This window comes from Xyrauchen texanus, chromosome 47 (assembly GCF_025860055.1).
Source record: "Xyrauchen texanus isolate HMW12.3.18 chromosome 47, RBS_HiC_50CHRs, whole genome shotgun sequence".
Lineage (NCBI taxonomy): Eukaryota > Metazoa > Chordata > Actinopteri > Cypriniformes > Catostomidae > Xyrauchen > Xyrauchen texanus.
Window position 1 is genome coordinate 10031484 of NC_068322.1, and position 72089 is coordinate 10103572.

General features: G+C 38.2%; 1 pseudogene; it reads right to left on the reverse strand.

Annotated features, from left to right (window-relative positions):
• Positions 1–5731: 5731 nt before the first annotated feature.
• LOC127638851 (rho guanine nucleotide exchange factor 39-like) lies at positions 5732–55162 on the reverse strand (annotated as a pseudogene).
• Positions 55163–72089: the final 16927 nt, after the last annotated feature.

Consider the following 72089-nt stretch of genomic DNA (forward strand, 5'->3'; position numbering starts at 1 on the left):
TAACTACAACACAGTATCCACAGATATTTTAAAAGAGGGGCAAAATGAAGGGGAGCACAGTTGAGTTTAAGATGAATGGTATTGCCATAGCATGCAGATGTGGATCAGCACTGATTGATGGTTGCTTGGTTAGGACAGGGTTTTATTAATATAGACTCATTATGACGGAAACAAAACGTTCCTTTGACATGAGTAAATAAGGTTAATGGAGCAGCCAGTGGCGGGGCAAGAAAGGGACCAGTTCAAGTGGATTATGCAACAAACCGGATATACTCTGTGATTAAAGAGGCAAAAATTTACTCCAGAAAAATATAACACATCTGGATTTGGGGAGAGTTATCATGCAAGCTGCAAAACTTGGACAATGCCAAATGGGAGAAAGGGTTGTTGATCATGTAGTGCAGGTCTATTCATCTTTCAGTCTGCAGGCCAAATCTTGACCGTTTTAATTTTTAGTGACCCATGTAAGGGTGCCAAAGCCAGTTAATAATCGCAACCTTAAACATAATGTACTGTATAAATAAGATTGTTCAGACTGAACACATTCTTGCACTTAAAAAGCTAGAGCAACGATTACAACAGAACGCAGTTGTCTCGAGATGTGTATTTATTTTTTTTTAACTGTTTCTTTCAACCTGTCAAAGATGTCTCTGTAGCATATTTTTACACAAAAAATTATTGAAAAACAGCACAGACAGAGGCAAGAACACTTTTCTGTGTGAATAGCCCCCTAACTCTTTATAGTTTAACTGTATGTTGTCTAAATTTCATTATAGGTAGAAAGGTTTTCATGATAAAAAAAAAAGAAAGAAAGCTATAAACACTGATGCTTTATGATGTGAACAAATATTAGCCTATACTATATTGTTGAATGGTTACTTGCATATAGTAGCTTTTCAGTAGCAAAATATTGTCTCTGCCTGTATGGCCAAATAATCTTTTTACATTTGGCCCACTAGTTAGTGAAGTTGAATAGCTCTGACAAGGTTCCACAATTTCCCAGGACATTTCCAGGATAATTTAGGCACCCAACAAGTGAAATATTTAAGCAAAAAATGCATGCGTCCATTTAAATCGATCTTTTATTAAGCAGTTTTGTGTGCTTTTGATTGTAGTTTCTCACCTCCAGAGAAGCAGTTCACTACATGGCCCAGTATGGTTATTAATCCCCATAAATTTAATTTAAATACATAGTCTGTATGTGCTGCGCACTTCAGGGTGCTCTGCTCTCTGTCATCTCACACACACACACACAAGTGCGCAAGAGATAATCATGAGGAGTTTTCAGTGTATGAGCGCTTGGCTTCACACATTCATTTTGAAGCACGCATCACTTGCAGATTTTATATTTATTTAAATAAATCACAGATTTTTTCCATTTAATTATCACACTAGGACATATCGCAATTTTAATTTGATGCATTCAACATTCATTTTCATCCAGATATATCATATTCCATGACTTTCTGCATTTTAAAGCTAATGCCATTTCTATGACGAGATTCCGTTATTCCATCTGTGTTTATTGCATACTACATGTGGTAACTTCGGTATAACTGACTCCGATCGTTTGTTTATTGAAAATTCATTCATATCTGCTCTGAAATTTCAGGGTTTCCAGGACATGTGGGAACACTGTCAAATGTAGTGCATGAAGATACAAAGGTGGACTGTACTATTTTAAAAATATTTGTTTTGTTGCTTTGCACAATATTAATTGATTGTAATGTACAAACGTCCTTGCCCTGTTTTGCACTAAAGACACCAAAGAACACAAAGTTCTGAGCATGTACAAGAAAAAAGTTTAAAGTCAAGTATGACCTCGTCTGTATGCAGAGTACAGTGCCAGACAGTCTGAGTTGCTGTCACTTGTTTTTTTACAAGCACTCCAACACTGTAACTTAATATCTCTCTGAAAAGCCAAACTCTAAGTTGAAACTAAATGTCTTAAAATCACCACTGAACTCTTCAGATGCATTTTAACAAGAAAAGAATTGTAAGCACGCTAGTGTTTAATGCATCTGTCCTTGCGCTTGAAATGCTCCAAGAGAAGAGGGATTATAGAGGTCAACAGCATGTGTTGTTCTGAATGGAACCTGTGCGTTAGTGCATTTAGGAACAATGTGGATTCATTTCAAAGCAGAAACAAGAGAATGTAGTCTATGTTTGACAATGAGGCGTGTCATAATGAGCATTTAAATCCTTCATCCACTCTTTTGATCAATGTTGATTTAAGGAGAGCCATTAACCAAAGGATGCACGTTCCAAACATACATCCTCCAAGGTCATGCACTTTACAAACTTCTTGCTATAAGTGATCTAATGTGTCAGAACATTTGGGCACAAATCTCCCCCTCAAATGCATAAATTCAAACCCATATTTGAGCACAGTAGTTAAACATAAACCATTACCATGCAAGCCATAAGCCTCAATTTTATACATAAGCCTCAATTTTATGAAACGTATGTATTTTTTAGGCATATTTGATTAGAAAAATAGATTAGGCTATACTTCGACTGTTTAAACCTTGTAATATTTACCCCATCTTATAAGGACAGGCTTAGATTCAAAGAGATGTGGCAGTGAAAACTAAGGGCATTTCTCAGATTTTGTCAACAAGTGATTGTGACAGGACCCGAGCACTGAGGTTATCAAGCCCTGGTTTTCACTCACCAGCCACCCCTTCCCCTTTCACAGCAGTTATGGAGCAATTAAGTAGGGCACCCCTACAAAGGCAGCATGCCATTGATTTAGATGATGGACTATTTACTGCCCAGTAGTTGGAAAAGGTAAACCAGGGGATGGGGAAATGCTATTTATTTGATTTATCATACAGATTTTAGTTTCTACTGACTCTGTTCTTAAATTAAACAAGAAGTACATTATGTTTTTTCCATGGGCATGTTTTTAACTGCTCTTAAAATCTGGCATGTTGAGGAAGAACATCATGTAAATCAAAAAGACATTAAAAGGGATTCAAGTTTGAAATGAGCTGAATGTCAAAATACCACAAAAATAAGGCAGTACAACTGGCCATTGGGAGAACTGAGACTGAAATGGGGGCCGCCGCATTATGCAGAATGCTCCACAAAGTGGTGCCGCCACCAACTTTTGGGCCAGTTTCTATGCAAAATCCCTGGCTGAATTTTCTTCCCAGTCCACACCTGCAGTACTGTATAGAAGTGACACTGTTCAGTACCAGCAAAGATGAAGACATCCTGTACATTTGAGTCCAAAATACTGAGATCACTCATAAAAATAGGTTCATTTTACAGTACAATGTTTCTTATTTGAATGACTAACTTGATGAATGACTCAGTTAATGCATTTCATGCAACTAAAATGAAGGTTAGTCATTCATGATCCATGTACTCACAGCATGATTTGAAAATATTCCAAAGAGAATATTGTGTGCTTCAATGGAAGCAAGGACATCTGATCTTTAAGACTATGTTCAGACTGCAGGCAAATCAGATTTTTTCTCAAATCATATCTTTTCAGGCAGACTGTCCGCACTATTAATTGCAAGTGATCAAATTAGATTTGCGCATTCAGACAAAATCAACCTATCTGCATGGGTTGCTTTGGTAATGACGTAGGCGTAACGATGTAGACACAATGCTTGCAAAACAGTTGCGGGAAAAAAGGAGGTGCATCATCTCGCTCTCCAAATAAGAGACTTGTCCAGATCTCCATCATCATAAAAGAAAAATTCAGCGACGGAGAAGACTGATAAATATTGTGATGTTCCATTCTACAGTCACCGATTTTTGATGTCATTGTTGTGTCGCATTAAGAGTGACGCAAAAGACCATTTGAAATCTGAATGAAGCAGCAGAGCGTCCGGACTGAGACGTATCTGAATCGCATTTGAAACCACCTCCCAAAGTGGTTTGAATCAGATTCGAAAAAATCAGATTTCATGTGTTTTTTTTTTTTTTGCTGTCCAGTCTATCAAAAACTCATCTGGATACAATCTGGATATGAAAAAAAATCTGATTTTTAGTGGCAGTCTGAACAAGGCCTAATTAAGTTAACATGTTCAGTGTTACAAATTTTCTTATATGAATATTATGTTCTTAAATGTATTATTATTCATATTTTTTATTTCTTATTTACCTCATCACATATCTTTTCTCAAAATTCTAAAATGTTGTTAATTTGCAGGTTTCCACCAGCATTGGATATGAATAGCAGATTTTCAATATGTTCTCAGACTTTTGGCCTCCACTGAATTCTGAAACACAGTGACCATGAATGGTATTCTGAATCCTAAAGCACCTGCCAAGAGAATGTGAGGCAGGAGGGAGAACAATCAGAAGAGTATTTGGCATCAGCAAGCAAACGTGAATGGGAGAGGTGCAAATTGCATAAACTGGGCCAAGTATTGAACTGGGTAATTGGAAGTTTCTTTACCAAGTGATCCAAATACATGTTTTGAAACCTGTAAATGGAGTCTTCCTCACCACCCTTTTCATGTGTTCTGTATCCAAAATGAAGGAGAAAACAACAACAATGCATGAATTTCATTAACTATTAGCAAAATCATATCCGTCTAAACATAGAGGGGATCATTACAGCCTGTATTCCACAGCACACTTTTGAGGAAAAAAAGAAGTGGTGTGCTCCCACCATGTGGACAACTAAGGTACACACTGCAATGAAGTAAACAACAAATGCATTTGAAACTAACTTACCTTTATTACAAGAGAAAAACCAAAAACTTGATATCTTCCCTGTATGTGGCCTCAGCTCAGAAGAGGAAAATGACAGTAAAATGCAGCTGGAGGGTTTAGATGAGGACAAATCTATCCTGGGCAGTTCAATTCTACCCACAGATAAAAAAAACACAACTAAATCAGACAATAAAGGTCTTCAGTTTTTAGTGTTCACATTAAAATTACAGGCTTGTGATGCTGGACTAGGGTTAAAGATCTACATTTCTTCTATATGAATGCGAAGGGAGAGAGAGAGAGAAAGCAGTTTAGATTCAAGGGAATCTCAGTGTTTGTTAATAAGACAAATATGCTTGGAAGTCAACCTTACATGCACAAGGTTCTGGTATAATAAATGTGTTTAAGAATGATCCAGTAAGAATTCAAGTAACATGACTCTTGATATACAACAACCCAACCGTGCTGTTAAAATCTTGTAAATCACAGTATCCTAAAATAATTACAAATCAACAAACAATTTTATATATATATATATATATATATATATATATATATATATATATATATATATATATATATATATATACAGGGTTGGGGAGTAACGGAATACATGAAACTGGATTACGTATTTAAAATACAAAATATAAGTAACTGTATTCCATTACAATTTTAATAACTGGTAATTAGAATTGAACAGTTACATTCAAAAAGTAGTTTGATTACTGAAGAGATTACTTTGAATTTTATTGTCATTTGTTTCATTTAATTTTTAGTCCTTTCAGATGGAAAACCTTTATACATATAAATGATGTGATCCAAAGTGCATTTGAACAGCGGTGAAACACTTTCTTATGATGTGTCACATTCATACAAGCAGACAGAGAAGTTTGACGTTTTGAGCAGAAGAAATATAAATAATCCTTGTGTAAATTGTCAACTTTACGCTAAGCTAAAATGCTATTTCTAGCCATTTAATTCATTCTGCCCTAAATCACCTTTGGAACATCCTCTCCATTTGTGCAGACCTTTCAGCTCTATCAGATGTTGAACCTCCTTACAAAATGACACAGCTCGATCCAGACGATTCCTGTGTTCTGCATTAACAATTTGAGAGTGGTAAGTTGGTTATTGAAATCTCTTAAAATATACATACTACATATATGCACACAAAATAGAAAGATACAATTAATATTCTAGGTTCAATACAAGTTTAGCTCAATTGACAAAAAGTATATAAGAATAAAAAGTATAAAAGTAATAAGTACCTTAAAAAAATATATATTTTTAAGTTTATTTAAAAAAAATTGTGCTAACAGTGAGGCACTTACAATGAAAGTGAATGGAGCCAATCCATAAACTTTAAAATACACCCGTTTTCAAAAGAATAGCCACAAGACATAAACCTTATACATGTAAAAAAGATTTTAGTGTGATAAAATCAGGGATTTACTGGCATAAACCAGTTTTGTCGTCATGACAACAAATTTGTAATATTTTATTTAACTTTACACAGTTATAAAGCAATTACATCATACTGAAATAATGTTAGCACATATGATGTTTATGTATTGTGGCTATTCTTTTAAAACAATGTGTATTTTAATGCTAATGGTCTGGCCCCATTCACTTCCATTGTAAGTGCTTTACTGTAACAACAGCTTTTGAATGAGAACTTTTTCTAATGGACATCACAGAAATTCACAGAAGCTCTATATGACTCTGAGATTAACTTAAGTAAATAACTGCAAAATTCTGGTTATGTGCATAGAGATGATACGTGTCTGAAAACAGGCTATGATACATCATAACCTTGAAGTTGGAGCTTTGTTTGGCTTCAACCTCTTGGTGGCACTGTTGCTTTTCTCCCCTACTGAAAGCATGGAACTGCTGCTGTGACGTGCATTGTGCTCCCTAACCACGTCATCCAGAAAGAAACCACAAATTAAATTACATGAAATGTTAACTAATAATATTGGTTATAACATGTTTAGTTACAACTGTAATTAGCCATCAAACAACAACTGACCATGGTCCTTTTAATTCCACAGGTTTGCTGGAGTTGTGGAGTGTTATGACTATCTGGATCTGATCTGATCAGCCTTCTGTGCAGTTCTTCTCTCCTGTGCACCACTGTATTCTTTGTCTTCTTCAGCTGTCTGAGACCGAAAACAAGACTTTCTGTCATCGACTGAACCAGAGAAGACACTTAGATCACTCAGTTAGACAGGAATCAAGTTGGGGAGTTGGGGAGAACTTGGGAGTATGACATTTCATCATTAGCTCCTTTTTCAGGTCTCTGGCTTAATCCAATGCCTTTTTAGCATGTCAGTTCACTCGGTGGCCATATTTGGAACGATCCCAGGCAGCTATATTCTGCGAACAAATGGCATACAAGAACAGCTTCTATCTACTTGAATGGGGAAAGACCGAAATCTCCAAAACAGTTGGTCAAGATTATGAAGAAAGAACATATTTGATATCAGCAGTAAAATCTGACAACACTGGAATGATAAATTGTGCTTCTTGACCTCAGATTACAAAAAAAAAAAACATTCACAGCTTGTACTGCTAATACGCACATGCATCCCAAGTTGATTGGCAGATGATGTCTGTATCTAAAAGGTGAATGGCTCTAAGATGGGACTTCCTTTCTACATCTATTGACCATTGGACATTACAATTTCTCCCATTCAATTGAATAGACTTGGCACATCTCTTCTTAATCATAGAGAGGAGACATATCATATCTGATGCTAATATGGACATTTATTACAGATAACAAACTAAGACCACTTGTTCCACTGTACCACACTTTATGTTGTTCAAATTGTACCTTATAAAAAACTAAATGTTCTAGCTGAGTAATGAAAATGGTTAATTAATTAACAATTGTTTTAGTGGCTAACAGGTGAAGCGAATAACATTGATCATCTCCTAACAAGGGCACATGTCAAGTTCTGGTTAGATTAGATGGTAAGCAAACAATCAGTTCTCGTAGTCAACATGTTGAATGCAGGAGAAATGGGCATGAGCGACTTTGACAAGGGACAAATTGTTCTAGCCAGACGACTGGGTAAGAGCATCTCTGAAACGGCAAGGCTTGTGGGGCACTCCCAGTCAGCAGTGCTAAGTACCTACCGACAGTGGTCCGAGAATGGACAAACAACAAACCGGTGACAGTGTGTTGGGTACCCAAGGCTCATCAATGCGCGAGTGCAACAAAGGCTATCCAGTCTGGTCCGAACCGACAGAAGGCTTACTGTGGTGCAAGTCACAGATAATTTTAATGATGTCAAGGGAGGAATGTGTCATAACCTGCTGTTCTATCAGGAAGACTCGCAGACTTGAGTGAAATTTAAGATGACGTTTATTTGATGAATCTAAAACAGAAATGTAATGTCTCTCTTTGGCGTAGGCCCTGTCTAGCAGTCCAAAGAATTTGTTCTGGGAACCGTCATATCCTGCCGGAGATAGGAGGCAGGGGCGAGGTGCCTACTTCCGTGCAGGATGGGACTCAACTGGTGGTGGTGGGGTTGTGGATTTTGCCGTGTTAACACACAAACAGCATATTAGGCAGGTGGTCATTATGTTTTGGCTCATCAGTGTATACACAAATGCAATAAACTAAAAAGCAGATATACACAACTAAAATTATATGTTTGCAGAGGCATTTCACCCAAATAAAGGCTCTCTATTTCACCTTTTCCTAACACCATCTGCAACTGACTATCAATAGCAAGTAGCAAATCATGGTTTTGCCAGATCATGACATGAACTAAAGGCTATTAGCTGATTAAAAAAAGGACAAGCCATTCGATATGCCACACGCAACCCAATACAGGAAAAAAAGAAATCATGCTCGTCAAACCAGAAAATATGTGAAACTGCGAAGATTAACTGCTTTTTATAAAGTTAAATTAGGAGGATAATCATTAAAAAAAATATATATATATTGCAGACATCAAAACACATTGTGATCAGTCATTTATGTCTGATATAGAAGATGCATAAATAGAGCACAGGATGTCTGTTTTCTGATGAAGGGAAGTATTTGGTTTGTATAGGAGATATGTATCTGACCATGAAGTTTCTCTTTGCGGATGATCTGCCTCGAGACGCTCAGTTTTGTCATAAGGCTCCAGCTTCCTTCACCTCATGTCATTGAGACCATCGATTGGCAAGTTATTGAGCTCCTTAAATAACAAATAGTAGTAGTGTGTGTGCATTTGAGTGTGTAGCTTATGAATTTTTTACTAGTAAACCACTGTCACAGATTTTTATGAACCTACTCTGATGAAAGATGCATTATACTCTACCTGACGTATTTGTATTACTGAATTAGTGGTTAATTTCACTGCATAGTGTAAAAGAAAATTGGAAGGAACAGTGTGCTCTTAAGTTTCAAATTTGTTTTAGGGGCACAATACTTCTGTGGTCTTGCTTTGAGTCAATAATCAGTGACATTAGGATTACTGGTATGCAACAGCTGAAAATAAGCACAGGGATTGTATTTCCCAACCACAAGCAATAGTAAAAATATAATGCCATATCATTAACAGGAATCTGATAGCGCTTCATGAAAGGAAACGATTACATTTGCTTAACAGATAATTATAGAGAGTAGAGGAGTACGGAAAAATGCAATATTTTTTAGTTATATTTTTTGTTTTAAACAAAGCCTGTTGAATTGCCTCCTGTGTTTGGGTCCGTCCCTCACCTCAAACCTGACATATTCAGTATTTAGAAACTTAGCCTGCCCAGTCACAGTGTTATTTTATGATATCAAATATTACTTAAAAACTGACCTGTTTGTCACCTACACTTCATATGTGTCTGTGTGGCAGGGCGGAGGGCGGGGCCGCGTCGTGATCATACACACCCGGTCCCTTATCAGGCTAATCAAGCCTCCGAGAGGGATAAAGGCCGACTGCGGAGGATTGTGTGAGAGAGAGAGAGCAGAGTGACTGCTTTACAGTCTGAAGATATGGATTTAACCACTGGATTCATATGGATTACTTTTAAGATCAGTTTGTGTATTTTGGAGCTTTTGGCACCCATTAAAATGTTGGCACCCATTCACTTGCATTGTATGGACCTACAGAGCTGAAATAGTCATCTAAACATCATAATTTCTGTTCTGCAGAAGAAAGTCATAAACATCTGGGATGCCAATAGGCTGAGTAAATCATGAGAAAATGTTACATTTTGGTGGAACAATCCCTTTAAACGACTGTAGCAAAAAATGGCCTGTTAAATTCTAAGGGTCAGAAAACATTTTGAGCAAAAAAAGTGTAAATGTATGACATAATCCCCTCAATCCTCATAAGGTTTATGTACATTTTCTTAGCTTGTAAAAACACACCTGATAATCTCAAATTTGATATTATATTATAAAAAAACAAACACACACTCACAAAAATATATTGGACCTTCATTAATTGTAACAGTAGGACAGTCACTGGACTGTGTCTTTCTTTTCCTCGAACAGTCCAATACAAACACAGTCCCCCCCCAACCAATCACCTCTGACCTCAGTCACCACAACATGTCCAGCTCACTCTCTAATTGTGCTCCCCAGGGCCTGAAGACTGGACAGGAGGCCAGGCACAAGGAGCTCCGTGTTATGAAGATGGTGTGCGGTGACAGTTTATCCTCCCCATCACTCTGAAAGAGTGATAAACTAATTAGCCTAACTTTGAGAGGCTTGTCCCCAGTGAAGAAGTCACCCATACAGGTTCACTCTTGATCTGCTCTCTCGCCCTTGGAGACTAAAGTGCACTGATGCTGTGTTAACACTGTTCACAGTGTAAAAGGCTGGTGATTACGAAATGCCATCCAAACCTTCAGTAGGTAGAGTGGTATAGTAAATACATATAACTATCTAGGCAGGTAACCAAAGGTTTTAGGTTCCAGCCCCATAAGGGAAGATACTAAATGACTACTTGTTTACTATCAATGTAAACCATGAACCCTAGTATTGAGTTGAGGTGGACTTTGAAAACAGGGCAGCTCTAATGTGCAGTAATAAATTAATTTTGTTGGCAAAGGGTTGGGTATGAAAAAGAGGTCTGCACTTTCATGAAGTTAAAGAATCTTGAACCAAGCCCATATATGAAGCCTTTGTGACCCGACTGGACTTTTTTGGTCCAATTTTAAGTTCAAACCCGACCCGGACAAGAGCAAATAGACCCAGCCGCATGGATTCTCACAGCTCACTAAGCTGACTCAAAGATGAAAGACTGTGCATATGTTTGAGCACAAAATAAGTTGTAATAAAATTTAAATACAAATATTTCTAATAATAATTTAATTGATCATTACTTGCCAAGCTGAACCAAACGGAAACCCAAAGTTATATATGCAAAACAGACCTCAAACCAGCATTAAAATATGTCAGATTAACAGGTCCCATCAGGCTCAGGGTGGTATCAGACGTTTAAAGTTTGGATTGATACAGATTAACTCACACAATGGACATGCAGAAGCTACGGTACCAATCATTGATGTCCTCCTGATCATCGGACATCAGGAGCAGTTTGGCTCAGGAAAAGGTGAAATGGAAGTGACAAAATAGGGGAAACATTCAGAATTAAGAGTATTGTGTGAAAGGTAAGAGACTAAGAGTTAATGTTTGGGGGGCAACTAGTAAGGAAGACGATTATAATTTTACAATACCTACAGAACGAACATCTTCTCCAAGACATATGGAACATACTATAAGTTTGTCAAAATATAAGAGATCTCGATCTAAATACCTCACACCATTTTGCACTTGCCTGGAACGTTTGATAACTGTGCACATAATTCAACTGAATCACTAGAGGGCGTCCATGAATCAGTTTTTTGGCATCGCCACCAATGTTCATTGTGTTGACAGTGCATCTCCTTTTGTGATCTTAAGATGTACATTATTGATTGCATTGTTCTTGAGGAATATAGTCGACAGAAGTAGAGGAGGTTGCAGCAACATCCACAATTTGACATGTTAAAAGATGCATAATTACATCAACTAAGCAAAGAGCACTGGTCAAACTACTGTGGCCATGAGGGTATCACAACTGCCAGCGTTTGGTGTGTGACAACTTATTCAACATCTAAGGGCATTATGGAATAATATTAGTCCTGTTTAAAGAGTTGTCCACCCAAAAAGGAAAATTCTGTTATTTATTCACCCTTATGTTGTTGAAAACCAGTGCTTTCTTATTCGAGGCAAAATATAAATAAATATCTCTCTTTTCAGGACAATAGTGCCCAACATTAAAGCTTCAAAAGGAACCAAAAGTATCTTAAAAGTAGTCTATGTGGTTCGTGCATCAAATTCGATAGGTTAAACTTCAAATGCATTTTAGTTTGAAACAACCCAAAGTTGAAGTACATTTTCAGAAATATCTTTACCTACGTTGCGTGATTATGAGCGTGAGGGAAACTTGTTCACGGTGGCACAATTTCATGTGAAAACTTGCATTGTTTTTATTGCTAAATGTGCAATATCACAAGCAGGCCCATATGGAATCCACAGACTTATTTCTTGCATTTTTTGTGCAGATTTTGAGGGAAAATATGCTGGATTCTGCAGAAGGTATTTAAACATAGCAAAAAAATGTAAACGTAGCTGAGAGTATTACATGTTTACTCTATTGATAGCTTAATGCAGCATGAATTTAGTAGGGCTGTTGATTTAACTCATTTATTCAGTGTGGCTAATTATATAAAAAAATATTATTTTGCGCAATTAATAAAGTCACCTGACTTTATAAGGAATACTCTTACCATTGACCAATTCAAGCTCGAAGTAGCACAATTTTTCAGCAGGGTGCAGTAAGCGAAACTCCAGCTGTAGGCAATGCGTAGTTGTGCAGACAACAAACCACATTCAGGCGATAGCACAAACTGAGAATAAATACTTACATTTAAAAAGAGCTGGGCAGAACGCAATTCTGAATGCCGGGATCTCGAGACATGTTTTTCTAAGTTTCGATCTGCATTTAACTTGACACAGCGACCAAAAATGCTGTGTTTGTGACGCAACGGAACCATGGTGAGATTATGAAATAAGCCAAAATTATTTCATAAACCAACATGGAAGGGGTGGGGATTGCGTAGACATTTTATGAATGACAATGAAAGTTCTGCAAGTGCAGATTCCTTCTGGGCCTGGTCATAAGTCATACAGGTTCTGAACCACAGGAGGGCAAGTCAATTTATTTTTTTTCAACATTTTTATTTTGGGTTGAACTATCCCTTTAACTAGAACTGATTGCATAGGAACTTGTGGAAAAATAGGTCATTACGCAAGAAAAGGAGAACTGAGCAGAAGATGCAGAGGAAGCAACATGTTCTGTATTTTAGACCAAAGAAGCACAGATGTGCCAGTTGATGCTCTCGCCTGTTAATTTGGCAATGATCTGCACTTTGAGAACAACTTTTCGAGCTCTACCCACATTCTCCTCTTCCTTTCAGATGGCTCATCCTTGAGTCAACAGTGATTACCATCAGTCATCCACACTGAGGAGACTTTACTGCTAGATTATACATGTCAAACAGGAGCCATCCAGCCCCAAACAAAGGCTCCACAGAATAATTACAACAAAGACCCATTAGAGTGGATTATAATTGGGGCCCTGAAAATATTAAATGACCTTTCACACTTACCTGACGCCGCGAGAGAAGGAAACAGCACCAGTTACCGACAGCATTTCAATAATCAGTCCTAATCTTTATTACAACTGGGGACAGAATTGTAATGATGAGCAGAGGGAGGCTCTTTAATGGACACCTGGTAAAAGTAATGACTCTCCAGTTATATTTTAAGGCGGGGGGCTGGCTCAGGTTGTTTCTCATTATGTATTAAATAGATTAAGATTTCAAATGTACCATCGTCAAAAGCATTATCTAATTACCGAGTGCAGTGAGTGAAGCAAAGCAGAGTGGTATATTAGAGGTCCGCCACATGGGGGAGGGGGGGGTGTTCTGATTTATGTAGAAATAGATTCTACTTCTATTGCGATGCAGTAATTAGGGATTTGTCATGAAATCTGACCCCCTTAAGTAGAAATTACTTTGTATAATATGAACAGCAGAGCATGGAGGCTCTTCAACGCACATAATTTCACTTGATTATTTATACATCAAAGGGAATCGGTCATGGATGCAGAATAATATTCAAGGAGGTGGAGAAAGATAGAACTGCAAGAGGAAGATGGAGAGACCGAAAGGGAGGGGGATGCGAAAGACGGAGAGAAAGAGAAATGGGGGAAAATTATCCAAATACAAACACTCACTCATCCAGACAAATGGAGGAGAGAGAAAGAAAGAGAGAGAGAGAGAGCGAGAGAGAGAGCAATATTTTTATAGCACATTTTCATCCCTTTTCCTCTACTACTACTACTACTTTCAAACTTTGCATATAGATTGCCATGGCATTTCCAGCTATCAAATTTAATTTTGCTTTAATTCTTCACGGCCTGGCTGGGGAGGGGCCTGAGAGTGCTGACAGCCTCTTTCCCCTTCAATCCAGGTGGGAGGCGGGTAGAACCGGGATCAATAATGTGTCCTTATGAGAAATTACACCTAATGCTATTGAGTATGCATTTGAGGCCTCTGTGGGATAACAGGCTAATGAAATGCCATTTCTAGCCATTAGATAATATGCAGCTGAGACCACAGCACAGGCAGAAAAGAAGAGAGGGTTTCAGGAAGATGCATTCCATGGTGGAAAGGAAGAGATGGATCTCTGATTTAATCTGATGGATGGATTCGAGCGCTTTTCTAGAGTGCTTCATAGCAGGTGGAGAGGTTATGTTTACAGGTTATGTCTATTCTATGCACCAAAAATAGTTTAGTAGATCAGGGAGCACTAGTGTGACTTTAAGTGCAATGGACTTTGATCTTACAGAGTACAATGACTGTAGTGGGATCATTCTGTTTAGGTGACAGGTCACAATGTGGTAGATTTTAAGCATGAGTCCACAATGAATATGGGCAAGAGGGTATTTAACGCAATTAATGCAGCATCATTTTTGTACTTCTTCCTGGGCCTTCACGCGATAGGAGAAAGGTGCCCCAAGTTGGCATCTGCTGCCTGCCAGGAACAAACCTAGGCAAAATTAAACACAGAAAATGAACACAAAAAAATGTCAATTCACAGCCCTATTCAAAATACAAATCTATTCCAAATATACCCATTTCTCACAAAATGGCAAACCATGCATCCATGAAGTATGTTTCCTTTTCAACTTGTACTCATACGAAACAGACAAAATGAGTTTCCTGTATTGTTTTTTAGCCAAGAGGTTTATGTTTAGTTAATATTATTTAGGTAATATTATTGCTAACTGCCAAGTCAAGCACACTAATAAATAATAAACTATTATATTTATAGTTCAGTTATACTTTCTATTTATGCAGTTAATGAACAGTGTCATAAATGTCTTTTCTCTTAAAGGGAATGTTTATACAAAAACTAAAATTCTGCCATAATTTACTCATCTCATGTTTTTCCAAACCTTTATGACATTTATTTCTTCTATGGAACACACAAGGACATCTTAGGCAGATCGACAGCCTCCTTCACATTTACTGTATGAACAAAGACGCACTGAAATTAAATGGTGACTGCGGCTGTCACTGTGCTTGAAAGAAAGTTATATGGGTATGGAACAAAATGAGGGGAAGTAAAAGATGACAGAATTCTTGACATTAATTTGGTGAACTATCCTTTTAAGTGAAAAAAAAAGACATAATAAAATGCATCATAACTATAATACAAAGAATTTGCTGATTGGTTGCTTATTCACTAAATAAACAGTGTTTCATGAGAGTGCAAGGATCGTTTACACATAATTTGTCACACAGCGGCAGTGCAGAGACCTGGAAAGAGATCAAACAGTATGGAGACATTAAACTTGAAGTCTTATGAGGAACTCGGGTAATTAGTGCAAGCAAAAAAAAATAAATAAAGATAAATTGATAATTTTTGCAAACTTGCAGAAACAAGTCGTTCTGAGAATAATACATCTCTTAACCCTGTGTAGGCAGGAACATATGGTTAAATTATATTTGATGGATTTGAGGAGTGCCTATGACCAAGGACATTAATAAAGGATCATAAATATATTCTTTACTTAATCAAATTGACAGAGCAGCTATTTACTTTCTTAATAAATACTGCAATTGTCAGCAGGGGATGCTTTATTTGGTTCGTACTGAAGTCACACAGTTTTAACTTGCACTGAAAAGAACTCCCTGGGTCTTGGTGTGACCATAGACTTTGTCCGCTGTTCACTCTTTCAATGGCCAGACTCGCTGGCATGCAAATCCCCATTATCCCCATTTTCTGGGTGCATGGGACTGTATGGCTTGCCTGCAGCAGAATGTCAAAGAACAGGAAGAACGTCTTGGGCTTGGCCTCCATGCCTTTAGGAGGCACTGTCTTTAGCCAACCTTCCAGAATATACCACCTCCCTACAAGAGATAAAAGGCAACTTAAAGGATTGGTTAAAGGACTTACCTATTGTCACTGCATCCACCTTTTACCATCATATTAAGGAAAAGTCAATTTCACCCCGTGAACAAAAAACGTAAGGTTTACAAGACTTGAGATGGGAAGAGACAATCTCCTCTCTATGATTGGCAGTTGCATGATGGAAAGTAAATTAGATGCTGACATTTGGATAGATAAGATGAAATTTCATTCCTGCTATGATTCCTTAATTGCCCCAGTGAACCTTGTGATTGCAGCTCTGGCGATAGCGAGAGCGCGGGGCTCAAAATGATGCTCTGAGCGACACAGAAGCACTCTATGATTAGCAGAGGGGTCAAGGAGGGGTCAAACTGCTTTTTTAAAATGCCACAGGTTTAATATGAGGCAACAATGTGGACACATCTTGCAATACTCCCGGGAGGCGTGTGCAGATTGGCTTTAATGGTTTCTTTGGCTTTTTTAAAATTGGATACACGCTTTTACAAGTTCTGGCTTACAGGGGATAGTCATGCTTGCACAATGAATAACCACATAATCTACACAAGTATATGGACGCAAACGTTTCAATCTATGCAAGCTCGATTTCATGTCTCTTTGCATTCCAAAATGTGCCAGACAACAATTCATAATGCAATGCAAGAATGCGTTGCATTCTCAGTATTGCCACAAGGGGCGCTATTGCGAGCATTGGCATTGTCTACATTCAGCCTTCAATTTTAGGTCAAGTTCTGTAATGGTGAAGTACCAGTTTGAAGAGAATTTTGTTGAGATTTTGGCTTGTTTTTCATGAAGTTGCTTTAAATTAATGGTAGTTGCAGGCAGCCAATTTTGGACTTACCTGATGTCCACAATACAGTCACATTTTATGGGCTTGTTTTTCCAGACCAGGTCACGAATGGGTAAAAAATATATGGCATTTATTTTGGTAAGGCAAGTTGCTTATTTTGAGATTGTTTTTCCAGACCAAATCGCTTGTTTATCTTGCAATATCTGGCAACACTAGCAAGCGGAATAACATTTAATGGAACAGACATTTAAAGCAATCACGTCTGCACCGGCATAGAGTATATTTCTGGCCTAACAATATAAATGTAGTAATTAAATTATGAGATACACATTGCTGTAGCCACAATGGGTGCAAAAATATAAAGTTTTCCAATGGTAAAACTATAAAAGACTGTACCTTCTGTTTAATGTAAGAACACTAGCGATACCCACTGAATGTGAACAGCTCACATTCTCGTTCCCAGTTTGGACTGACATATCCAAGGAAGGCTTCATTGGCTCAGTACAAAGAGCAGGAACTTGGATATCCCCTCTTCATGTCAAACACTTTCAACTTCTCCTGTCAAAGAGCACCTCTGCCCAGCTACAAAGAGCCTAGTGGTTGGCAGGGTGCTAAAGGTTGCACTACAAAGTGGCTGGGTCCTCCTGATGCGACCAAGCCAAAGATCCGGAGAAACATGAAAGCTTGTCTCCATTTGAAAGTGATGGAATGGCAAGTCAGATCATTGTTAATTTCAAGAAGGCTTTGTTGGAAAGGTTATGGTTTCATGTCAGTTAAAAAGGGCTTTAATGTTAATCTACAATATTTGAAGCACAGGTGCACTCTTTAAAGTTTTATTCTGATTCCAGTACTTGAATTGTATGACAAATTGTGACTTTAAGGTCCGAAACATACACTGCTCAAGTACATGATTTCAAGTACTTCAACATATGTACAGTAAGCTTGATTTCATGTGTTGTTGCACACCAAAAATCAGCCAGCAATTCAAAAGGCGATGTAAGTGTACTGTACCTTACATTCTCACTCAGTATGCTTAAATACAGTACTTTAAAACACTTTAAAAGTTCAATTTCAGCTGGACTAAAAATGTCATATTAACACTTTTAGTCTTTTTTAATCTTTTTTCAAAGATTTTTGCAAAGTTGGACAAAGAGATCAAGGAAATGCACACTTTAAAAGTTTTATTGCAGTTAGACTAAAATAATAATTCAAACAATAACGCTTTAGTCCGATTAAAAATGGCCAAATCTGAGTAACAGACCTAGATAATGCGATTGTTGCTCGGCTAATCAGACCACAACCAGACCTGGCATATTTTACGTTCGTTTGATTATAACTGGGCATGTACACATACTGAGTGTTGCTGCAAGTGAGTCACACGAACAATGGTTTGAAGAGAATCTTGGTGAGCAATCTGAAGTCGAACTGTTTATAGCAAGCTAACAGAACAATAATATGCAGATAATAAAAAAGGCTTTACATACTCCTTCCTAGAACTATATGTTTTTAGAGCGGAGGAGGGCAGGGCCGAGCTGGAACAATGCATGCCTGGTCCCCAATCAGCCTGATGGGGGCGCGTGAGGGATAAAGGGAACTCACTGAATGCCTGGAGAGGTAGTGCCACTGCCAGGGATGGAGGAGAGTCCCCACGGGTCACCGAGAATGTCCGCTGGGGGTCGGTCTGACTCTGGTCTGCCTGGGTAGGAGTGGCTGCCGTCTGCCTGAGAGGGTGGAGGAGTGATCGGGGACCACATGACGGCACATCAGAGAACCAGTGAGTGAGGTTGTTTTTCCTCTCTCTCTCTCTTTCTCTCTCTCTCTCTGTCGCTCCTTGTTGGCCTTTACCCTCCTGCCTCCTCCCAGGTCAAGCAAGGCGGAGATGACCCGCCGGGAAATGGGGTACAAGGTGCCTTGTGCCCTGTCTGCCGGCGGTGTACGTCATACCGGGGGCTCCCGGTATGACGTACACAGCCGGGGCAAAGCAGGGAGGAGTGTAGAGCGTAAGAGGGCGGCCAGTGTTTTGCGTTCAGCTTGTTTTTAAAAGTATTATTTATATTTTCAAGCCGGTTCTCGCCTCCTCCTTTCCATTGAACTTCTTTACAATGTTATAAAGGCCTAAGAGTTTTACCTTGGCCCATGGACAGCTGTGGTGGCAGTTATGCTCCAGCAAGGACTCCAAGGAAACAGAATGCCTGGCGTATCAATGTCCCATTAATTCAAGCTTTGCATTATTATACCACCCTTATATCCATCCCAGCCACTTAATAATGTTCATGTCTCATCTGTCAAGCATCGCTTTCATTAAGGCACATCGAAGGAAATGGAGGGGATGGACTTGGATAAGATGGAATGGCCGGGCTCGATTCAACCTTCTGCAGCAAGAAAAAGTGAGAGTGGAAGAAAAAGAAACTTATTGGACAAGAGAAAGGACCTCGGTAGAATTCTAGAATCCTGAAAAAACAGGATGAGCGAGCTTTTTCTACACTTCCTACATCCGGCTCTGTGTGAAATAAGCCCAGCGCTCGTTGGGTATTCATCGCCAGTCTCCCAACCACCTTTGTTCACACATGCTCCCTCCCTTTCTCCCAGCATCCTTTTTATCTGCCGGCCAACAAGATGAGGAGAAGCGCTAATTGGTCCTGGGGGAGACTGGCAGGCCAAGGCATTCACGACAAGGCCCTCTCTATCTTCTTCTCTCTCTCTGCTTCCTTCTCCATCTCCTTGTCTTTTGTTTCACACGTGGGCATTATCCCTTGGGATAAATGAGGAGGAAGAAAGGACCTCCACTCCACAAGTTGCACCAGAGAAGATATAACGAACTGACTCTGAGAGCCCACTTCCCCCTCCATTTACCAATTAGTGCAGAAAACTTGTCGATAAATTCAGTTAATTCTCTTATCTGAGACTACAATTGTGCCTTGCGTAAACAAAACCATGCGCAATCACCTCAATTGATTATGGGAAAATAACTGGATCTCTTTTAAACAAGACTACTTTTCCACACTCTTCCATCTGACCTCCTTCATCCACTTAACTCTCTGTCTCTCTGCGGTGCTCTCTAAGATAAAAAGAATGGCAGATCACAGACTTTAACCTGAAGCCAGGATTTTGGTCTTTCAGTCCTTCAGCTGTTTCTGGACTCTGTGCAGCTGCAGGTGGTTCTCATGGCTGCAAGCATTGTCCTGGATCCAATGGGCGACCTCTGAGATGGCCTTCACTGCCTCTGCGATGAGAGGAGACCGAATATATATATAACCAAACTCAGAAAGAAAAGCATACTGCATACCTCACAATACACAACATTTTTCCATACAAAGTTTGTCACCTTATATAATAAACATGTTTAACATGTTTACTTGAATTGTGTTCTTGTTTAAGAATACCAAAGTTTCCACACCTTTATGGCCAATTATTTTCTGTGAGTTTTCTAATTTCATGATTATTGGGAAAGGATTTTTCAAAATCATTACATAGAAAAGACAATAAAATATCTTAGAGCTGAGCTATATATATATATATATATATATATAATTCCTGGACATTACCAGGTTCTCCGTGACCTCCTATATATCGATATTAATCATATTTGATATAATATTTCTTCATCTTGTGTGCATTTCTAAGCCTATTTTAGATGGACTGTATTTTGTACAAGGTCAAAATACAATTAAATCTAATATCAGAGATGTTTGTGTCTTCCTTGGTTTTGAAAGCTTGCAAAAGAATGTGAATATAATGCAATTGTAATATGATTTATTGTATACACAAACAATCTTGTGTACAACAATAATTTGTTTCACAGTGTCTGTGTTAAACATATTAGATGCTGCTATAATTAACATAATATTAATAGACATAATAACCATAACTAGGTACATTTCCTGAAGAAATTGTGAGTGGTGCTTGCCATGGCAAAATTTCTCACCACAATGTCCCACCAACTGCCCTAAGTTGAAAGAGGCAACCCCCATGACAGTAGGATGTTCTGGTGTCGATATATTGGTGTTGATCTATGGTTGCTAGGGTGTTTTATCTGGTTGCTAGGCAGTTACCAGGGTGACACTAAAAATGCTCCTTGCTAGACTGAGTCAAACAATCCAAACAGGAAGTCTCTCTGAGATTCTGGTGCAGAGATATGTGATTTGTTTCTTGGTTGCTAGGGTAACCCCAAATGGTTGCTAAGCAGTTACCAAGATGATATTTTAAAAGACTCCTTGCTATCCAGAGTGAAATAAGTCAACCCGGAAGTCTCTATGATGTACTGGTGCAGATATATTTGATTTGCTACATGGTTGCTATGGTAACCCCATCTGATTTGCTAGGCAGATACAAGGGTGATACTAAACAAGGCTCCTTTGTTTTCTGATTGAAAAATTTCAACCCAGATGTCTCTACGATGTTCTGATGCATAGACATATATTTTGTTACTTGGTTGCTAGGATAAGCCCATCTGGTTGTTAGGCAGTTACCAGGGTGATAATAAAAAGGCTCATTGCTATCCTGAGTGAACTAAATCAACCCAGAAGTCTCTACGATGTTCTTGTGCAGATATATGTGATTTGGTACTTGGTTAAATCCATTTGGTTGTTAAGCAGTTACCAGTGTTATACTTATCAAGGCTCCTTGCTATCCTGAGTGAAATAAATCAACCCGGAAGACTCTATGATTTTTCTGGTGCAGAGATATGTGATTTGTTACTTGGTTGCAAGGTATCCCCATCTGATTGCCAGGCAGGTATCAGGGTGATACTTAACAAGGCTTCTTGCTATCCTGAGGGAATTAAGTCAATCCTGAATGATGTTCTGGTTCAGAGATATGTGATTTGTTACTTGGTTGCTCGGATAACCACGTCTGGTTACTAGGTAGTTACCAGGGTGATTCTCAAAAGGCTCCTTGCCAGCCTGAGTCAAATGAGCAACAATGAAGTCTCTAAGACAATCTGAGGCTAGGATCCCATCTTAGCGATTTTGAATGGAAGTCAATGGGGTTTGGTTACAAGAGTGCTCTCAATGGTTGCTAGGGTGTGGCTAAGTAGTTTCCATGATGATTCTTGCAGAATGATTGCTCACCCAAGTATAACAAGCCAACTGTCATTTCTCTAGGACATCCTGATCCAAAGATATCACTCTCAGCCATTTTGAAAGGAAGTCATTGGTTTTTGGTTGCTAGGGTACCTAAATGTTTGCTAGGCCATGGCTAAGTAGTTTCCATGATAATACCTGAACTCTGATTGCTCACCCAATTAAAACAAGCCACCTCTCATGTCTCTAGGACATTCTGATCCAAAGATATCACTCTCAGCCTTTTTGTATGGAAGTCAATGGGGCTGGTTGCTAAGGTGCCGTAAATGGTGCTAGGGAGTGGCTACACCATTTCGAATATGATACTTAAAGATTGGAAGCCCGTGTTAAATGAGCCCGCCCCCATGTCTCTATGGCATTCTGATTGGGAGAAATAATCTGACCAATTTCTTGCCATTGTCTTGTCATAGTAGGATAACAAATCCCTTACCATAAAAATAATAATAAAAATAAGTATGTGAGATTACAATAGTGATGCTTTGCAAGCACCACTAATAATAATGTGAGATTATAATAGTGATGCTTTGCTCCGCAAGCACCACTAATTATGTGCAATGTCAATTGGTTCCACATAATTACAAAGTACATGTAATTGAACAGTATTACTCTATAGTATTACTTACCTACATAATCACACTATCACATTAACTAATATAATGTGTGATGTATTTATGCAATTCTGAACATAATATTAGTGTCAAAGGAGTAATATACAACAACATGACACACAAATAAGTGCACACCCAAAGGCATTCATGTTTTATGCAGACTACGTTGTTGCATATGGTAATAACAAGTTTTTGGCCTCCAAACAATATTTGATTTCACCATCAACCCCCTGGAGTAAGATGATGAGGGTGCATTAACACATTCAAACATCACTGATTGGGTAAAATGTATGTGCAGACCTTGCCATAGGATATTGTGCTACCCATCAAAAGCACAAGGCCAACGAATCAGTATAATTGGTTAAGTAAACATGAAGTGTAATTGAAAATGTACAATAAATATAGTGATTAAATTTTTTTATTGCATTGTCTAAATAGTTCATTTGAATTTGTTTTCGTTTTTGTGTGCCTCGTAAACAAGGTATCTGAACCTAACAGGTTTCTGTAGTTCCTTGGGTTGCTCAAAGCATTAAACATGTGAAAATGTGATCTAAATAGATTGAACTAATTTTCGGAGTTTGAGAACATACTTTTGTGGTTAGCAAAATAACTTTTAGAGAAAACATTTTTGCCAATTACTGTGCACAGAATTCATTAACTAATGCAGACATCAACTCATTAACTAGAAAAAAGAAAAAGAAAACAACAAAAAAACAAACAAACAGGCAGATGGATACTAATTTTGAATCCAACTTTGGTCTTGTTGACTCTAACAATTCATAAAATGAACACAGTGCTCGAGGCGTTTGCCTCAGTACAATAATCACTGTCTAATTGAGTCGCTTATCTTTAGAACAATTACTAGCAAAAGCAAACAAAGTGACTGTTTAGAGATGACTGGTACATCTTTCAGTCCATCCATTTTAAGAAAACCCTCTTCATAATTGTGTTTCAACAGAGCTATGGCTGATGCATTATTAATACAATCTCATTCCATATTCTGCTAACCCTTTCTCTCTGTCTTTTTTATTTTAGCCATCCAGTGTATTTAAACAGAACTTGGTGCGAGGAGTTCTTGTGTTAACTTTTTTTTAATTAACCTTTGAAAGTGTTGGAGGAGGGAGAGTTTTGAAGATACTTGGCTGTAGGGTTTGTCAGTAGAGCTAAAAACAGTTTATATAGTAGTTATAATCCTGTTGTGTCCTGTGTACCATGTTCATATTTGTTTGATTGATCTGATAGATGGGCTGGTTTGAGTATTTCTGTAACTGCTGATCTACTGGGATTTTCACACACATCAGTCTCTAGAATTTACTCAGAATGGTGCCAAAAACATAAAACATCCAGTGAGCATCGGTTCTGTGGTTGGAAACACCTTGTTGATGAGAGAGTTCAACAGAGAATGGCCAGACTTGTTAGAACTGAAAAAGTATACAGTAAATCAGATAACCACTCTGTACAATTGTGGTGAGAAGAATATCATCTCATAATGCTATTCTGAGATGTGGGTTGGTGCTGTTTTGGAGGAACAAGGGGGACATACACAATATTAGGCAGGCGGTTTTTATGTTGTGGCTGATCGGTGTATATATATGATGATAGTAATAATAATAATGATAACAATCTCTTTTATATATAAATTAAGAAAAAATATCTTTATTGTTCTCTACCCTGTTCCTCTTTTTATTACATCTTTCAAGCTCATATCTTATATACACCTTTTTATGTTTGTTTATTAATTTTTTCATCTACGTTTTCTCTTCTTTTATACTTTCAAACCCTTTCTGTGTACATCAGACCAATCAAACAAATATGAATTTGAACACAGGACACAATAGGACTATAACTACTATATTTAGGCATAATAGTTTGTTAGACATCAAGAGGCTGTGAATTAGTATTATATATATATATATATATATATATATATATATATATATATATATATATACATTTTGTTTTTTGTTGTTTTTTAGTTTTTTCTTGACTGATTTCTCCTCTCTCTTCTGTAATGTCTGTTAAAAATGTATTATTGTTATTTGTTGCAATAAAATTGGAATAAACAAATAAATAGAATTAAAAAAAGTTATTTATTAATAAATGGTGATAATAATAATCAAGGCATGTTATCCATTTTTTCACTAAATAAAACATTTATTTAATAATTTGTATTTATATGCACTGATAACAATACACACAAAAAACAAAAACAAATACTCACCGACATACATTTTTACTTTGTGTAAAATATTTTTTTTACACTTTATAATAAAGTTGTATTATTATTAGTTAATGCATTAGGTATCATGAACTAATAATGTACAATATATTTTCATAGCCTTTGTTAATCTTGGATAATGTTAATTATTATATATATTTTTTAAAATAATACATTTCTAGTTAATGTTCATAATGTGAAGTTCATAATACATTAATATTAATAAATACACCTTTTTATTGTAAAAAAATATGCATGAGTATATGTTAAAATGAACATTATCCAATATTAAAAAGTGCTGAAAAAGAATGGTTCATTGTTAGTTTATGTTAGCAAATGTTATCAAATACAATCTCTTTGTAAAATGTTGCTAATATTTTCATATACAGTATGAAGAATGTTATATGGATATTTGTATAAACATTTGTGAGTGATGAATTGCTGAATCAGAGTTTTAAATCAATTCACTGAAACAGACAGTTTGAACTGATTCATGAAAAAGAATTGAACTTTCCAACTCTAACACAGCTTTTGCATAGATTGGAAAGTTTAAATCAGAAACACTATTAAAACATCTCTGTCTTACCACTCTAACATACTTGAGTTGTGAAAAGAAGGAAAGATTTCAAAACTAGTCTCATGACATAACTTTGAGGAAAGTTAACAGAAAAATAAAAAGTTGTGGTATTCACAATGTTGCTGAATTTTTTTATCGTCAAAAAAATCTGTGTGAATTTTCAATATTCGCTCTGCCCTACTTGTCCACGAGGTTCGCAAGAATAAACAGCCAGAAAAACATGGTTTAATACATGACTGACAAACTCTGCAAAGAATGCCAATTACTACAATTTAAACCATGTTGTTCCACATGAACACAGCATGAGAGAGTACATGTGGTGAGGAAAGGAGAAAAGAGGAGGAAAAAAGGAAACAAAACAACAACATAAAAAGGATACTAAAGAACAGCAAAGCCTCTAGTGATTTTCACTGCTAGCTTGCTTAATCAGATACAGTATGATTTGTCTGGGGTTGTTTTTAAGTAATTCCTTTACAATAAGCCCAGGCCGAATGAGAAAACTTTTTTCCTCTCCATCTCTCTCTATTTCTCTCTATAAAAAAAAAACTAGGCAGTTTAAAAAGCTGCTCTAATGCGAAGAGGAAGAGGCAATGGAAGTCCAAATCTGGATATGTACCTTCATCTTAGAATCAGGGGCTGTTTCAATTTGTAAGCAAAAGCAGCAAGCAAGCAATGAGATTTTAATTGATACACATAAATAATTCCTTGTGTACACTGACTCTTAACTCGGATTTGCTGTTTATTTGACGATAGAAATGAGTCATTATCAGGGCTTATATTGATGCTGGAGATTTTATTTATTTATATTTTGCTTGGTTGATATCCTTAGATCTGGTCCCTATTAATTATGTCAAAAACCACATTGAGAATTTAGACTCACTTTAAGCTTTCGCAATACTTTCATCCTCAGCGACCACAGCCACCCAGAGACAATAACGACGAGTGAACACTACAACAGCAGCCCAAACTTGTTCTTTGTCAACTTAACAAAGACAAGGGAGGCTGTCTTTTCGGCTGCCAGCTTAAAACCTTTTTTCCTTTAAGACGCAGGTTTGTTTTGGCACCATATGAAATGATTTCAGCGTTTGCACCTTCTTCAACAGGCCAAGGTATCCTCCGCTCTGCTTATCTCTGCAAAGCACCTCATGATCACAAACAAAACTGAGTGATCTCTTTTTAGGTTGCTCTGTAAGTGACAAACTAGAGTGGAAAGTAAATTTGACAAGCATAACAAGTGTGACTTTGGGTGAATGTGATTCCGCAGCTTGATGCAGATCTTGACAATAAAGAGATCATAAAAAAATGTAGACAGGCTAAACCCATCAAAATTTTTGTCACAGATCACTAACAGGATAAGAGAGTGTTTGTCGAGTTGCGAGACGGCAGAGCCTCTTACTTGAAAGCTGCTGAAACTCCGGGTTGTCTGGACTGGTGTTCCCTGTCAAGTCCCTCAAGAGATGATTGTACCTAAAAAAGCAACAAATAAACAAAACAAGGCACAGGCTTATTGTAACATTTCTATAAATACACCCTTAATGTATGAGAGAAAACAGATCTTGGCACGTCGGGGTAAGGAGGTTGGACAAGCGCTGTCACCATAAGATGACACAGTTAAGATATTTTTAAAGAAAAAAAATGCAGTTTTGCTTTTTGAAAAGGAATAAAGAGCCATTCAGCGTACAAAATTACACTAATGTGCCATCTTTCTGCTTTCTCCTACAATGTGGTGGAACTAATTTGTGCTATTTAAACTGTGAGAAGAGGATGAGAGTAAAAGAGAGGGATTTGAAAGAGGTTTTAAAAATAGGGACAGAAAAACAGAAGAATAAGAGCAAATACAGCAGGGTTCAAAAGTCCACTTGTGAAAATGCTTCCATTTCGCATATTTTTTTCTAATTTAATGCGGTATGTTAATATTAGAAATGATATTATCAGCATAGCAACTTGAGTGAAAAGAAAAGTGAAAGACATGCATTTCTTAGTATCTGGAATGCAACTATGGAAGCAAGGAAATCTGACATTTTGTACTTAACAGGATTTACCATGGTTACAAATTTGCAAATCTAATTAATGACCTAAAAATAGAGCAAAATCATTCAAACATTTCTTTGTTTAACATTTATAAAAATCCTAAAACTCATATCCAGGTTTAAATTAGACTTTGAATACCACATTTTCAATGCTGTCTCAGTCTTTTGAAACCCACTATATATTTCTTTCCATCTGGCTCACACAAACAAGTGCATAGATATAACGGGGTCAAACTTCACGTTCACCTCTGCCCACTGTGGACGGACCACTGTTAAAAAAAAATATATATATTGATTATTGTGCTATCGTCCCCTGTCCACAATAAAAGGTAATAAATAGCCTGGCAAATTAAGGGCCCCATTAAGGAAATGACCCCTATCACAAGGTGAGGGACAAATTTAGAGGGGATGAAAATTTGGTGGTAATTCATTTCGCTCTTTCAGGGATGGAGATAAAGATAGAGTGAGTCTTAATGCCTGAGATTACAGTTCACTTAAGCAGAACTCTTGTGACTACAGACATCAAAGGCCTCTTTCAAATGAGAAAGCTCTCAGAATAGACTCTGTGGTATCGTCACAGTTTTTTATACTTTGATTTGAGAAACTTGAACAATTTGGAGAAAGAGTATTAGCATTACATGGGTGTACACATGCAATTAATGTAGCTATCAAATATGCATTCAACTAAACACCATAAAAAATTAATGTGATATGCATTCTTTAAATGTAATTAGAACATATGATTTCTTATCTAATGCTTGAAACTTGATAATTTGTTTTAAAAGAAAAACATATGGCTGATATTAAACATCGTGAAACCCTGTTCTTAAACCCATATTATTTGTATTGTATTAACCAGAATACTCCCACAATGCAAACCTGATATCCTCGCTTTAAAAGACATCCCCAAAAAATTCCCAGAATCCCGGACGAGCCCCCAATTTATTTTATGACTGGTTCAAATTATAACATAAAGAGAGATGATTGTTTTTCAGTTAGTTATTAGTTAGTTAACATTATCCAATAGCTTGCACAGCCTAGGTGACATCAGCAGAAAATGAAGTCATTTCAGATGAAGCTTCTATTAAACACAACGTTTTTAATTTGGAAAAACGTGAACCGAGGAATAGTTCACAATTAGACAGGAGCATGCATTAAGTAGATATGCATTTGGATTTCATGTTGACTTTATAATACATTTCAAAGTTTCAGACAAAACATTAAAAACATTTCTGGCACTAAATTCCACTTCATATCCACCATTTTAGGTAACGTCAGATAAACTGGGGATCCTTTAGAATCTTAAATGTACTCTCAACTCCACAGTGTTGTCTTTCTTTGGTGACTCAGCCTGTCGAACCCCACTGGCTAAAAAGTTAAGCTTGAATATTCCCGTTCCCTGAGAGCCGTGTTAAGCGGCAGTGCAGGGGCTCCTTTCTAAATGGAGGAGTGTGAAGTGAAGATCGGTGCAGGCTCAGTCTCTTTTTCCCTGCGGCCATGTCGAAATTATGTAAACAGTGGTGGCAGCTGCCAAGACGCCTGTGTCACCCATCACCAGTGACAACCACGGAGGGGGGTAGAGGAGCACATCCTTTAAACTCCACTTCTGACGAGAGATTTTAAGAGGGTTGAGACTACAAGGCTAAGGAGAGAGGAGCAAAGCAAATGTCTGATATATGACTTTCAGAATCTGTCTTCTTTTTGGCCCTCCCTCCCTCTCTCAGTGGCTCTAAGTTTAAAGGTGATTTGATAAACAGTTTTAGACAAAACAGTCAGTTTTTTAGAGATTTGCAGAGTACAGGACGTGTATTTATTCACGACAGTGGTTGTGGGATACCGTTCTAAGCTTTCCAAATTTAAAGTTGCATCTATGGGCACTTCCACTGTCAATTCAGGATGGATTTTAAAGACTTTAAGAATTAATCTTACAGTTCATACAATATCTTTTAGTTTAAACATTGGCCACCAACATTTCCTATGTGTAATAATTTAAACCATGACTTACATATAGATTTTTGGCATTACATTCATGCTTTTTAGCCAGAGTGTCTCTCTCTCATTTTCTCTGCACTGCTCCTTTTATCAAGTCAAGACTTGAATGCAACTGTTTGCATTGCAATTTGTCTCAAAACAAAAATGGCTTCTTTTTTGTTGACTAAACTAGTTACAAAGCCGAAGCACAAAAATACTGCAGGCCTACAAACAGTCTAAATGAAAGCTAACTAAATAGGCATTCTGACACAAGTGAAACTAGAGCAGCACTGTATTACTTATTAGAAATAAAAGGAGAAAGGAACCCAAACAAGCCCCAATTAAGCCTCCTTCTATTAAAAGCCACTTAAAAAGAGAAATAATCTCACTTCTTTTTCTTCTTGTCTCATCTTGTAGTAACAAATACATTACAGGCATTATCAGCCACGAATACCCTTATTAGGGGTTGGGGGGCAAGAAATCTAATTAAAGTGGCAGAGTTACAATAAAGGGAACGGCCTAATGAGCATTATTAAAGCACATTCCAAATAATGTAAACGGAACTTGCTCATTTAGCTGCCCTGTACCACTCATTAGCAGCAAAGCAAAGAGAAGATAATGAGAAAATAACGTAATCTGAATCATATTTAAATTATATGATCTTCTAATGAAGTGCTGCACGCTGCTAGAAAGTATCACTGGCCAAGTTACCGCAACGGATGCTTTGCCTTGCTAATTCCTTTGTAATATGCAGATAAAATTAGCTTTACATTTTCAATCCCCCCACACACCACCCCACCACAGCAGATATGTCAGGTCACCCCATAGTTACACACATGTCAGTGCGGAAAAAGAGAGGGAGGAAATATCTGTCTAATTATTTTTCTTTAAATACCAGCATTAGGCATTTCAATTCCTAATTAAAAGACAACAGCCACTGTCAAGATCTTGTATGGGTTATTGAGCATGGCGCTGGTTGTTGCATAATTACTGCTCCTTAAAAGCTGCAGATGTATAAGTATTGAACAACGCCTTTGAAACCCAAAAAAAAAGCAAGTCATACCTCTGCACTCACTGAACTTCAATAAAAATGTAACAAACATTAAGAAAATGCATATTTTCAGCCTTGACTATACTGATATTCCATTTAAAAATAGCTTTGTCTGGGGCCTGGGTAGCTCAGCCAGTAACTACCATCCCTGGAGTCACGAGTTCGAATCCAGGGCATGCTGAGTGACTCCAGAAACCAAATTGGCCTGGTTGCTAGGGACAGTAGAGTCACATGGGGTAACCTCCTTGTGTTCACTATTATGTGGTTCACTCTCGGTGGGGTGCGTGGTGAAATGTGTGACATTGGTTATGTTGACTTAGGGGTTGCTTCCAAAACCAAAGGTAGCTGTCTTATTTCCTCACTGCCCTATCAGTCAATTACATTTACATTTACATTTATGCATTTGGCAGACGCTTTTATCCAAAGCGACTTACAGTGCACTTATTACAGGGACAATCTCCCCAGAGCAACCTGGAGTTAAGTGCCTTGCTCAAGGGCACAATGGTGGTGGCTGTGGGGATCGAACCAGCGATCTTCTGATTACCAGTTTACCAGTTATGTGGTTTAGACCACTACACCACCACCACGCCACTCCAATCCAATTACTCAACAGGCAGCATTTGCATATGTAGTTACCTCCAGAACTGGTTTTGGACAGGCTACTGAGGCAGCATAATGTCATGTTGTTGCTGATACCAGCAACAGATTATTTCCATCTGGTGTCCACTAAAGGTAACACGTCTGCTTCATTCATCCATCCGAACCACAATGGTCTAATAATCTAGAACAAAATCAAGAGTTGTAACAATAACCAAGTGTATATTTCATAACTAAAATACTAATTTCTTGCTAGAAATGTAATAAAAAGTTGGAAAAAGTGGGAAGAAAATGTACATTTGTACACAAATTGGCCACTATATCTTTTCTTCAACTCAACCATTGTGGAACAGCATGCACAGGATTGTGAATTTCATAGTCAGGGAAGGATACATCTATCAGAGATCTTATAGTACTGAGAAAACAACCTTTGCATTTCTATCATTAGAGAGAGTATAATGGCTGTAAAGGTCAACAAGCATTTTATGACAGTTTGCTGATGCTGTACAATTGAATGGAGAGAGCCAGTACTTTTTGTTTATATTACGCTGGCCGAAAAGGCAGTTGTATTTGATTTTAGACCGACATCTAGAGGCTTGGATGTCGCATTGCAAAAAATCGAAGGCTTTTAGTTACCAATGACATTGTAGAAATGCACCATTCCTAGTCAGGCAGATTTCGAAAAACTAAAGTTTCTGATTATAATGGAGTTACTGAGCAAACAGTATTTGGCTGGTCATGTGATCTTAATGTGCCAGACCTCAAAGCAGGGTCGGAGTGGCAATCGGGAAGATCAGGAGAATTCCCGCTGGGCCGGTCAAAAATTGGGCCGGTTAGTTCTGCATGTTGATTGACAAACTTTTAACATATGTCGCATAACAATTGCCAACAGAATTTAAAGGATCAGAATTGCGTTCCGTATTATAGCGGACACAGTCTGTATTTTATCATCTCACATCCAAACAAATGAGAGAGTAGAAATGTACCTGGTATTGGAAATGACATCCAAGGCTGAATGTGAATCCCACTCTGGCCCTGCCTCAATGTAAAATAAAAACATTTTATTGTGCAACTGATATGACACTCTGAGTCTTCATCACATGTGATTGTACACCATTTAAAATTATTTTTTCTAAAGTACAAATCATTTCTTTGTGTGTAAATTTTTTTAATGAGGGAAACATTACGGAGGACACTTTTAAAGGCCTCAATCAATCAAACTTGAATTGTTGAAATAATTACCTAAAACATGTCATGTTAATTGGACCCATAGCGTAATGTAATCATTTAAGAATACTGAAAATGCTAATTGGACTGCTAAAATTCCACCGAATTGACATGTGCTCTTGAAATATTTCTCATTAGGCATGCAAACCATTGTCTTTAATTAACGAAATAACAAGCCTAAATGTATATAACTGTACGACAGTTTCTATGATAGGCACTTCAAAAAGAGTTATGCGAATAAGAGCTACAGCAACTTTCACCATACTTTGACTGTTCTCAAGCACCCGAAACTAATTAACAAAAAGCAAGACATAAAGTAGGTTGTCTGATAGCCTCCAAGAATTTCAATAAGTCTTTTCAACTCAAGAGCTGAGCATTGTGGAAGGCAATCACTACCTGGGGTCAGTATATCAAGGACGATGAGATGAGGATAATTTTATATGTAGGGGATCAATACCAGTTCTGAGAGTAAGTATATTAAATAAAAAAGCTTTTTTTAAAAAAAAAAAAAAAAAGACTGAAGATTCTAATAGTGTTAGTCCTTCAAGACTTTGGCTGAACTGAAACAAGTGAGCTTTCACATCATCCATTTGGAGAGTTCAAAAGAAGAGAGGAGGTGAGTTTGTTTGAGGTCTTGTCTTAACCATAGATCCAGAGGATGTGACATATCAACTTGCATGTAAAAGTGACATCTAGATTGTAAAGAAACAATGATTAAGAGGGCACTGCTACACAGCTGCTTTTAAAAGAGTTCAATCAACACCTTTGCAAACAAACACTAACCAAGTGAAAACCTTCTGAACCACCTCTCATTATGTTGTGTTTGAAGCACCGACTGAATTGTACCCATCTGCAATGTAAGCACAGGCCTATATAACAGCCCTGACACTATCAGCTTAATAATGGCTCGGCTCCATTAACACAAGCACTCCTCTGCTTTTTGAAGCTCTCTGCATGTAAAAGAGAAATGGCCATGACCTTTTGACCTGCTCAGAGTTAAGAGTTTGCCACAAAATGAAGGATTAACCTCTTATATGGTACTTTGTAACATCAATGTTGAAGACATACAAATCCATTATGGATCTGTACATGTTTAAAGAATAAAGTCACGCCTGTTTTATTACTGTAGGGCTTAAAATACCAAGAACTAATGCTAGACCCAATCAATGTCTTGGTCAGGAAGACCACATGGATGGAAAGGAGGATGGAGACAAGATTGAGCCAAGGACACAACGAGAAAGACCCTGCTTGCACCTGGTATTAACACCCATTTCAGGTGATCCGATCCTAAGTGGACAGCACTAAATGCAAGCATAAACGTGGTCCAAAATGTGTTATGATCTGCTCATTCAGACCAAATTCGGAAGAAGTCAAAACATGTATGTGACCACATCATCTTTGGTGTAAATGCTAAGGGCGCCTTCACACTAGAGCAGGTTTCCGCATTACAACTCCTGGAGAGCCACCTTTCGGAGTTTAGTTCCAACAAATGCGGCTGTAATTTCCATGTAAAGTAAGACTTTGATTAGTGTTTAAATAGAGTTGGAATGAAACTCTGCAAGAAAGTGGTAGTTCTGCATCGGAATGCGTAATATGAAATTTGAGGGCATGTACAACGTCAAGTCTGTATAACAATCAAGCAGAAATGCAGTTAATTGGATTTCCGGAGAAAACAATAACCTGGACACACCTCTCTGACATTTTCAGAGAGGCGCGTGCCGTTATATGTTGGAGTGCCGGTATTTGTCAAGGGCAAAGCGCATGATCTCCGGTGGGTGATTTCCGGACGTCGTAGCACACTCAGGGGTGTTGATCTATCTCTCTTGGGCCCCCCCTCAGTGGCTGGGCCCCTGAAAGCTGTCCACTATTTCCCCCTTTATGGGTGGCCCTGGGTTAAGGCCACACCTAGACTAATACGTTTTTGTTTGAAAACTCCAAAACGTTTCTGAACGTTACTGTTTTCCAAAGCAATTGGAATGGAGAATGAAGAGCGTTTTTGAAATGCTCAGTTTTAATTTAAGGAAGGTGCTAGTGTGGATGAGAAGCTTAAATGTGTAGTGAAATGTATGTGCTTTCAAATGCGTTTTCAGCATATTTGAGAGCACATTGTGAAGTTCTGTATTTTCAGTACTTTTTAGTTTTATATTTTTGCGCTTTTTCAACATGCAAATAATAATAAATCTGATGTAGTTAGTGATGTATGTCATTATGAAATCAGAAACCCTCCCCTCGTCAATATCTGATCACAACTGGTCACAGGAGATTAACATAAATACCAGGTGTAAATGGTGTTCTGTCTCTTCTGACCACTTGTGATCGGATCATCCGAGAGGAATGTTAATACCAGGTGTAAACAGGGAAAAAGAGACTAAGATCTCTTCTCTGCAGTTTTTAATAATAGGAATGATTTTATCCTCCCTCCCAGCAGTCTTGCTCCATGTTTTCAGTAGCCACCATGATCCACACACACTCACCATTGCCATACATCATCCTCCAGCCGGATAAGTGACAACAATTTCCTCTCGAGTCCCTGTTTAGAGGCGGTTCTCCTGATTATCTGCACTCTCTGAGAATGGAGCTCTTCTGTCGCGCCACTTAAGATCATCATACAATTATGCGCCCCCTGTGCGTCCTCACTTTCAGAGAGCGAAGAGGTAGAATCAATGGGGGACGACAATGGGAAACACAGTGATCAGGGCCTGAGAGGATGAGATCAGATCAAGGGCGTCTTTGAACACACTGATTGAGATGTCAGCGGTCGGCAGTTCGGAGGGAAATTAGAGGATATCTCTATGATAAGTTGGTGGTGAAAAATCAGGGTGCGGCACAACTCTCCAAGTGGTGTTTAGCACAAAATATTGCAGTTTGCTGTATGACAAAAAAAAAAAAAAAAACACCCTGAAAGGATCACCCACTATTTCTAAAGGCTGGCATCTGTAAATGAATAGGATTTTGACATTTTGCATATGACAAAACTAGTGATAGACCAATATGTCGGACAAGCTGATGAATTTGCCGGGGGTCCTAAAAGTGTGTTTGACTGATTCAAAACACTAACACATTAGTTCATGAGTCTTCATTAAAAGAATCAGCTCACGAGAGTTAGTCATTCGTGAATCGGACTACACTGGCCATGTTTTGCTTTGGTTTTTTGTGTCCAGCAAAGGCAATGCAAAAAAGCTGTGTTGTCTTTCTATTATTTCATGCTCTGACTTTTTAACCTATCACATTAAATTCAGACTGCAAACTCACAACTCTGGTAAAATTGTCTTTTCTTTTGCTGTGACACTGTATATTCAGTGGAGGAAACATCTTATTTGTCATCATTAAATAGTTTTATCATATCAAATATAATAAAACGTATATAGTGATGTGAAAAATATTTGCCCCTTCTTGATTTTTTCTTCTATTTTTGTGGATTTTTCATACAAAATTATTTGAGATCTTCAAATGAGATATAAAATAAAACAAAGGCAACCTGTGTAAACACAAAATACCATTTCCAAATATACATACTTTTTAATGAAGCAAAGTTGTCCAACACCTATATTACCCATGTGAAAAATGAACTGCCCACTTAAATTTAAAAGCTGGTTGTGCCATCTTTAGCAACAACAACTGCAACCAAATGCTTCCGATAGCTGGAGATCAGTCTTTCACAACACTGTGGAATTTTGCACACTCTTTTTTGCAGAACTGCTTTAGTTCAGCCACATTGGAGGGTTTTTGAGCATGAAATGCCCATTTAAGGTCCTGCCACAGCATCTCAATCAGGTTCATGTCAGGACTTTGACTAGGCCACTCCAAAAACATTAATTTTGCTTCTTTTGAGCCATTCAGATGTGGACTTAGTCCTATGATTTGGATCATTATCTTGCTGCATATTCCAGTTGCGCTTGAGCTACAACTCACGAACTGTTGACCAGAAGTTCTCCTTTAGAATTTTTGATAGAGAGCAGAATTTATGTTTCCCTCAATTATTGCAAGTCGCCCTGGCCCTGAAGCAGCAAAGCATCCCCCACACCATCATACTACCACCACCATGCTTGACCGTAGGAATGATGTCCTTTTTGTGGAATTCTTTGTAAATAAATAAATATGTTATATTTTGTTTACATTGTTTAAACAATTTAGTATGAGATATACACAAAAACAAAAGAAATCAGGCAAATACTTTTTCACAGGACTTTAAACTGTATATACTGTATAAATACCTGCTCTATAGATATTGGAATTGGCAACGGCCACTGAAGAACACATATTGATCAACCACTACATGAACCAAAGCAGGAGAAAATGATGGCGGACACTTTCATATCACATAACAGGAGCAGAAGAATGGTCTTACAAAAAATGTATATAAAGAGATCATTATCTCCAATGCAAGAATATTGTTTGTCGTCTTCCATGTTAGAAACTACATGTTATAAGTGGGATTGACATTAAAGCCTAATTTAGATGGACTTGTGCAGCATGATAAAGGAATGCCATGTAATTTTCTATGGCTCTTAAGAATGTTCTAGCTCATTTCGCACCTTGTTACACTAATTAACTGCTGAGACTATGATTGCATGAAAATACAGCCAACAAAATCGTCAGCTTAACAAAAGGGATTTTGACAGTTCTTGGACAGTCTGAAGGCAGGTGTGAGCACAACATCAAAAAATTATTATGTCTGTCTTTGTAAGCCTTGGTATGTGTTGCGCATTGACAAAATATGGATAACGAATTCATGCATGAAAATTGTAACCCGGTGGTGACAGCTTTTTGTTATCTTGCTATCAATTGGTTCCCAAAATTCAGCTTAAAAAAATCCACATGTTAAGATCAGCAAAATGCAATGTCATAAAGTGATTTTGACAGCCAAGCAGAAGATTTTCATAGTAGTCTGGCCTGTGTCAGAAGATACTGATGCATAAGCAAAATGCTTACATTCCCATCAAGAAATGACTGCATCTCAATTCTGTCATCTTGTTAATGCCGTCCATAATCTCTCCAGGAACGCAGATGGTATAAACACACAGAACATGTCTGTTGACCAATATATTTAATTTCCTTGGAAATTCAGTGTCTGAGGTACTCTGACATTTAATGAGATTAAAAGAAAACTTTCAAGTCAATTGCAATAAGTGCTTGAGGAGTCCATTAAACAGTATTGTGTATGTGCAAGACATATTTTGAAAATCTCAACTATTCAGTCTTAAGGAAGAACTGTATACCGTAGACTGGCTTTGGGTTCTAGGGTTTGCTGAATACGTTGAAGGGGGATTGGAAGAAGGTCCTCAAGTTTCTGCTGATGGAACTCAGGCCTCGACTCCTGGAGCTTCTTAAACCACCTGAAGGCTTTACTTTTCTTCACGAGCCATAACTGTGATTCAACTCTACAAAGGTCTGGTTATATATAAAGACCTTAATATACCAGCAGGGCAAATCTAATATGGCTAAAGATAACATTCCATTAGACTCGCGTAGCCAGACTTTTGACTTTCAGCATAGAACCTGGTCCCCACTGTAGCATTTTCTGGCCAAGAACAGCCCACTTAGACAAGAAGAGACCCAGGAGTGTAAAACTACTAATTACAAATACTCACGTCATTAATATTAAGTAGTTTTACCCAGGAGTTCTACTTTTTTAAATAGTTTAAACATTTTATACTTTTACTTGAGTACATTTTAACTGTAATCTTGTAACTGTACTTTTACTGCGCTATTTTCCCACCGTCTGTGTTCGCTACTTCCCTGTCCTGATTTTATTTGTATCTATCAATGTGATTGACTAGGGAGAGTTTCACACATAAAAACTTAGCTGAAGATCTGGCGCCAACTGTGGAGGAGGCCTCAAGGACAGTTCAACACCTGAACATCACGGCAGCACATAAAATGGCTTTTCGCATTGAAAAAGTCCAATTGCATGACTGTGTCATGTGAGTTTATCTTGCTCAAGCCAGATATCAGCATTAATCCTGCCTCTAATTTGAAGAAGCATATCAAGGTAAATTTAATATTTCTGCTTATTAGATTCTTTGTATCTATTACGTAGCCTGTAATCAATCAATCGCGATAGCAAGAGCACAACTGGTTGCTTGATCTAGATAAAATATAAAATATTTACTTTTTATTTCCTGAAGTCTGCAGCTGCATGCTGGTTGATTGACAGGCGGCTAATGTTTGTACGCTATTTATGTGTGTTAGGCGGTGGGCCGAGTCCGTCTATCTCGTTTAGTTTTTGATTTGTTAGTTACCCAGCAGCTGTGTGGCTCATTTTTTTTATTTGTCTGTATGAATAATTCACAAAAAGATTACCGATTGTTTCCAACGCCAATTGTTGCACATTAAAGTATAAAAATAGATTTAATTTCGCTAGCTGATCACAAACGTTGGCCGGAGTGAGATCCAATCAACGCTTGTGTTGTTACCTTGTTGAATTGATTTGGCCAATCACGTTATTCGTTGAATCGGCGTCGCGTGACTCGCGTCAGTCTGAAGCCAAATGAGTCTACAACCCAACCTGGAGAGACCGGTGTGTCTCGGCAAGACAACGTCAAGGTAAGATTTGTTTTACAGTGATTATACACCCCTATATCTTAATGCTTTTCATATAAGTTGTATTTAAGACTGCAAGCTATACTTCGTCGTGAATATATGCGTTGTCGTTGATGAGAACAGTAGCCACGAAAGAATGTTGGTAGTGGAGCAGTAAAGCTAGGTCTAACGGTATGTTGCTTAGGCTAATCCAAATCATTCGGTACATACACAATGAACTAAGCAAAGAGTATTCAAATACGGGATAATTACGGGTAAATATTTAAATGGGAAGACAGTAGGAAATAATTTGACAGGTATGTCAAGGTTGGATTGGTTTATAGCAAGCTACCTAGGCTACAAGTAAACTAGACTAATTATCAGCTAAAAAGAGTGCAAAGCAAAACAAAGAAATGATTTCAAATCAACTTTATAGTGGTAGTCATGGAGTTATATAAGCCATTTATGGTTGATTGTCACAGTTTATACAATGACACAATTCTGTGCATGGTAGCTTATGCTTTTTGCAAGTGCAGTTCCCTCCCACATATTTAAGGGTTTTGCATTGGCAGTGCACCAGCTGTAAGACACTCTGTGGTGCTGGGGGCAGTGTCATCCAGTGCACCAGGGGCGTAGCACCAAATTTTGGGCCCTGGGTACAAACCATCTTGCTGGGCCCCCGTACCAAATATGTATGTATAGAAAACTGACTTCTAAGGGGCCCCCCCTGCCTCGGGCCCTGGGTACTCGGTACCCTTTACCCCCCCAGTCCGACGCCCCTGCAGTGCACTACCAGGTATTCTCCCTCCATCCTCCATCCATGCTGTACCGGCGGGGGTATGTCAGGTTGTTTTTGCAGACTTCTCCTGTAGAATGAAAAATATGAAAACATTACTTTGGCCTATTAACCTACTGTATCAGTTTTATGTTTCTATTTTGTTTATTATCTTTATGTTTCTAATTTTGTTATCTTTAGAGTGACATATTAGCTGTAAACCATTTACTCTTTTTCTGTTTCTTGCTCATGTACCTGTGTATTGCAGCCTGGTAGTTGGCACGCTGAATGTGCTGCTGAAGGAGTCTTGATTTGGAGGAAGGCTCCTTTCGAGACATTTCCCAGACTTAAACATGTGCCACCTTGCCTGGTTGACACTTTTGACATCTTTTACGTCATATGGCCTCTGAGGCAACAAGGTCTCTCCTCGGATATGGATGAGAACCCTCTCATCCATCTTGTCCTCTGCCGCAAAAAGCAAGTTACCTGCTGTTAGTGTCTCACATTTTGAAAGCTTTTCTTTTCTCCTTTTTCTATGACTGTCAATAACATACTGATTCTTCCTGCATATTAGGCATCTAGCTGGGAGTAGATGAGATGCTCTCCTTTGTTCGGGGCCATCATCCAATGCAGAGCGCAGAATCCGGACCTTGGAGACACTCATCATTGAACGGCAGTGGTTGGGCTTCACCTACATAACAGAACAGGTATAAGATGGAATATGGTGGAAAAATATTTTATTTAAAGATGACTGTTTTTGAGCTATTTAACAAAATTATTTGTGGTCAGAACTGCAGTAGTCTTGTCAAGCTCGTTTAAGATGGTTAGCGTCTTAATACAAATGTCAAGATGAAAAATGTGATTTAAAATTATCTAGTAATGTGTGCTTTCTGTGTTTATTTATCTGAATATAATTCAGTTGTTTATCTAACACACAGACACGGACAGGACAACATCATATCTCTCCACACCCAAATGACTACAGAGGTGATCATTGACAATCATCACATCAACAGCACCATGAATGGAGCAGGTCAAGATCACGGAGTTGCTTAGTATCCACATCATAGATGACCCATCTTGATCTATCGACACCACCAACAGAACCTGGCCAAGAAAGTCCAAAAACCTCTGCACTTCCTCCCACAGTTGAAGAAGGCTCATCTCCCACAAATCCATCCTCTTAACTTTCTATAGGGGAATCATAGAGAGCCTCTTCCTTCCACCCCACCCTCCAATAACCTAAGGGCAGCTGATTGACTCTTGCACAAATACACTGGTAGTTTACACTATGATGCTGCTACATTGGTTTATTTTTTTTATTTTTAAATTTGCTATGAACATTTGACCCCACTTACACACATATTGCACTGCCTTTTGCTACTTGTCATGTCATCCACTTGCACTGAAATACTATATTAATTAGGGATGAGTCACGATTTTTAAATATTCGATTAGTTGATTTTATTATAGAATATTGAATAGGATGTGCGGGATGATTGTCTTTAAAAAAATCCCCATGTTTTAGTTGTGGTTATAAGTTGCAATCCTAAATTCACATAATATTTTTATACATTTTATAAATATATTCTTAATATTTGTTGTTTTTGTTTCTATGTTTGAGCTTATATATCTCAATATTAATAACAGTCTGGTTAATTTTGAGTCTTGAAATGTAAACTCTCAAGGGTTGGCTTTCTAAATATATGTTGGTTATGTGTATATTCAGAATGACTTCTGAGCAGCAACGTTTTTATTTTGGGGATGTCATGAATGCATCACTTGCCAAAATTGGGGCTGACTAGTAAGGGGTTAAACGTATATAAATGAAACGTTTTATATAAAAATTATACATTTGATACAAACCTTCACTGTTGTTAGCTGCATTTTCTATCTTCTTACGTGCTCTTCTTATGTGTTCTTTGTTGGTGAAGAGCATGTAGCATTCTCTGTGAAATCCAACATTAGTCGGCACATCTTGGACGTCTTCGGAATTTAAGTTAAATGCCAATACGGCTTTTTCAGCTACTGTACTCTCTATGGTTTGCAGGTTCACCCATAAATTTGTACATTGAACAATCTTTGCCCAACTTGTCTGGGAAAGGGGGGTTACAGGGCTTTTTACATTTGAGGCTAAATGGATAAAACACCTCATTTTTACCTCAGTATTACTGAACTACAGAACTAAATTTACATTTTTAAATGATTTACAGCAAAATTGTAATTTCAAGAACGCAGCTTCCTGGTCATCTGTGTTCATTATTTACATTGGTTGTCAAGGAAACGGGAGGTTTTCTAACGTTATGATTAGTACTCCTGCTTATTTGCCGGTTTAAAAAAGTAAGAGTTTGTAAGGACATTTTGCGTCAAATGTGCAAACAACAAAGTTGGAAACAATGTCTGTAGTACTTATACGATTTTATTACATGACCTCAGCAAAAAAAGACTTACACAGCTGTGAGGTAAGTATTAAATTCATATTTTCGAGGTCCGGCCCACCGCCTATGTGTGCTCCGAGAGCACTAATGCAAGTTCATGCCTAAATTGTCAAATACACTTCATAATTCTGCCAATGCCCGTCTTGGTGAGGCATTAATGCAACTCAGTCGTTTATGTCCAAAGTGAACTTAAACAGTGGGACAAAAAGCATATTTGCATCAAAATGTTGGACTTGAAGTGTACATGTAACCGAATTGAGCACTGTCTAGTAGACTATGTCATATAAAGGCTATTAATCAAACATTAACAAGGAAACGAGAAATCCACTCACTACTTTTGGCTGAATAACTTGAGTAGCTTTAAAAGTATTAATGTAATAGATAAAACATTTTTAATAATAATATTTTTGTTTTTTAATAATACCGACACTTGATGTAGAGAACATTCCACCAGTCACAAACTTCAGAAAATTGTGCATCATGCACTAGAATGAGAACTATTTCTGGGCTTAAAAGATACAAGAACTAAATAAATGTGCAACATTATATCTCAAAATAGGACAATGTGGCCCCCCATGTGCTATTTAAGAAATAGTTCACTTAAAAATGAAAATTCTCTTATCATTTACTCACCCTCATGCCATTTCAGATGTGTATGACTTTCTTTCTTCAGAAGAACACAAATTAAGATTTTTAGAAGAATATTTCAGTTCTGTAGGTCCATTCAACGTAAGTGAAGGGGTGCCAAAATGTTGACGCTCCAAAAAGCCCAGAAAAGCAGCATAAAAGTAATACACAACACTCCAGTTGTTCAATCCATGACTTCAGAATTTATATGACAGGTGTGGGTGAGAAACAGATCAACATTTAATCAATTTTTGCTTGAAAGTTTTCCCTCTGCCCAGTGGGTGGCGATATGCATGAAGAATGTGAATCACCAAAAACACAAGAAGAACTTTGAAATTTAAAGTGGTGATTGAATGAGCAGGGAGGATAGTTAAAAGTAAAAAAGGAATTAAATATTGATCTGTTTATCACCACATCTATCATATCGCTTTTGAAAACATGGATTAAATTGCTGGAGGCACATGGATTAGACTTATTTTATGCTGATTTATGTGATTTGTGGATATTCAATATTTTAGCATCGATTCACTTTCATTTTAGGGACCAAAAGAGCTGAGATATTCTTCTAAAGTCATACACATCCAGGATGACATTAGGGTGAGTAAATTATGAAATAATTAAAATTTTTGGGTGAATTATTTTTAGCATGATGTAGCCACTGTACCAAACAACATTTCCCATGCCTGCTCCACCTCCTCTATTGTGCAGGACATGAAGTGCCAAGTGATCCTGCTTATTTAGCATTTTTTAGGCATTCCTTGCATTATTTGAACAGGTTTATGCACAACAATAACACTCTGTCGGCATTAAGATAAATTTAGACCCTACACATAAACTGATTTTAACGTAATTGTTTCATACATTATGATTTAAAATGGTGATCAGTGAATTGATCAGTCTTGCTTGAGAATGAATCTCACTCATGCATGACAAGACATCTCTGTTGTCTCTTCTCATTGCAAGCTGCCTTCTCATTACAGTAAACTTAAATTATTATATATACATTTATACGTACCATATCAGGCTAATACTAGACAGTGTCTACATTAGCATAGCAAAATAACTTTTTCCATTTAATTTAATTTTGAATTCAATTTCATAAACGTAAAATGTTTTCTAAATTGTGCTTCCCAAAGAGAAGTGTGTGTCTGCACTTTGTTTGTTTGCTAAATAAATAATAAATAAACACATCAAGTACACAAAACAATCCATCATTTTCAAACGGCGCACACCATATACAACACCTGCTCAGCTAACATTTATGGCAGAGGCAGCTGGGGTCTCCCTCTGAGAAACACACTCACATTAAATCACAGCATGCTGGACATGCTGTGAGTGGAATTCTTTATTCAGGCAAATAAATGACAGTAAAGACTTAAAAAGACATGTATATCGAAAAATGGTGACATGGGGAATTAGATTTTAGACTATGACTTCCATTTAAATTTTAAATATAAAAAACAAAAAGAAAAAACAGAGATGGACCAATAATAGGTATGACCATATATATATATATATATATATATATATATATATATATATATATATATATATATATATATATATATTAATCAATCTATACTTAACTGGTAATCAGTTCTTCAATATCAGGTGAACTAATAAGCACTGCCAAGAATAGCACACAACAAAGCCATTACACTATCAAGTGTTCTAAAGGAAACAACTGTATTTACAGGTAAAGTAACTTATTGTATAATTTGCATACCATTTAGTTTAAATAACAGCCATTCATTTGAATGTGCTTAATATTGAGACATGCCCACAACATTTTTCATACTAAAGTTGAGACAATTTAGATAAAATAATAATAATAAAATTGAATCATTAATCATTAATAATAACCATTTTTATTATCATTATTATAAATAGTAGTTATCAATTAATGATTAATATTTATGATAATAGTTAATAATAATAATAATGATCATACTATTCATAATACATAATGATTATTAATTAAAGGTTCATAACTATGGTTATTATGAGTATTTACGATATTCTTAATGCGCATTACATTTTTATTACAGTAGTTTAATAACTGTTTCTTATTTTATAAAAAGGCAAAAAAACTATAATTGAAAATCGGGTTCTCCATATTGGTTTTCGAACAAATAAAAATGAAACAAAAATCCTCTTTATCGCAGGTATTTTTAATAAATAATGATAGTATGAATATTATGAGAAGCAATCTATTTTTAAAAGATGACAGAAAATCTCCTATAAAACTAAGACGTTCTTAAGTCAGACGGCACACAGGATGGCGGTGACACACTGAGCATCAAGAGGGGCAGATTGCCTATTTTTGAATAATGTGCCATGGCAAACATGCTGCCTTGTGTTCCTGCAATTATAGCCATGTAGGCCTGGTGGGAGAATCAATGCTAACTTAAACAGCTCAGTCTGCAATCAATGGGAATCGGTCAATTTGCCGCAGACATATTCCTCCTAATTAAGACATTAATATCTGTGAGGCTCCAGGCCTTCTCCAGATAAATAAGAGAAGATGTTAGCACTGCCGCAGCTCTGTGACTAGACACAGAGTGGAGGAGCTTTGGTGTGAGGCGAACACTCTAAACGACCTTTCAGCTAATATATATTCGGTGTCAAACACAATTACCGGCATAGAGTGAAACATCTCTAGTTTGAAATTCAGTCTAAAATGCCCCCTCAGTTCACCGTAAGCAGAAGTTAATATTAGCCTAGCGAGATGATGATTCGTTAACTGCTAACTGATTTGGTCTAACAAGAAATCAGTCAACTGAGTACTTGGGTACAGGTACCTTGCTGCTGAAGGAGGAGCTAATTAGCAAAGAGAAAGATCCCCCATTGCACTTTTTTTCTGGCCTACCGATGGAGGCTGCCCACTTAAGTCAGGCGTAATGAGAAGGTAGTGTTGAACCTAATGGTACCGCTGGGCTTTGCCTGGGAGATCTGTTTGCACAGAGTGTCATCCATAAGCCTTAATCAGGTAGGTTACTTTTTTTTTTTACTGTTCCACACGTCAATCATTTTGAATGGCGAATTGGCGATCTTCAAGTTACTGACCTGACACTGTGCCTACTCTTCATTTCCCACAAGATTGAGCAAAACAATATGGTACAATGAAAAAGAGGTGCTATAGATGAGGAGTTCAACAATGACTTAATGGGTTTAGACTAATTAGATCTGGAGATTGACATACTGTCAATCCAATGCATTACCATAGATCTATAATGAATACATATTCATGATTTCATATTGACAGATATGGCCACTGGCTCTTGTGTAAGGATATGACCTCTATCCAGATTTTTATTCAAAGGCATCTCACTCACAAAAAGTTAATTCCGAGGCCCATTCAATTTATTAACTAACATAGCAAGAAATGATCTGAGAACCATTATTAAGAAACACATAAATCAGTAAAACATATTAAAATTCAATATATTATTACTAAAGTATGGCTACTTTCATGCAGGAGTTGAATATTATTGTCAATCCTGTTTGTTGCGCCAAATACAGATCTGTTTGAAGAATTATTTTATTTATCAAATGGAGTGCCAAGCACATTCTATAACCGTATTTTGACAGAAAGTGAGTTGATGTGTGCTGTATGATCAGAAACCACAGTGGAGAACTTGCCTGTAATACCAACACTTAGTACTTTTTCATTCAATACTGCTGTTGGTGTTGGACAAGTACAATATGACATTCAGTTGCTGGATAACATTGAGTCCCATAAATCCCAACATAAAGACTCTCTGTTTGGAAGTTACTATTTATATTGCAATCCTTAACAGCAATTATTCAAGGCTATCATGGTTATCAAACCCAAATAAAGAAAGTTTGAATGTAGCCTTAGAGAAGTGCACACTGAGGCCCATTAAATATACACATTGAACTTACCATGATAACTTTTTTAGCCATCTGGATGTTGTCAACATAAGTATTATACAGCTGGAGGTGAGTGCAGAACTTCTGGAACCTGACACCAAACCTCCTTTCTACAAGATGGGCGAGTAGTGTCCTGTTTCAAGAACATTTATATTTTATTATACCCACATTTTGTGGAAAGTGCAACTGAAGTAGAGGTGTGAATCTTCGCTTGCCTCACGATTCGATTATATTACGATTCATATCCCTTAGCTTAAGGGATTGTTCTGACCAAAAGTTGTCCTGCGTAGAAAAAAAGCTAGACACAATGTAACAAATGGAACAGAACGAAGGGGTCTCGATGCATTTTTATAAGTTATTTTAAATTGACATAGCAGCTTAAAAACACAGCACTCATGCACACAATGCTGAAAAATCAGCAAGGAGCAGTCAATTATGTCGGCATAGCATGTCAGCACAGGCGGATGGAAAAACGTGTTCTCTGTGAACAGCCCTGTGGCAGCAGGGGCGTGGTCAAGTGCCCGTCCAGAGAGAGAAGCGGTAAGGGCACTTACACCTGAGCCAAATTATGATTAACACTTGTCTCTAATTACAGTGAGCGTGGGGAGAATCTGAAGTTTATCTGAAGAAAAGTCAATAAAAGCTCACGTACCTGAGTTGAAGGAAACTGTTTTCCTGTGTCCTCCTTGACGTCCCTCTACAAGCCCCTAAGTGTGTAGTTTCTTCCATTACAAAATATAATTGCAAATTCAATGACTGTTATCAAACAGGTTTCCTGAACTCTCGGCCAAACTGCCATTGATTGGTGAACAGATTGTCCCATCCCAAACTACTGCCATTTGTTGGTTTCTAAAATACATTTGGCTTGTATCAAAACAGATTGCCAATATTCACACTATTTGGAGGAATAAACCTTGAATGGCTTATAGTTGTCTCAACACATTAAAGTGGTATAGGAAAAAGTACTTATATACACACCTTACCTTTAACATTGATGTAAAATTAGCTCAATACAGATCAAATCAAGTTATGTTTTAATATTGTTTTAATTTAATCAAACCCTGTAGTTTTGCTATTCCAATCAAAACACAATGATAACCCTGGGAACTGTTTTGGAAATGAAGGCATTTTTCATGTCACAAATAATGAGGGGGCTTAGTTCAGAGGCAGATGTATTTGCAAACGGAAGTGCTTTTTAGACAGATTTGTGTGGTGTCATCCAAGGGCCCCTCCCTATGGGTGACATACTTATTTGAGACAAGGGTGCTGGGGCTAGTGCCCAAGGGCAAGTGTGTGACACTTTGAAGTGGGAACGCGCTCATTGCGAAACCAGGAACAAAACAAGCCGTTCAAGAGGAATGGAAGAGATGGTGCTCTGGCTGTCAGGCACATTAGGGTGACATAGGTATAATACAAGGGTGAGGGTGTTGACACATGTGAGGGAGCTTATTATCCAAACTAGGTGGGGTAGACCAAACAGAAATACAGGTACAGATACACGTACACACTCTCTCTCTCTAATGATGTTCCCTGAGACTTAACCTTTTTACATGCTGGAAGAAGGAACATTTGCGGTTGAAGTTGATTTAAATAGATTTTAATGAAGTTGCAAGCCAAGGTAGCCTCTGTTCATAATCAGGAGATGCCAGAGCAGCCGAGAGAGTTCTAATGAGGGCAAAGGGCGGGAAAAACAGTGTTTCCTTTTTCCTTCTCACAGCCAGAGGCTATTATGATAAATATGAAATTATGAGGTACATTTTTTGTGTTCTTTTTTAGGGCAATTAAATTCTCCTGCCATCAGGAAGATGACAAAGATAGCATTAGCATTCCTTCTGCGTCACGTTAATCTACATAATTCCTAACAGTTGTGACATCTGGGCTGGGCACAGACTCAGCCAAACAATAGAAGGCCTATGTGGCTTCATTTGTGGAAAGTGAGAACTGAGGAATACTAATTATTGCTGCTAAAATAGTTAGCAGTGACACAAACACTCATAAAAAAACCTGAAAACTGCACAGGAAATAAAAGGAAGTTGTAGAACCCGAAAGCAATGTTTAGTTTGTGCGGAGATACACTGCTCCCCTTAATAATGACAGGGAGTCTCTGCCTTCATACTGTATACTATTTGATCTACTTTCACATCACATTTACTCATTAAGAAACCCCAAACTCATGATCATTCAGAGTATTTATCTCTCAAATATGGTTTTGATTTTGTGCTATTTACTCAATAAAGTGACAACCCTTTCAAGTTGGTGATCACTGTGTGTTACATTGCATTCTGGGATAATTGGGTTGTTTGCACTATTGCCTTATCCCCTCATCACATAAACAGATATAATTCTGATAAATGGCAGCGGTGTGACAATATATTCTGGTTTTGATTGTTGTTTGTTTTGTTCAGCAGCTTTTAATGTATCCAGAATTAATTGTGTTGTAAGTGTTCACCAACCCAAGAGAACCAACAATGTAAAAACTTGAAACCACGTTATCTTGCATCTTAGCTCTTTTTAATCAAACAAAGATGACAAACCTTTTATATTTCTAAATAATTAATTGCATTTTAATGTTGCCTTGGAGGTTGCTGCCATGAAGTTTCGTTTTGAGGGTTTTTATTGAAAACTGATTGGTGCTGTAATCAGGTTTTCACTCCAATGTCGTATAGATCCTAACCAGGCACGGTGCAACAATTTTACCAACAACAAATCATTCGCCTGTTCACACTGAATGCATAACTGTTCCGTGCACAGTCACAGATTTAGAAATCATGATTAGAGCTAATTACAGAAAAACTGAAATTTAACAGTTTGCTTTTATCGTTCAGCGATTTATCATATCACAACTGGTTAGGACACTGTGTAAGATTGTACCCTCTCAATTATTAAGCCGTAATTAATGAATCAAGATCAGTTTATAAAATTCGATTGGGTCTATAAAATCCATTACTATTTTTATAACACAAAACTATTATTCTAACAAAAATAAAATTATCATCAAAATATTCTGTCACAATTGCAGCTGAAAATGGAAAAACTCACAAAGCATTTGCTTTTAGCGCTATTCAGTTCATCCATCACACCCGGTTAGGACAGTGTAAGATTGTACTCTCTCAATTATTAAGCCTTATGTAATGCTTAAGATTGGTTTATAAAATTCAACTGGATCCATAAACTCCAGTACTTTTATTTTTTTTACAATATAATACTATTTTTCTAACATGAAGTACACATTTTGTTGGATAAAACCTACAGCTTCCCCTCCTGTCCTGCTTTCTCTTTGTTTCAACGAATCCAAGATAAAAACAAACAGCCTGTCTACACCGGACGCGAGTGGCACGTCAAAAGCAATACAACCCATTATAATCGATGATGCTGTCTACACTGGAAGTTTCCATGGTGGCCGTGGAGCCGACAGTAAAAGGGTGTTTCATTCCATTTTGTGCTGCATATGCTTGTGCTACTACTGCCAACAACACAAAAAACGGTTTAGAACATTTGTGTCGATGCGTCCAGTGTAGACAGCCTCAAAATGCTGCGTTACGTCGCATCAACGGACATGCCCGGTGTTGACAGAGTGTAATGATTTCAGCTAAGCAGTAAAATAACCTTCAATACACAGCACAGACATCAACATGCATCTGAAGGAGCATCCTGATAACGATGTGGTTATAGAGTACATGAGCACTTAATTCATTTTAATCAGTCAGCCACCACTGTCTGTTCACAGATCTAAATTGAGAGACTGCCGTTATGCCTCACCGGCATTTCAATAACCAATTCTAATGATGATATATGGTAACTGAGTACCAATTTATCCAATACATCGGGCTCTGAAATTCAGCCCTCCATCTTCATTCAGCCACTGTTTGTAGAGCGGTCCGTCAGTCAGGCATTGATAGGAGCCTCTGGGACCCACAGTGATTCATTATTCAGACAATTGTATGATTCTCAATCAACAGGGCCTGGACGAAACCCTTAAATTTGTTCCCCTATCAATTGTTTGGTAATTCTAAAAATGTACACAACAAAACCACACAGCAACAAGTCACACACAGCAAAAATATCATACACTGCACCGCTGCATTGAGTAGGGATGGTTTCTCTTATGCAGGCTTAAAGCTCTTAATAAAAGACAGGAAGCATGTTTGCTCTCAGGCTATTGGACATTAGGAGAATGTTTCTGCTTGTTGCTTTCAGATGTGTTAAACCACTGATACATCAAAACACCAAATTCTTCATGAGAGATCTGTGCCAATGATAGCCTCATATAAAATTAACAAGAACAGGCTTCTTTACACATGCGAGTCAATTTGTTGTTAGTCTGCCCTGCCTGCACAAGCAGATCAATGTTAACTGTTCTTCAGGCCAGTTTTTCTGATGTATTATTTAATCTTCTCGTTTCTAGCGGCTTTGCCATTTTATTTGAACATGTTGTTGTGAAGTAAAGCCACCTTAGACAAACTGGGCTTGAATTATTCATTAGAATTAGGACATAGGTCTCTACCACTGCAAAAAAGAACTAAAAAAATAAAGTTAAAATCAACTTAATTCCAAAATGTACTCCCTTTTTTGTTTGTTGTTGGTTTGTTTAATTAACTGTATTTAAGTGGTGTAATCCATACTTTTGCATGATTTAATGATTAAAATAATTCCTGATTTTTAATAAATGTATTTTCATTATCTTTCAACAAAATGTAATAACTATCTCTGCAACTTTTTAGGTGATGCCATGAATCCCTCGTTTTTTCCAACTCCCCTCCAATTACCTAGCTCCATTCTAGTAACGGCAACTATTCAGGATCTAATCAATTACCAGTGGAAAAAAATCAAGTCCTTTCTTTCTTAATTAAGATCCTGTTTTAACTCTGAAATACACTACAGTGCACAATATTTGAGCGCTAATCACGAACAACATCTCAGATGTACATGCTCAATAGTTCGGTTCATTTATAATATGCATTTAGAACGGCACCGGAGGAGCATTTTACCAGAATTTGAATAAGAAGCAAATTAAACTACTGTGAATATGCCTGCAAGTAGACACACTTACAGAACTTCCTGGAGAGTTAAGAAATAAGAATTTAAAAATAAAAGCCAGAGGTTTTTAAAGTTAAAATTGCATGACTGGAATTACTGTTAATTTTGCTGCTCCATTATCCAGTACAATAAATATTTTCTTAACAGGCTATATACATTTATATTGAAATAATGTGTAGTTTGAGGTTTGTGTTTCTCACATTTTAAATAGAACTCACAATTAGTTCCACACAATAATGTAAAAATATTCTAAACTGATTATGCAAAAACAACAACACTGATGTCAGATTGGGATCGATATCGGCCTATACTGAGATTTTAGATATCGGATCGGTATCAGTGCATCCCTAGTGGATATCATTTAGAATTAACAGGCTTTGATTGGCCCTTTAATTCCAGTGAAGACAATTCTTATTGCCACCGCATACAATGACATTCCAGAGAATTAAACTTAAAATGGGCTGCAAATGGCATTTCATGTTGACTTTAAACCTTGTTTTTACTGATTTCTAAAGTTGGTGAACCAGTGACTGCAATGTTCGTCTGGAGGAAAGACTGTGAATGTGTTGGAAATTAACGTATGGCAATGAAGGCGTTCATTAAAAATGCATGTGCCTCTGTTTAAAACATCAGCAATTACAAAAGCTTACTTTTATCAACACATCAGGCTTTAAAAAGAAAATGGCAGCATTATGACCACAAAGTCATCACCGATGATGGTAACCATGGTGGGATGAAATGGAGTTCTCTGTAGATAGTGCCTCTGTAAGCCTAAAACCAGCATCCTCATCGATTTGCAATCCAATTACAGAGAATAACATAAGATAAGGCACACCAGGCAATCTTCAAGTTCTCAAACTTGATTCTACTGCTAGACCTCAATTAACACTCCCCTACACTTTCATACTTTTTTAAACTGTATCAAAGCCAGCCACCCTCAGCCTTCTCCCTCCCTAGAGCAGGAATATTCACTTAATTATTTAAAGGATTCTTACTAGTTTATTAAATGAATGGATTTAATTGAACTGAAGATGCTTTCTCTAATGTCCTGCATGAGGGTTCTTTTGGCCTTCAAGATCTCCACAAAGTACTGGTGAAAAAGAAAGACAGGAGGGAAGAGAAAATTACATTTTTAGATGCCACTCATACACGACTCTTCATCTTGCTAGAGTATCACCTCTCGTTGCATACCCTTGAGAAAAAGACAGAACAAATCTGTGGAGAGCAAAGCATTTTGAAGAAATGACATCTCAATTAATTCCAACAGCTTAATATGAGACGATTAACTAATACATCTTTACCAGTGGTGGAGGCAAACATGAAGGAGAAATTTTGAGTTTCTCTAAAAAAAGTTGAGTTTTGATAGTCAGCGGTTTATTCAGCATGTGGCATTACAAAACAATAAGACAAACATGCCAGTTAACAATGTTAGCTTTTAAGACACAAGCTAATAGATTACCATTTAAGGTTATGCTTTGGCTTAAGTTAAATATGTAGTGCTGGAACAACTAACTGATAACATTTATAATAAACTGTAATTAAATTCAAATATCAACAACAAATGTAATTTTAGATTAATCAGATGCAATTTTTTTTGTGTTGTTGACAGTAGTAGTGTCGGGACGTGCAGCGCAAAATGGAACGGGACACTCGTTTATTGTTGGCACACTACATCACAATGTACACTTCTGATGTAAACAGCATCATTGATTACAATGGGTTTTATTGCTTTTGATGTGACAAGCCGCTCGCATCCGGTGTTGACATGTGTAAGAAATTTTACAAATATTCTTGATATCACAACAAGGCCTCAATTCCTGTACGGCACCTTTTTGTAGACAAATATATCCTGGTTTTGTCTTACTGGGGCAAATTCTAATTTGTCACTTTAAGGGGGCATGGGTAGCTCAGGAAGTATTGGAGTCTCGAGTTCGATTCCATTGTGTGCTGAGTGACTCCAGCCAGGTCTCCTAAGCAACCAAACTGTCCCGGTTAATAGGGAGTGTAGAGTTACATGGGGTAACCTCCTAGTGGTCGCGATTAGTGATTCTCACTCTCAATGGGGCACATGGTAAGTTGCGCGTGGATTGCGGAGAGTAGCATGAGCCTCCAAATGCTGGGAGTCTCCACGGTGCAATGTACAATGAGCCACGTGATAATATGCGTGGATTGACTGTCTCAGAAGCGGAGGCAACTGAGTCTTGTCCTCCACCACCCGGATTGAGGCAAGTAACTGCGCCACCACGGGGACATTCTAAGTAGTGGGAATTGGGCATTCCAAATTGTGGAGAAAAGTGGGTTTTAACAATTTCTTTAGTTTTAATTTTTCATATTTTCATGCTATTTAACCTTTTATGTCTCACAATTTCTGTAATTTCTTCACTAAATAAATATAAAAAATAACTTCATAAATAATAATTCCTTTTCCAACATTTCTTACTGTCTGCTGATTCTACATGCATCACACTACACAATGCAATCTACACAATATGAAACAAAAGATCTAGGAGTTCTCAGTAAGAGGTAAACTAATTGGGTACAAAAAGAAAATAATGCAACAGAGGCCTTGAACAGGTTGTAAACCATGAATTTCAAAAGAACAGACCACTGACTGTGTCAAGGACCACTCAATAAACAGAAAACCTTGTGGCGTTGAAATGTGGTGAATAAAGCTATTGAAAATCATTAGAATTTCAAATGTTTGATTAATTAGGATATTCTAATGATCAACACATCATTAACAAATACAATATTATGTTTCTGGCTATGTGTGCCATTTACAGTAGCTGAATCCAGCCCTGACAAGTGTATATCTCCATCAATGTGTTGCTCGACACAAGATTGATCTATCAAGCCCATGGGCATGTATGTAACGTTGACTTATAGTGGACCTGCAGAGACAATAACCGTGAAGGCCAGACCAAGTTGTTCACAGTACCTTTGTTCACTCTGGACTAGCTTGTGGATCCTCTTTCTCTCCCTGCATTCCTGCTGCTCCTGAATGCTGCGGCTGCTCATGGGGGTGAACAGACATGGAGCAAAACCAATCAGTTCAAGGTACTGACACCAGACCAGTGGTGCTACCTACAAATCGGCAAATCACTATTAATTTGTCATCATTAAAAACTCTAAGTCATCAAAACATATGAAAGGTTGCATCCACATAAATAGCAAGTCATTTTTAACTTGCCTGAAGCACATTAGATGCTGAATAACAATATAATTTTTCCCCTTACATTATTCAGCTTTATATGTTAATTAGTCTACATCTTAATAAATGATAAATCATTTAAAATTTATATAACACTTCTAAGTTGAAGTGTGTAATTTTTCCTTCTCCTATCCTATAGTGCAGTGACTTCTATAAAGGCCTTGATATACTTCCGAGGAAATTGAAGAACGAATTGATGTGACGTCATTTAGAACCAAATCAGGCCAAAAAGAAGGTGTTTTTGCGTTCATTTCGGTGGTTCAGAACAGCTCGCTGGGGCTGTCCGAACCACCTTTTAGGAAAGTTCTATTGGACAGCAAAACACCTTCTTATTGCCATTGATCCATGTCATCGATAGGTGTGACCTAGTTCTCTGCCTACCTTGATGCTGACAGCAAGTTCTGTTTATGTTGTTTACTGAGTCAAAATGAGTCAACATGAACACATCAGCAAGTAGAGTTATTAGCGACCTGGTGCAACTTCCATACATCTGTATGATTATTCGCTTGGAGATATTTTCCAAGACCATGTCATGTGATTTATTTTGTTTAATTAGTCTACTAAAGGAATCAAATCTTCTCAAGAACTCTCAGGTGCCCATTCACTCATGTTCCATCGGCAGCGAAAGCCATTCACACATCTGTCTAAAGATATATCCATGATCATTCTTTTGTCTTTATTCTGAACATTATCTCTTTTATACACGCACTTTGCAATAGTATCAGTGTCATAATAAATCACAATAAGTATGTAACCAACATATACTGTATAAGGGCTGTGTATAGCATGTTAGCACATAGCATCATGAATTCAGAATATAAACAAGACAAATAAAAAATGTTCTACTGCATATATACTGTTCCTCCCATCTCTGAGCGATTGCTGTTGGATCTACACCGCATATCAGCGGCTTTCTCCTTCTCTGCACGGCAGTGCAGCTTTGTCCCTGGGCGCTTCGACAGCACAGTAAAAGAGTTTATTTCTCTAAAAGATTTATTTTCTGTAAAAGAGCATATACACAGCTGGCGTTGAATGTCCTTTTCAGGACGCAGCTTTATAAAAATGCCCTTCCGCCCCTGTGTAGTTCCTGGATGCGGTAGAGTGCTCTCCACTCCTGACGGCCACAGGCGCTGTCTCGTGTGTCTGAGCAGCAATCACACCGTGGCAGCATTTGTGGATGGCTCACTGCGAGAACATGACCATGGCAACGTTGCGGTTGCGGCTTTCCTTCCTCAGAAGGAACGCCACTCCAGCCCCTCCTGCGTCGCTCTTTCTTCCCACGGGATTGAGGACGACGCGGCTGGCGATGGAGGTGATTTGGGGATGGCACCGGGCTCGTTTTGCCAGTTACGCCCCCGTGAACCCCCGCTCCCCGGCATGCTCGTTGACTTCCATTCGGGCTCGAGGCAACAGCTGCTCGACTCACAGCCGGCCTGCCTATCCTCTTGAGCCCCCCGAGCCGGATGAGCTTGCCACTGCATCGGAGACCAGTCCGGTGTCTGACGCGGATGACTCGACTGGGCTGCCGCCTTTGGGCCAGCAGGCCCAGTCTGAGACTGACGCCCAGATGTCCGACATGCTTGCCCGGGCCGCCATCAGTGTGGGGCTGGACTGGAACCCTCCGTCCTCCCCACAGCCTTTGTGGGTAGATGATTGGTTCCTCGGGTCTGCGCGATCACTCACAGCTGCGCCCCCCGGTCATTTTATTCCATGCGGAAGTGCATGGTGAGCTGACGAGTTCATGGAGGACCCTGTCGGGGGAAAAGAACCAGAAGACTTTGACGATTTTATGGGGCGTTGGGGAAGGGTACGTGCAGCCTGGCATAGCTGGTCACTTTGACATGTAAAATACCTGCCCGATCCTGTGTCAGCAGTATACGTACACGGCTCAGTGCATGGCGTGATTTAAATTGGACCCCTAGTGTCGCTTCTTCGACACAATGTCAAAGTGAGTGACAGATGGGGAACGTCTAGGTTCAGATGTAACCTCCGTTCCCTGATGGAGTGAACGAGACGTTGTGTCCTCTCGGTCACGTCGCTGAACCGAGCCACTGTTGAGGCCAAACCTCAATGTCGGCTCCTCAGAAAAATCCTGAATGAAACAGACACATTTCCCTCCCTTTAATTCTGTCTGCCAATTTCTCATTGGCCTTTTCTCATAGATCAGAGATGCAAAAGGCCTTCAAGAGAGACCCCTAATGTCGCTTCTTCGACACATCGTCCCGTTCCCTCCTGCAGGGAACGGAGGTTACATCCGTAACCTAGACGTTTACCATGAAACCGTTATACCACTGCAATCACAGTTACGGAGCTAGGGGTGGCCATTGGCCACCCTACTCGCAATTGCTGTTTTAGTCATTTTTGTCACAATTTAGTTCTTTAAAAGTGAAATCATCTCTGTACAAATGTACAAATTTACCTCTCTGTCCCTGGTGTCATTGTATCCACTGAACCCACAGACTGAACGCTTGCCCCTGCCTGGCCACCCCTTTGAAAAACGACTGGCTCCGCGGCTGTGCAAGCCTAATTGTGTGTGGATCGCGGAGAGTAGCATGAGCCTCCCATGCTGTGAGACTCTGCGGTGTCATGCACATCGAGCCACATGATAAAATGCACAGATTGACTGTCTCAGAAGCGGAGGCAACTGAGACTTGTCCTCCGCCACTCGGATTGAGCACCACCACGAGGACCTGGTAAGTAGTGGGAATTGGGCATTCCAAATTGGGACAAAAAAGGAAAAAAATATAAATAAATTACTCAAAATCATGTTAACAAAGCTACTGATAAAATAACTCCTTTAACTCTCAGATAAAAAAATAAAAAGCCAACTAACTGTTCCTTTAACTTTTCTTTTTACCTTTTGTTAATGCTGTACAAAATAATTATGCAAACATAAATATATACAATATAATATATATATATATATATATATATATATATATATATTATAAAAATATTACATAATATTGGCTGTTGGACCAAGTATGTGGAACAACTAGTGAGTCTGTCCCCTGTGAATTAATAGTCACAAACAAACAACATATGCAGAGGGTGAGCCTCCAATTAAGTAAAAACAAGCCTATTCACATCCTGAACAACACACAGACTTGATCTATGACTTTGTATGTGCTCTCTCTCTCTCTCACTCTCTCTGCAAAATAAAGTCTCTCCATCAAGACTCCCTCCTCCTCCAGTCTGTGGTGTTGTCCCCTGACTCCAAGGTGTCCTCTCTGCACTGCCTCATTAGTGTCAACTCTAATGGAGCATCAGGGCCAGAGAGTGGGACGAGACCAACACTTTAACCGCAATTAACCCTTGTTCCTTCCCCAGGGAGGCTGGCGTCAGACCTTCTCTAACACACTGTAAACAAGCCAGCACGATCAACCCCAAACACTTAGAGGGCACACAAGCCGGTGTGTATGAGAAAGCTACAAGCAAAGTAGTTTGATCTGCGTGTTACACTTGCGGCTTGACTGATAGCAAAAGTGCATAACAGAAAAAAAAAAAACATTACATCTGCCTTCGTGTTGCCAGATCCCCTGTTTGTACAAAACCTTCATAAAAATTTTGGAAAAGTTAAAAGCGTCCCCTGAAGTTATTCGTACCCCTTACAGCATGTGCTGTGTTGTATGTGAAGCCATGGTCCATTTTTACTAGCAGCTTACTGTAAATTGCATCACTCTCGACACTCAAATAAGCAGTCAATTGTGAAAAATATTGCAGCATTTTAGGCCCAGTGAAGCCAATTAAATGTCAACTGAGGAGGACTGAGGGCAGGAGTACCTAGTTAAAAAGACTAAATATGGAGCAAACGGCAGGGTTTGTTTGCATAACTCAGAGTCAAGATCACATTATTTTGTTTAGAATAAGATTCTAAAACCATACAATATACCAACTAAGCACACATATGCAAATAGACTGATTTCCTGTCCCCTGAGGATTAAAAGCTAACATGAAAGGGCATTTTAATAAACCTGCTGCAATAAACCCTTGTTTTATTTACTAATACACCTAAGCTTCAGAGTCAGTGGATGAGGGGTGGAGCTGAAGCAGGTCCAAACTTTCCAACTCTATAACCAATTGCTATAACTGTGATGGTTATGGTAAGCTTTAGATTAGTCTAGTGCAGTGTTTCTCAACTGGTGGGTCAATTTGGACTAGGCTGCGCACAGCAGGAAAAGAACAATGCCATGGTTTTCTTCACTTATTCATCCCTTGAAATTCGCTAAAGGCTTCTCTTTTGCAATGCAATGTATTAGCGATGCGATTAAAGCTAGATTTTCATGTGACTGTAATGAAACCACTCGTGCCAATGATCTTGGCTGCTTTTCCCAAAAGCATTGCAAGCTTAAGATGATCGTGGAGACCATTGGTGCTGCTCTGCTCTGCAGTATCTCTGGCATGCAAATCAACCGGACTTCTCTCGATTTTGCGATGCAGACCACAAAACTGATTTGACCCATTTTAATTCTAGTCAGATTTTTTGGGATTTAAATCGCTATGGAGGAAGTCAAACCTCTCAAACAGGAGACAGCCCCAGCATGCTAAACATCACTGAGCTGGAACAGAGCAACACTATGCGGCCTCTCTTGAGAGCCTCGGTTATCTCTTATCTTTGAGAAAAGACCAATGAGAATTGGCAAACAGAATTGTCATGCCCCTCCCCCGGACATACGGGTATAAAAGGAGGGAAGCGTGAATCTGTTCAGACAGGTTTTGAGCTGAGGAGTCAAGAGTAAGAACCCGGCCCTTCAGCGGCTTAGTACAGTGTTGTGGCAAGAGGGACACAACATCTCGTTCCCTCCATCAGGGAACGGAGGTTATGACAGTAACCAAGATGTTCCCCTTCTGTCACTCACTCAACGTTGTGTTGATGTAGTGACAATAGGGGACCCTATCTAAAGACGCCACACCACTGAATGTGTGACGTGGACTGCTGATCCAGGTGCAAGCAAGCTGCTGCATGCAAAATTAGCAGGTGCATGAGACTGAATGTAACCTTCCCTGATGCCCCAAGAGACTTCATATAGATCCCCACATCCATGAGGGAGGGAAGTGACTTAACTAGCCTGTGAGCAGGCCTTTTCTCTCTTTATGTTTTCTCTCCATAGAGTGTTAGATGCGGCTGGGGCCATCTAACGCTATATTCCCTCTATGAACTTCCTCCGCTGAGTTCGGAGCCAGAGAGCTAGGGAGAAAGGACACCCAGGGTCTGTGACTTGTGGACTCGACTGGGGGAGGGGAAAGGCACTATGCGCAAGCGATACACCCGGCCAGCTGTTGTCACCGTATTACTGAATTCTATGTGTTCAGACCTGTCAAAACATGGGACGAGACCGGCTCAACCAGGAGACTGTAAAATCTCGCCAAGGTATTGGATGCTGCCCAGTCTGGCAATCTGCAGATGTCTGCTAGAAGAGGTGCCATTGGCCATTGTCCACGAGGATGCCAAACTCCTTGTAGAGTGTGCTCGAACTGGTAGGGTCTGGTAGGCCAACGCAATGGCATCCACGATCCAGTAGGCAAGCCTCTGTTTGGAGACAGCGTTCCATTTGGCTAGCCACCAAAGCAGACAAAGAGCTGCTCAGAGTGTCTAAAGCTCTGCGTGCGATCCAAATAAGTGTGCCAATCATGCACCGGACACAGCAAAGCTAAGGCTGGGTCTGCCTCTTCCCGGGGCAGTGCTTGCAGGTTCATTACCTGATCCCTGAACGGGGTCATAGGAACCTTAGGCACGAAGCCCGGTCTGGGTCTCAGGATGACATGAGAGTTTGCCGGACTGAACTCTAAGCAAGTGTCGCTGACAGAGAGCGCTTGCAGATCCCCAACCTTCTTGATGGAAGTGAGCGTGATCAGGAGAGGGCTGAATTCAAGAGAGGGCTAGTTCGACTGAATCTAGCGGCTCAAGCGGGGCTAACCGAAGGTCTGAGAGGACAACTGAGTGATCCCATGAGGGGAACAGGCATGGCCTAGAAGGGTTCAGCCTTTGGGCACCTCTAAGGAACCTGATGATCAGGTTGTGCTTCCCTAATGACTTACCGAGGAGACAGGGACTGACCGAAGGGGAGCATCTTGTACTAATATGTCTTGCCGTCGAAAGTGAGCCGAAGAAATGGTCTGTAACGGGGTAATATTGAGACATGAAAGTACAGATCTTTCAGGTTTACTGCTGCGAACCAATCTTTGACGCATGTCAAAATTACGTTTCTGCGTTAGCTCTGCTCCGAGGTAACGCGGACGCCGCTGAAATGAGGCAGGCGTCTGGCGAATTTAATCGCGTAGCCAAGTCGGATGGTCCTGGCCTGCTACCGCGATGGGTTTGCATTCCTGGACCATGAGGGTGGCCATCGCCTGTCTGAGTGCATGTGATGTGACCTTCGTGGCCCGGAGGGCAAGGTTGGTCACCGAGCACAGCTCCTGCAGCACATCAGGACCAGGACTACCCAAGTGCAGATCTCTTAGCGCTTTGGCTTGGTGGACTTGCAGGAGGGCTGTAGCGTAGGCGCTGTAGGCCTTGGTTGACGTCAACTTACAGGCCTTGGAGGGGACTGACGGTCGTTCCGGGCTCAGGTGCACCACAACTTCCTTATCCAGCTTGGGGAGTTCCACATACCCGTGGACCGCCTCGTCATCGAGGGTAGTGAGAGCAGACGAGCGAGGGAGTTGGATTCGGGCAGTGAAATGTGCCCTCCACGACTTCGTCAGCTCATCATGCACCTCCGGGAAGAAAGGAACCGTTAAATTCCCCAAATCGCCTCCAGTGCCAGCCGCGCCGCCCCTATCCTGTGGGTAGAAGGCGCGACGTGGGGGGAGGCAAGAGTGGCTTTCCCTCGGAAGAAAGTGAGCTGTGATCGCAACGTGCCATGGTTATGTTCTTGCAGTGAGAACATGAGCCGTCCACAAATGCTGCCTCTGTGTGATTTCTGCCCAGACACGAGAGTGCCTGTGGCCATCAGAAGCGAAGAGGTAACGACCAAATCCAGGAATGACTTGAAAAAGACGTGTATTTAAAAATATATTCAACACCAATGTGTTAACTCTTTTAAAAAAAAAAATATATATATACTCTTTTAGTAGGCTGTCGAAGCACTCAGGGGCGTAGTCTGCACTGGTGTGTAGAAGAAAAGAAAAGCCACTGAAATGCGGCGTATTTCCAACAGCGTATACTCTTTAGAGATGAGTGGAACACCATTGGGTTTTACTCAGCTCAATGAAACACAGCCGCTCGGCTACGAAAAAAAAATCTGTCTGAACAGATGCACGCTTCCGCTCCTTTTATATCCATATGTCCGGGGGAGGGGCATGCAAATTCTGATTGGCCTTTTCTCAAAGATAAGAGGTAACTGAGGCTCTCAAGAGAGACCATTAGTGTCACTACATCGACACAACGTCAAGTGTGTGACAGAAGGGGAACTTATGTTGTTACAACAGTGTCAGTTGTTAAAGTTTCTAAATGTGTTTTGACTACTATTTTTTCATAAATACTATAATTAAATAATTGTATTATAATTACTAGAAAGACTAGCTACATTGACCTTACCATGGTAATGAGGAGCCATCCAAGGTCTTTTTACATGTGCTTATATGTCATTGCACTGTAAATGGGCAAGTTCATAAGGGCTTTATCTGGACTTCCAAGACACATGGACAAAGATTTCTTGTTTTTTGTTTGTTTTTTCCTGTCAGAGGGCAACAGTTTAACACAAAAATAATAATGGTTTAGTTACATTACGAAATCCCACATAATTATACTTTCATTTCAAATACATTATACAGGAAAGTTAAATTCCATAGGGTTAAATTTACTTAATTCGATTAAGTTGACAGTGCTTAAATGGGACAGTGGGACTGATGTGATTGCTTCTAGTTTAGTAATAATGAAATTCAATGAAAACTGGCATATTAATCCTCTTTACTAAACATGCAGTGAGTTTACCTTACTGTTTCTGTCATTCTCTTATAAAACAGAAAGCATAACAGTGCCAAAGACAAGTATTTTTGTTTTTCGATATCTATTTGAAATCAGTTTTTCAAATTATAAACAAACCAACAAGGCCATCATGTTTAACACTAAGGAATCGCTTACGTTATGGATACAATGTCTAAGTGTTGTATTTAGTCACTAAATGTGAAAATGATGTTAACATGCATCCAATACATTGGTGGCCTTAGCTATGTTTCACCCGTTTCAATTGAAATGGGCCCTGCCCTTCAAAGGGCCCCCAACTGGCATGCCAGAATTGAATAATTCACCCACTTAAAAAAATTATATACTATATATATATATATATATATAGCTATATTGTGGCCGTGGCAGCTGACTGGATTCCTGCAATCGTAATTTCTCTCTCTCACTTGGCTTGCTATCCTTCTGTCTCTCATTCTTTTTTCGCTCTCCAGGAGCAGGTTGCACCAGCGATACATAAGTTACAACTTAGACTAGTTGTGGCACAAATGGGTACTAAATCACAATTTACGCACTGTTAAATATTTGAGTGTTGTACCATTGAACTCAGGTAGAACGTAACCCTACATATAAATTACATATTGACAGCAGCCCCTGACCAGGAGTAACGGATGGATTAAATTAGCTGACTGATATTTTATGACATCAATGAGCTCATGTTTTGGTTGACAAGCATCAGTCCTTTCGACATGTATGATGTGTTTAAACTCGTTTACATTTACGGGAGAAAACAGCTCTTAAAACGGGCCCCCAGATGCTTCAGGCCGCCACTGATCCAGTATACACTAAATTTTATTGTATATGGATACATGTTAACATTTTTGCCATTGTGCAACTACAGATACTCCAACTAAAGTAGTATAATATCTCATTTCAGAACAATAACAGACAATGACTTTAAAAAGTAACCATTCAGAGTACATTTCTCTTTGTTGCTAAAAATGTGTAAAAAAAAATATACAAAATAAAAAAAAAGCATTGGCATACCTGAGGCAGTTCGTTCCTTTCAAATTGAATGCAGGCACTCTTTCTTGTATTTTTGGAAGTTCTGTGTTTTGCGACCATATGATTGGTTCGTGTCATCTAGTGATGGGGAGCCGAGCCATTTTTTCGAATCGGTTCATTCCATTTGGTTCGTTTCAATGAATCAGATGAATTCTGGATGTTAAATGTACCTATGTAATACCCTTTGTCTTGCTCACATTTTACCAACACTATGCTATAATTTGCATTTAAAGTGTCCTTAAGTTACAAACAAGAGAATATACCTTTTACAACCACAACAACCAAATATAGGCATATTTGTGTTTTAGCAGCTTGACCATTTTTATTTAAAGTTGACTACAACACACCAATTTTATAAACCTACTTCAGATCAACTGACAGTTCAAGTATATTCTGATTCGACCGATGCATTAATATTAACCAGTTCAAAAGAACGATTCATCCAGATGTTTCAGGACTGATCTGAGAAGTGTTACTTATGATTTATTGACCATAAATACATGTTGTTACCTGAGAAATCTCATGTGACTGCATAGAATATTCATAATAAGAGTTCATTTTTGTTTGTATACAATTATTAACAATAGGCTGTAAGGAAGCAAGAATGAGAAAAGTTAGGCTAATTCCTTTGCTCTCTGTAACAAATCAAACTTATAGTATGTGCCTCCAGAAGTATTTGAGGCACACTGAAAAAAGAAAAACATATTTTGTGATGCAGTAAATATAACATATAAGATTAAGTACTTTCTACATTAAATAAGTTAATTTAGCATGAACTTCTACATTCTAAATTCTACATTCAACTATGTAAATCTGAATGCTCTAGCTTTTAATTAAATATGTATCGATATCTATTTGAAATCAGTTTTTCAAATTATAAACAAACCAACAAGGCCATCATGTTTAACACTAAGGAATCGCTTACGTTATGGATACAATGTCTAAGTGTTGCATTTAGTCACTAAATGTGAAAATTATGTTAACATGCATCCAATACATTGGCGGCCTTAGCTATGTTTCACCCGTTTCAATTGAAATGGGCCCTGCCCTTCAAAGGGCCCCCAACTGACATGCCAGAATTGAATAATTCACCCACTTAAAAAAATTAAAGATTGTTTATCTTTACAATGTGCCAGGTTGGGAGGGTTACTTTAAGATTTTTAATCCGTTACAAATACAGATTACTTAGTAAAAATATAATCAGTAAATTAATCCAGTTATCTCACTAAGAATGTAATGTAATCCAGTTACCTTTAGTTACTTTTTGATTACCTCAAGATTGCTCACATATGTGAATAAAGTCAAGAGAAAAGCTATATTTTCTCAAAGACTTTTAATCAAGCCTTCTGAATGCAAACAAATCGTATTTGAATGATGTTGTTAACATTAAACAAAATCTGACAGGATATAGGCCTACCTCAGATTCAAAAACACTACAAAGCTGAATGCCGCCATGTATTTCAGTTAGTATGTAGACTAATTGGCACTGACCATTCAATAACTTCTGACTGCAATAGGTAGATCACAGGCTATCTTTGTCATCATCATCATCATTGTTATTATTGTTAATGCAGTGCCTCCGGTGTCTGTCCTCTTCTGCTCATTATCCACAGTCAAACATCACGTGTACCGAGTACTGTCCGTTCACTGGGGGAGGGGTCGTTTCTCCACTTATATTCCACTTACAGCCGGTCTCTGATGGCGAAATTAGTGAACACTTATGAATAATTGTAGCTATCCTAGCTAACATGATTTTTGTATGGGTCTTACCTTTAAATGCTTCTTTAAATTATGTTTCGGTCCTTGGAAACACACTGCATCTTCACAGCTGAAAGGTAGACATTGCTCTGAACTGTAATGTTTTTTCCCTTTTCTCCAATGAAGAGATAAGAATGTTGGAAATTCCACAAAAAATATAATATTTCTTCAATGGCCATTGCGATGTAACAGGACTTTTAATGGTTTGACCTTGTTTGCCTGGAGAGCACAGTGTTGATGTGAAGGAGGTGTTATTTGCACATGCGACAGTAAGTGGTGGAAGATTCACGTCAGTCATAAGAGAGAACCAGAAGAGATCTCCAGTGCGCAACTGATCATATCTGTAGCACTGGAGGTCTTTATCGTTTTATGTCAGGAAGATTATTATTATTATATTATTATTATTATTGTTTATGTTTTTACATATTGAAAATTGTAATCCTGTCAGTAATATCAATTTTTACCAGCTGTAACTGTAATATGTATACGTTGCGTTTTTATGTGACTGTAATGGATTACAGTTATACATTTTTGTATCCTGATTATGTAACACCATCACAAGTATTCCGTTACACCCTAAGCCTGACAATGTGTCATCATGCAGCAATCCTAATGTAAAAGAGTAAATAAAAAATACACCCTTGTCATATATATTTGCTAATTTGTGTAAATTTCACAGGTAAAAAAAAGGTACATTTTACTTTACTTTCTTTACTCTTTGAAGCTGGTGTTCCCAGCATGCACTGGGCTTGAATAATTAATAACATTGCATGGTTTCACTTTTTGCAAGTGCATTTAAACTGTTTTTATTGTTGTTACATTTAGTAGCTTCTTGTTATGTGCATTCTGAAGTTAATTTTCTACTCAAAGCAACCAGTTCATGATCAAAACATTTTATAAAATGATCTGTTGATTGTCACTGTCATCGTGTGTTGTGCAAGTGTTGAGTTTCGGAGTGCAACTCGTCATCTTGTTTCTTATGCCAGTAATGTAAGTACAGTGTAGTTCTAGCGGGAAGACTAGCAGCTGTACATCATCGCACCATTAGCGGGGTAACTCCCAGCCAATCACATGTAAGCTGTTGCTTTATAAGTCTGCTCACAATCTATCACATTGCTGTTTAAGTGTGCTAACACGGCAACCTCCACCACCCCACCACCACCAGTTGATGGGGTAGGCTCCTCGCCCCTGCCTCATATGACGGTTCAGAGTACAAATTTATATCCATTAAATAAATGCCATCTTAAAATTTCACTCAAGTCTACGAGTCTTCCTGATAGAAATGCAAGGTGATGTCATCTCGAGGACTGCATAGCATGCATTAGGCTCCTCTTGGAGTCTTGCGGATGCCTTGTGGTGCATAATTAAACGTGTTTGTCAAGAAAGTTTAAGGTGTGACATTTTCTAATAAAATATTCTTTTAAATTAAACCAGATTTGATTAAGTATGTATATCACGTATATCATATTTTTTAAGTAAAAGTTACTGTATTTACTAAAATGTTTAAGTTAAATTTACTCACTTTAATCAAAATTATGTCATGAATTAAGTAGATTTTAGTTAATTTTATACCATAACGATGTTTTAGATAAACTGTGTGCAAAAACATGCTAAAGTTTATTTTTTGGTTATTGTTTTTTTACATACATGTTAAGTGATCCCAAAAGCCTCAAATCAAAAACAGAAACAGAAAAATTCTTAAATGTATCTTCTAAGTTAGGACAAACATAAATTTTTACAGAATATTGGAGTTTAGTCTATACTCTTGATGATACATCCTAGGAAATGAAGGGAGGAGAAAACACATCTCAGCAAATTTTTGCTAATTATACAAGAGGGTTGGAAAGATGAAAGTGATGTCCCATGATCAGACTTGGCACAGAAACAGCCCCTAACAATCATAGACAGTCCTTGTAATATGAGGAAATCTATTAGGACCCCTAAGTTGCAAAGTGCAAGCATCAACTGATTATTCTTCTCCTTTCCTTTGCCAGACAAAAAGCCTGGAATCCAACATCAACGAGAATACTGACATCTAGTGTTGTCTGTGTGGTTATCTGAGGGAAGTCAGACTCTGATCAACATGATACGCAGCCACCTTATGTAAAATACGACAAACAGGCATGATTTTACAGTCAGCTTGCATTAGGAACAATCCATACATTCAGATTTTAAACCATTATTTTGGAATTAAAATAATAATCTAATTGGTATAGAATTATTGTGCTTGAGAGTGCACGAGATTATTTGCTGCTTAAACAGTATGTATCTTAAAGCAAGGACATTTACTCATTAATATGATAGCACTTTCTGTGTGCTATGTTCCCAGTACAACATAAGAGCTATTTCGAGTGCCAAAAGAGACCGTGCCCTTGAATTATATTTTCTCAGTGAACTCAAAGCTCTCTCTGAATATACCTGTGATGTCACTGTCAGAAGCAATAACATCTTAAGTTACAACTAAAAAGGTAGTGTATCTGACCAGTGTTGCATGTATACACCAGAACATGGTAAATCTAGTGAATTTTCGCATACTGTAGTTTTAAATATATAAATATTTAAACCACATACATTATACTGTATGTATATTGAGGTTCAAAAGTATGGGTCCACATTGAACATTTGGGATTCAAAATCGAATTTAAACCTGTAAATATAAGTTTTGGAATAAATAAAAAAGAAACAGAAACATCATGAAGTTAAATGATCTTTTTAAGATTTAAGATTCACTAAGAAAATAGGCTTAAGCAAATTTATGGCACTGACCATTTTTTGATAAATCTTTTCACTCAAATGTTTATGCTGATTGTAATTTGTAATAAAAAAATCGGATTAAATAAAAACACACACACACACACACACACACACACACACACACACACACACACACACACACACACACACACACACACACACGTTGTGTTTCCATGTTTTATGGGGACTTTCCATAGACATAATGGTTTTTATACTGTACAAACTTTATATTCTATCCCCTAAACCTAACCCTACCCCTAAACCTAACCCTCACAGAAAACATTCTGCATTTTTACATTTTCAAAAAACATAATTTAGTATGATTTATAAGCTGTTTTCCTCATGGGGACCGACAAAATGTCCCCACAAGGTCAAAAATTTCGGGTTTTACTATCCTTATGGGGACATTTGGTCCCCACAAAGTGATAAATACACGCTCACACACACACACACACACACACACACACACACACACACACACACACACACACACACACACACACACACACACACATTTAAAAAACATTATATGTTATGTACTGTAAGTATAAGCCATACATTTTTAAACCAAAAACACATTCAATATATTAATCTTACAACACTTAAAAAAGTGAAGCAGAAAAGTATTGCGATTTGCCAATCTGCTCAAATCCATTTTTAATGAGAGGTTCATTAAAATGTAAAATGTATGACAATATTGGCGGCTCCAGTCTTTATTGTTTTCAATTTTATTGTGTTTCCATAACATTTGGTATTATAATAATTGGCCTCAAAACAGACCTGTGCAAATTAGGCCCATTTTGCCTCCAGGCTATTGAGGCATGAACAGTCAGAAACACCGCAGATAAAGAGTCCTTTTTCACTTGAGGAGAGAGGAGAAAAAAACGGCAGGAGCGTCAATAATCTACACAAGTAAAGCAACTCTCCCAAGGTTTTCCAGCCCTGTGGTGCATTATTCATTCTCACCATTGCCAGAGGATGCTTAATTGACCCTTGCTCCTCACAAAACTTCACGAGATGAAAGAATGCAATGTTTTGTAACTCAACTTTTTTGAGTCCCCCTTACTCCAATTCAATAGTATTGGATTTCTGTTCATGAATTATTCAGGACAAGAGAGAGCAGTAACCCTAAGCGTAGAGATGTCATAAGAAACTATGCTGCATCTCCAGAACATATCGAATTACTTAGACAAAAACAAATACAGGACCTATCACAACAAAAACAGTTTAGGGCCTTGATATGTGGAAGCCTTTTGAGGAATTTACAGGTCAATATCCTTATTTAGCGTGTGAAAAGACATTAAAGGGAATGTTCACCCAATAATGAAAATTGTGTCATCAATTTCTCACCCTTAAGTTGTTCCAAACACATGAATTTCTTTTTTCCATGGAACATGAATGAAAATGTTCTGCAGTATGTTCATTCTCAGCAACCATTCTCTTTCATCAAATTGTTTTTTTTTTCCATACAATGAAAGGGAAACAAAAATTATGCCTACATCTCCGATTGGAATAACCTGAGGGTGAATAAATGATGAAAAAATCTACATTTTTGCGTGAACTATCCCTTTAAGTAGCTTACTATCTGTTTGCTGCCAAAGTGCATGATTGCTCTCATTAGACTTAATTACATTGAATTGTGATCCACTGAGGGCATTAGAGAGCAGCAATTGTTCATCTATCTCTTGGGCTGTTTCTCCTACTAAGGAGGGATCAGCATCAATTTGATATTATCTTTGGTTTTATTTGGCCTTTTAATCATACATTAAAAACAATTGCACTCTAACATTTTCTGTGTAAAGATATAGCCAATTTTACAACTTTGTTGCCATGACGATGTAATGTCAACAAACCCTAAAACCCAGTGGCGTAACTACAGTCAGTGCAGGGTGTGCAGCCACACTGGGACCCGGAGAAAGATGGAGGCTGGAAAGGGTAAGATTGAAATGACGGCAGACCTGATGGGCAATGAAAATGACACAAATGACCAAGGGGGACCCTCTCCCAGAAGGTGAAAATGAAGGGGGCCTGACTGGTGCCTTGCACTGTGGCCCTTAATATAAAAGTTACGCCACTGCTAAAACCCTAAAATAACTGTCAAAATCCATCCATTTAAACAACTTTATAGGTCACATAATAAATGAGTTTTAACAAAAGAATTAATGTAAGTGCTTTGATAAAATTATAAGCTATTTTTGTGGTTATCAACATTATGCCAAAAATGCTGTAGATTGAACTTAACTTGTATTGAACCCGGGATATTCCTTTAATTGGCTTAAACACCCCATGAAATCGCTTGACACTTTTCATTTTATGTACTGCATTTCCTATTGAAACAGTAAGTTTGGGCAGGAATCATTGAAATGAGCATGTAATTGGACAACATTTAGTGCAAGATGAGTTATCAAAATTTTTAATCCATTGTCCCAAAAGAGAAATACTAAAGTTTAAATGTGTATATCTACTAAAAGTTAAGTTTTGTCAACTTTTAGGAGGACAATTTCATGCAGATAATATCTAAACGTTATACAGACAAAAAGCCACAATACTCCAAAATGTATTTCATGGGGTTTTTAAGCAGGCCAAGCGTTTGCACTTTAACCCTTTCATACGTACCATCACACATATGTGAAGGTTAATAACTGGGCTCCGTGTTCACATGTGTTTCTGTAACAAGCTGCCAGATTCAAATCGACATTTGCGCCGACACACGCTGCGCTGGTCAAGCATCTGCAATTTATATTCGCTCAAACAGTTACTTATACACAGAAACCACAGAATAAGTTTATTTTATATACATACATCCAACTTGTCACCAAAGTACCACAATGTTTACAGCTCTTATTCACACAGTCAATACATCAAATGCAATCTTCCTCCGATGCGTGCAGCCATTTGTTTACATTAGTAGCGGTTGTCATTTGTCAAACAAACAACTACTTAAAGAGTATTTTCAAGCACATAATATTTTTATTTTATGTAACAAACAGCCCCCCCGCGACCCTGTACACAGGATAAGCGGTTGACGATGGATGGATGGATGGATGGTAACAAACAGCCTTATTGTCACCAAAATACCACGATTACAGTTCACAGCTTGTGTATGCACAGCCATCATATCTAAACACGATCTTCCATGCACGCAGCCACGTCTACTTAATAGGTGCAGACACGGTTTTAATTCACACAAACAGCAACTCAAACAGTCTTTTTAGGCATATAATAAGTTGTTTTCTGAAACAGATTATCACAAAAGCACCACGATAATAGTTTAAAACTTGTAATTCACAGTGAAAACATGCTGCTCGAGCGTGATTATCTGATGCACACAGCCATGTCTGTTTACATTAGCGCTTGTCACACACACACACACAGAAACACACACAATGTCTGAGAAGTCAAACGGTGCTTAGGCAAACCAGACTGCTGATATAATTCGTTTTTTTACATCTATAAATACAAAAAAAATTTGATCTGCATTAACTCTATACTTTTCCCAGTTTTATTTGACTTTATAATCAAATTGCACATATACACAGTGGTTTAAAAGTTAAATGAAAGATTGAGTGCCGAGACCAAACTGTCATGGACAAAGCTGAAAAACATATAAACAGAAAGACTAAAGGGGTGAACAAGGCAAACGGACCAAAAGAGGATTTTCAAAAGCAATTTGTTGTAATTGCCTATTGTCTACCTTTGGTTGCCTTGATTAAAGTTCTCAATCAGCCCCCACAACCCGGCCCTTCATACTTGCCACTGTTTCGGCATGTTTGAAAATGGTGAGCTCATTAAAGTA